This window comes from Nymphaea colorata, chromosome 11, assembly GCF_008831285.2.
Source record: "Nymphaea colorata isolate Beijing-Zhang1983 chromosome 11, ASM883128v2, whole genome shotgun sequence".
Lineage (NCBI taxonomy): Eukaryota > Viridiplantae > Streptophyta > Magnoliopsida > Nymphaeales > Nymphaeaceae > Nymphaea > Nymphaea colorata.
Genome location: NC_045148.1, coordinates 9,878,013 through 9,948,310, shown reverse-complemented (window position 1 = coordinate 9,948,310; position 70,298 = coordinate 9,878,013). Strand labels below are relative to the sequence as shown.

The window sequence follows — 70,298 nt, the reverse complement described above, 5'->3', positions numbered from 1 at the left end:
TGATTTTGTCTGATTTGTTCTTATTACCAAACAACCTTTTAGGACTTGTTTGACAACAATAACAACTTATTACTATCTCTTAAATTTATCCTAAAGATTGCGACATATTCTTATCTTATTACCAAACAACCTTTTAGGACTTGTTTGACAACAATAACAAGTTATTACTATCTCTTAAATTTATCCTAAAGATTGCGACATATTCTTATCTTATTACCAAACAACCTTTTAGGACTTGTTTGACAACCATAACAAGTTACTACTATCTCTTAAATTTATCCTAAAGATTGCGGCATATTCTTAAGCACTATGTCATTATGATTCATAAATTTATCCCAATCTTTAGAGTAAATTCATGAGACAACAACAATTTGTTGCTATTGTCAAACATGTCCTAATGTTCCATGAATTTGATCAAATACAAAGTATTCTATTTTTCAGATGACCTCTAATTGCAACTCACTCTATGAGCATGGAATACAAGGACTAATGTTCCATGAATTTGATCCAGCATATTTTTGGGACACCCATATGGTATCACTAAGAAGCCGTTTGACAACAGTAACAAATTTGTTACTATGTCATGAATATGTCTTAAAAAAATGAGTAGATTCATGGAACCTTGTAACAAGTGTTATATGAATCTAACTCATTTTTTGATGTACATTCATGAAACTATAACAATGTGTTACTATTCTTAAACAACCCCTTAAGATTTTTTCTTCTTCCTCGTTCTTGTGCTTTTTTTCTTAACCACACCCCATACTAGTATTTTTTTTTATAATTGAAAAGTTTCATTTTAATATCTCTAGAGGTTTTGAAATAATTTGAAGTATTTTCTTTATGAAACACTACTTGTACATCGAGCAGCCCTTTTGCCCCAGCTATGTAAGTAAAAAGACTTAGGAAAAACAACGGGAGAGGAAACTTGTTTAATTCTCGCTTTCATTTTTTGTGTAAAAATTGAAACAATAAAGCCAAACAGCCGGCCGGAAAACAGAAAACTTTGGCAAAAAAGAAAAAGAGAAAAAAAAAAATCAAAATTCAAACTTTCACCCATTTCTCCAGTTTTTTGGTTCAAAAATTTTACTAAAACTCGAAGCAATGGGTGTGCTTTGCTAGAGGTAGGCCCAGGGTGGAGCTTCCCAGGCTCGTTCATCAGGAGCCCTGAGATGGATGGCTGACATTTCTTGGTATTTATTGCCTATGAGATTCTACCGGACAAATTCATTGGAGCGTTTGGCTCGCCATTAAAAAAAATTCCTCGCTCTATCCCTGAATACAGGCCAATTTCAGGTGTCCCATGTAAAAAACAAGTTCTATTCGTACCATCGACATCAAGAAGAAGAGGCAGAATAAGCACGCAAAGACTTTGAAAATTAAGCTATTTATTAAAACCTGGTTTTGTAAAAGTTGTTAATTTTAATGAATTTTTGAAAGAATCATTTGTATGTTTGGGTAGAGACAAAATAGTCCAAAATAGCTTTTTTGAAGGGGAAAACAACCGTCTCTAAAACAACCCAAGCACAAAAGGTGTCGAGTTTATAACAGGGCGGCCAATATGAAAATTATAATAACACTCCGTTTTAAGATCTGACTCACTCTTAATAGACCAAGCTCTACACTCCTAACAATGAACCCAATTGCCCGCACTCCTTGGCAGTGACAACTTTGTCCTGGATTCATTTTCTTATTTAAAAGAAGAATGTGTTGGTGGATAAAGGGCAGTTGGCGAACTCCACATGACACCTTTCCAACTTTCTCTTCATCCGTCAAGACGTTGTCTGCCTTGTCTTTACCCGATCCCCGTCCCTGTTCTGCATCTTTTTGGGGTTTTCTTGTTTGTTCTGGTATAAGTACCACTCCCTTTTCCGTCCTCCAACGTCCCGACCCGGCCTGCTCTTTTGTATTTATTCGTCCAGAACCTTCTGGCCGTGTGCCATTACTCAAACCCTACCATTTCGTCCCACTTGAGCTCGCCTCAGCGTTGCATGCAGCTTTAAGAAGCCTAGAGTCGGAAACTTGGTCGGTGCCGATTTAATTTATGCAATCTCCTTAGGCCACGTTTGATGGTTGAAACTGAATCTATCTCAAACGTTAAAACATATTTATAAAGCAGTCTCAATCTTCGTAATAAATGCATGAAACAGTCATAAAAGTATTTCATTTGTCCAACAACCTTCAACCGGGTGTTTGGCATTAAGAACAAGTGTTTTATTAATACACCCTAAAAATAAAGTAGATTTGTGAAACTTTTGTTTGGCTCAATCTTTAGGATAAATTCATGGTTCTTAATACCAAACAACTCTTAAGAGTATGAAACTTTGAAATGTTAAGAGAGTTGACATTTTATGAATGAATGTATCATGAATGGACCAGATGCATCAAACATTAGAACTAATTCAAACAACATTTGCAAAGCTTCTCTACTCATAAACGACTGTAAAAGTAAAGCAGTTAATTCAGACGCTCTTTATTTTTATGACTTTGGGACTAGAAACTAACATAGAAGGGGCTTTGTAGTTACCGGAATGAGCTCGGATGGTAGTCCTTCTGAAACGGCGACTTGCTGGTTGCTGCCTCCCCTCTCGCATTTGACTGGACCGGACCGAAGCAACAATAAATGCGCCGGGACAGAACAAAAATTCCACGATAAGAACAGAAAAACAAAACCTGCACGCTTCTGCCATTTTCTTTTCTCTTTCTTTCCTCATTCTTTGGTTCTCTCACTTACATCTCTCTTCTCTCTCTCTCTCGTATGTGCGGGCGGTCAGCAGCAAGGCCACATTCTCCAGATTCTGCACACTCCCTTCTCCCTACCTGGCGGCTGTCCTCCTCTCCTCCTACTCCTTCTCCGCTGGCTGTTCCTCCGACTCTTCCCTCATTTACTCCTCTCCCCACCTACCCTGCTCGCTAAATAGCCCCCGCCCGTCTCCCATTCCACCACCACCCCCTCCCTCCTCGTCCTCCTTTTTATCCCCCACTGACCACATTCTTCCTCCCATTCACTTCCTTTTGATCCTGTCTCCCCACCACCGCCGCCGCCGCTGCTACCCTCCTCCTCCCACCCCCATTAGATGGAGCCGCTGCTGGGGCTGACCCCGACTGACGTCCTCCTCCTGGCCGCCTTCCTGCTTTTCGTCGTCCACCATGTGGCTTACACCAGGAAGAAATCGTCCATTCCGGGGCCGGCCTTCACGCTGCCGTTCCTGGGCAGCGCCCTGTCTCTGGTGCTGAACCCTACCAGGTATTGGGAGGAGCAGGCCCGGATGGCCCGCTCCTCCCCGCTCGGCCTCTCCGCCAACTTCATCCTCGGCCGCTTCATGGTCTTCATCCACGACGTCGACCTCTCCCACCGCGTCTTCTCCAACGTCAGCCACGGCGTGATCCACCTGATCGGCCACCCCTTCGGCAAGAAGCTGTTCGGCGAGCACAACCTCATCTACCTGACGGACCAGGAACACAAGGACATCCGCCGGAGCATCGCCCCCAACTTCACCCCTCGCGCCCTCTCCTCCTACATAGCAGCCCAGCAAGCGGTGATCCGCGCTCACCTCCGCTCCTGGCTCGCCCTGGGATCCTCCTCCCCCATTCCCCTCCGCACCCGCTGCCGCGACATGAACCTCGAGACCTCCCAGACCGTGTTCGTCGGCCCGTACCTCGACCGGGAAGCCCGCGACAGGTTCGACTCCGACTACGGCCTCTTCAACTCCGGCCTCATGGCCCTCCCCATCGACCTCCCGGGCTTCGCCTTCCGCCGCGCCCACCGCGCCGTCTCCCGCCTTGTGGACACCCTCGCCGCCTGCGCCACCCGCTGCCGCTCCAACATGTCCGCCGGCCACCAGCCTCGCTGCCTCATGGACTTCTGGATCCAGGACATCGTCTCCGGTTCCGACGCGAAACTGTCCGACCGCGAGATCGGCGGCCACGTCTTCGACTTCCTCTTCGCCGCCCAGGACGCGTCCACCTCGTCCCTTCTTTGGGCCATTTCCATGCTCGAGTCCCACCCGGACGTCCTCGCCCGCGTCCGCGCCGAACAGCAGCGCGTCCGCCCCGACCCGGACGCCCCCATTTCCGCGGACCAGATCGCCGACATGACCTACACCCGGATGGTCGCGAAGGAGGTGGTCCGCTTCCGGCCGCCGGCGACGCTTGTCCCGCACATCGCCGCCTGCGACTTCCCCATCTCCGACGGCTACACCGTGCCCAAGGGCGCCATCCTGTTCCCCTCCCTCTTGGAGGCCGCGTTTCAGGGGTTCTCGGATCCAGATCGCTTCGATCCGGACAGGTTCTCGGAGGAGCGGCGGGAGGACGAGCTGCACAAGCGCAGCTGGCTCATGTTCGGGTCGGGTCCGCACCAGTGCGTGGGCCAGCGGTACGCCCTGAACCACCTGGTTCTCTTCATCGCCCTCTTCGTCACGGTCTGCGATTTCAAGCGGGCCCGATCCGACGGCTGCGATGACATCGCCTACAAGCCCACCATCGCTCCCAAGGACGACTGCCTCGTCTATCTCTCCCCACGCACCAAGACTCTCCTCTGAAGCTTCCTCCCCCTTGACCGTTGTTGCACCTCAGCGTCAAGCCATCTACCAAATGTCAGCCACCTTGCGGGAAAAATTCCGCTTCCCAAAAGGCTAAAGCAAAATTTGTTTGTGAAACCCAAGAAAGCGGTGCGGTACAGTTTGTCAGGGCTTGTTTTGAAAAGTCACCTCCGTGTTAGGGCCTTCTTTTTTTTTTTCTTCTTCTCGTTTCTTGTCCAACGTTGTGTTTGAAGTTCATTCTTTCTCTCTCTTCTAATTTCTCTCTTTTTTTTTTCTTTTTATCTTTTTTTTTTTTGTTCGAGTAATGTTGTCGTTGGGAGCTGCTTGATGTATAGATTGGTAGTATTCTTTTGTTATGTAGTTTATTTCAAAATTTGGTTGGAAAATAGTTAAAAAAAGAAAAAGAAAAAAATAATCACAGTCTTACTGTCTGGTTTGGATGATCGGGTCGGATCTGGGACAACCCGTGAATGCAGGTCCAGTCAATAAATTGGAATTCCGGACTTACTACAACCGCAAAATTCTCGTACCCGGTCCAACCAATCTGGGGCTCCAGTTTCTAACCAGTACTTTGCTAGCAGATCCTCGTGTCCTGGAGTGTGACTCTGAGCCAGGGTTTGGATAGGCGAAGCGATGTGGGGAACCGCGATCTGGTTCGGACCCTCGCGTTCGAATTCATATCCGAATCATCCCCAGCCAGCAAAGGCAAAGCCCTTCTTCTGAAACTGATTTGGAGTTCTTCAAAGTGCAGGATTTTTTAAGATCCAAGGAGCTCGGATTGAAACATTCCCAAGATTTGAAACTATAATTCGATCAAAAATTCATGATTTCACCCTTAGTTAGTGCCTTGAATTCTTAAGGAGTTTTCCTAGACTCATCTTCCTATCTACCAGACAACTTCCGGTGGAAAAAAAAAAAAAAGTCTCTGCAAAGAAATAACTGAGGTCGTGAAGGAGAAGATCTAGTAATTGAATGAGCCTTCATTACTTTACTTCTGTTTCGAGAAAATAAAAAAATGCGCAGTATTATCATCTGTTGAGCAAAGAACCAAAATATGCTGCCCAATTAATATAATCTCTCTCTCTCTCTCTCTCTATTCAGTACACTCTGTCCTCCGTGACAGTCAATCACGAGAAAAACAAACGACTCCCAATTTTTCTAATCAAAATATGTCGCCGATAAGGGCCTTTATATTGATGGAATTTCATGTGCCCAACTACCAGTGACTGGCAATTATCTCTAGACACAATCTAATGACTACTAAGAAAACAATGCATGATTTCCAATAGAAAGTGCCTCTTGTGCTGACAGAACAGCTACATACTACACTGGCCTGACTGGCTTCGGATGCCGGAAACTGACCGGATTTTCTAACCCTAGATCTGACTAGTGGGAGGAAGGTCTGGCTTTCACAAGAAACCATATTTGGGTTCTAGTCGAACTGGGATTCGGATTCAAATGTACTCCAATCACTAGTCAGATTCATTTTCTCTACCGAACCCTTGAAGGACAACCAAACAAAACTTTCCTTTGAATTCCTATTTGTTGCCTTAGAAAGATTGTTCATAAGACTAATGACAAAGATGTTTGTATAACACATGTTTTAAGAACACCATGTTTTTGTTTAACTGGAAAATGCTTCGAGGTTATGAATATTCTTTGTGGTGTTTGGTGTTTTTGGAGTAGGTGTTCTGAAATCATATGTTCCAAGAACATACCGTTCTTCACGCTGGAAGAAAGCGAGGGCACGTGTTGTATTGATTGCAAGTCCACCTGGTAGGCTCTTGGAATATGTGCGTTCTCTGGTACATATGTGGATTAATACCGAAGGACAGATCCATTTATTGTGAACCAAAAGCAGCCTCTCTCGAGGCTACATCTGTTCTTCCCATGAACAAGAAGGAAATTCTCTCTATCACATGAGGCAACCTTCGTGTTTGGTAATAAGGTTATTGCAGGCATCCGGGAGAAGATCCAGCTGGGCTTGATTGGATCTACTTTTTGTGACAAAGAAAGTTCATGAAGAATTGATTATGCTGACTAAAATTGTTTTAAGGACAACACGTCAATATCCAACTAGATGCATCCGACTTGAATTTGCCAAAATCGGACTGAATTGACAAATTCCACTTCAAACCTTAATAGTATTCAACAAAATAACAAAATAATAATTAAAAATTCAACTCTATGTTTTAAGTTAAAAATTTTAAGAAATGGATTGATGCAAGTTGATCCTTTTTATATTTCTTTTGTAAAGACAGATCACCATATGGTACCAATACTACCACCATTATTGATGAGATTTTCAAAACAATAAACATAAGCCACCTCATACCCCTCTATATAACATGTGGTTCAAGCTGAGGAACATAATTGGCTCACTCGCCGAGTTGGTTAGATCGCTAAAAAACCTGGCCATGAGTCAAGTCTCACTCGGCCATGATTTGTCATGGCTCGCCGAATTCATGTTATTTTAAAACTCGACCAAGTCGACGAGTCAACTTGCTGACCTGGCGACCCACTCATCTGCCGATCCGAGTTCGAGTCACGGATTTTGCCAACTGTGCAGGGGAATGAAAGGCTCATCTTTTAGAATAAAAGACTCTAGCACATTGGCATTGCAAAGGGCCACAGCATGATCTCAAATGGCTTCCTATCTTTGCTGAGTGGACCCTTTGGGTGGATGTTCATGAAGTGGAATTAGCTGGAAAATTTTGCAATATGGATCTGATTGATGTTCAAATATGGGCAAGCTAAGCACCCATGGGCCCCACAACATGTGCATTCACCTTCTTCAATGCAAAGGGAAGCATTCATTTTTGCCTGTCAACTCTACACCGCCTGGTTTCTCTACATGGACAACTTGGTCTCCCATTTTTTTAACCTTTGCTTGTTTGTTCTACTGAGCTCACACTTTGCTTGTTAAACTGTATTCCCCTGGGCGTAACTTGAGGGGTACTTTTGTAATTTTGGAAGTCTTTTTTTTAAAAAAAAAAAAACAAAAAATAAAACAATAACCCATACCACTATTGCTCTTATAGGGGAAGAGTCTTCCATTTATCCAATGGGTGCATTTAGTTCTAGCTTATAAAATGTTGCCATCATGTGTACAATTTGCTCTGTTAGCTGACATACCATTGGTTTATTACTATAGGTGAAAGCAGGTAGGTGGCAAGGAAAAAATGTAAAAAATGTCGAGTTAAAAACTGGCATGGCATTTGAAATGCCGGGAAATGGTGGAATAAGGGAGATCGAGTTGCATGCACAAGAGTGCATCCATAACAAATATACACTCAAGGAAAAAAAGAAGAGAGTTGGGGAGTTTTTAGAATCTGTTTTATAAAAAATTTATATTTTAGATTTTATATTTTCATAACTCCTTTTTTGTCCTTCTAAAAGCATTCGTTTTTTACTTTTTTAAGTTATTTGATCATTCTGTGTACAACTTTTTTGTGCATAAGAGTGTGCATATAACCCCTTTTCGGAATAAAGAATCTGTCATTCAGCCTCACAGTTTGTCCAACAAACACAAGACAGGAGATGCGTAACCCGACACACATAGAGGGCATTTCTTAAAAGTAATGTTGAGTTCTTTGGAAGCGATGTTCCATGAATGTGAACAAATTCTTGCTATCAAACACCTCCTTGGAACGCTGAAGAACAGATGCTCTTTGTTTTCCTGTTCTGCAAATAGGAGGAACTGGCAGTCAAATTCATCGCGTCGCGTCCCATAGAGGGCGTGTTTGATTTCCTGTTCACGGGATGCTTGCGAAGGGACGTCCCTTTCCTGGCATTCCACGAACGGAACACTCCACACAATAACAAGGAGTGTCCGTTCCGCGGCCTCAGAATGACGAAGACTTCCGTGCAGTTGAGATCTGCCTGGAAAACAGTCAAACAAACGTCCTCTGTGAGATTATGTCTCCGCTTTGTGATTCTGTCTGAGCTTTTCGTATGATACTGTTCCTGTAAAGCCAGCGGTGGGAGTCAGAGCCTTCCTCACAAGAAATAAAAGGGGATTCATTGATATTGGATTTGCACATGAATGTTTATTCTTAGTTATAACTGGTAGCCAATCATTCAGGATCTATGTCACCAAGAGGCCTGGTGCGGGTGCGAGTACGAGTACGTACATCTCAAAAAAATTAAGTAAATATTTATTACTATTATTAATTTATTATTATTATTATATATTAATAATATCAAATTTATTAAAAAAACCAAAAAAATAAACTCAAATTAATTTCCACCCTCGTAACATTAACATAGCTTGGGAACTGAAAACTGAAATAATATCGGCTGCCAACGTCCCACATGCATGAAAAGCAGAGTATTAATTTTCTTTGGATTCGGGACACTGGGGAGGATTAAGAGCGTGGGACCAAGTCTAGCATGTTTCATCAGATTCAGGTATGAATCAGATGGATTACCATAAAAAATGATTATTTTTCACTGGTGCATGTTAAGAACATCTTTCACGGAAAATTCGAGTCGCCCATCTTTCAAACGATCGTTAACCAACACTTGACACTTCAGTTCAATGTCCAAAAAGGACGTTAATAGAGTTCTATTTACTCGCTCTTTCTGTAACAGATTCTAATGACTCCGTTAAAGTCGATATGCTAAAACTGCAAAAATTTCGGTTTGATGGGTTCCACCATTTCTTGGCTGGAACTCAGAGACACGTTGAGGAGATGAGGTCCCACCCTCCGTCGAATGAATCTTTTACTTGTCAGTAAAAATGGTTGAATGGCGATCATACGTTTGTCTTAAGTAGATTCAAACAACGGCTTTTAACAACTTTGGATGCAAGCACAAGTTCGGACTTGAAAACAAACCACAACCACAGATGAGTTCCCTAGCCAGCAAATCAGAACATCCACAAAAGAAGCAATCCAGTGTGATCAGAGGATCATGGTAAGACGGATTTCCATGACATCATTGAGTACCTCTATGATCACTTGGACAGCCATTTCTCCTGTATTAATGGCAACGGAAAAGCAATTCGAATCTGTCATCCTCCTCATGGCCTCCGAAAAGGATTTGGAAACGTCAACTTTGGTTTTCATCTTGATGGCTTTCATTTAAAGGTTTTTAATATTTGACATAGCGGCTTTTTGGCGCCTTTAACTTGAAAATTATTAGTCGTCTACGTGCAGTGTAAGATGCTGCTGAGAAAGGAGGAAGCAGGCAGATTAGTTTTGATGTGCTGATAAATGCAGGGCAGGACCAACCAGTAAGACTTTAGAGCGACAACAGCACTCAGTTTCATTTGACGTGGAGGAATATTTGCTTTCTGTTACCGGTGGAGAAATCTTAAGACGAGGAACAAATCTTTCGATCCTCAAGTTGTGGTCGTCGGTTGAGTGGATCTACCATGATTAAAATCATGGTTCTGAATTGTTATCCTGATAGATAAATGATGTTACCTGCAACAGCTTAATCCCTATTCTTGGTTCGAATCTTCGAGTCATAGATGTTGTCTGGTTTCAGAACAGATGTTTTCTTTGTGAAGCCCTTTCCGAACGTGGTTTTGACGATGAGGTAGTAAATATATGCATCGATGACGTTTGGTTTCACTAGGCGCGAACAGACAAACTACCTTTGGTAATAAAATGCAGCATTGAGTGGTTCGCATGTTCTTGCTGCTTTGGGTGAGCGGGAGCCAACGGTTAAGTGAGAGGTCCAAACCCTTCTCCTTCCTTCTGTTTTTGGTGTTTAACGCTGTTTCGAGACTTGATGGTCCTATAATATACCTTTTAACTCGAGTATCATTGTTGGCAGTTTAAAAGAATAACACCTACAAAAATCAAACCAAAGACACATCATGCCACTCAAGCCGACTAGCTATACTACTTCCCTTCACAACTGCAAATTCTTGGTGGTTCTTCTTCATAGAAGCTATGGAAGCCCTTTCTATAAGGTAAAATAATGGCTGTGGTTTGTAACTCCAGCTTGATCATTAAAAGAAAAAGAAAGGGTAATGGAAGAAACAGACAAAAGTCACTGCCCAACTTCAATCAACCCATTTAATGATACGACGTCATCTCCTTTAATTCTGCATCAAGTGCTGTATAATAGACAACTTCAGTCAACCCATTTAATGATACGACTTCATCTCCTTTAATTCTGCATCAAGTGCTGTATAGGAGACCTCTTCTGAGTCTTTAATTGAGAAAGGCACTTTCAGTTGCATGGTTAAACAAGGCCCGTTCAGAAGTTGCAACTGACTCACTGCTTCTTTTGAGAAGCAACCAAAGGTGAATGCCTATAAACTAAATGGAGAGACAACTACTAACACCTTTTCACTTTGTTGGGGAATAAAGAACGGCAACTTTTTCCACTTTGTTTTTCTTTCTTATGAGAAAAAAACCAAAGAATACTGGAAATTCAGCTTCCCCTACAAAACTTCTTCGTCCTTCTATGGCATCTTTAGATTTGGATCCATAGGCAGGTGCGACGTACCCAACCTGCCTTAATCCATGAATGGTTTTCTGATAAATGAATTTTGGTAAGCCTTTTTCACTTGGGCACTATGCGAAGACGTTGGTAAATCGTAGACGTATATGGATACCGGCTGATGTTTTGAACAAATGGATCATAACTGCTGATCAAGAATATGGATACATTTTATTTCTTTTATTTGGTTCATATAAGTAATTTGTAGATTAGCAAAATGTATGTTGACTATTGAGATCAATGTGTTCGACGAAACGTAAGAGATTGAATCATCTTGGTCTGAACAACCTAAAATTTTAAGGACTAACCGGCCGATTCTTTTGGTTGTAACTAGTGGATCATTCACCAGCGACAAGTCAACCCCAAGTTTTTGAAGTAAATGAACAGGACAGCAGGCCATTCAATTCCACTTGTCCTTCAATAAAAATTTACCAGGTTGACCACCTCGGTTCCAAAGGTCAAAATGACAACCATGTGCGGTTCTTCAAGTTCCCACCCTTTTAGATTTGGGCTTTAATTTTATAGTGACAAGGGGAGAAGCTGAAGTCCTTGCACAACCTCTTATTTTTACAAAGCATAAAGCCTAGTTTGAGTTCTTTGGGATTTACTCTCGTTGTACTTCAACTTGCACATTCAACTTGCACATTTGTAGCCTCTCTTTTTTTTAGCAACATACACAGAATTGTCAACTTGAAATTCCATAAGCTGGCACCTATCGCGACTGTTGTGACAACTTCTTTGGGGACTAATAAAGGCTTTAATTTACTGCCAAATGATTTGGAATGGTAACGAGAGGTGTCCCATCAAGAGGTTGGTTTTTATATATTTAAAACAATAAAAGAAGAACGGCATACGGCATCCCTGAATGATGAATCAAATTGTTTTGGCACCAAATCTCTCGAGTCAGGCCAATTTATAATCACAGTACTTCACTGAACGTAAGTTTTTGTAGAGAGAACTTCAGTCACTCGGGTGCAAAGGCACCAGAGAGTGCAGCTAGCTTTCACCCCGGCGCAGTGCATTTATGAACCCTTTTCATCAGCTCTCAAGTCAAGCACATAAGCAAGTTGCAGGGCGCTCCAGCTCAAATGCTATAAAATTCGTGACAAAGACAAGACGCTTCCCCTATTCTTAATGCCTTGCTGCTGCCCATTATTCGAGAGTTCGTCCTTCTTCGGCTTCACTACAGCGGGCCGCAAGTTTTAAAATTTTGGTTTTTCTCAACTTGGTATCCAAGTTTTAAACATTAGTCTCTATCAGATTAAAAAAGGTATTGAATCCGTTCTCAATGTTAGGCAAGAGACATGTTAATTCATTTATTCACACAGTGGTCCGAAAATTGAGGATGAACTCAGCCATGATATTTCATACAGTTAAGATTCTGAAGTTCATAAGTTGTTCAAGCCAGAGTGGAAAAATTAATTTTTGCGGGCCATACTGCAGTATCCCAATTAAGGAGGGTGCATGTTGCACAAAGGCTACACTAAATGAGCTCAGCAGATCCTGTCACTCAATGCATGACCCTTCTATGGTGAAACACCACCAAAATGCCCTAGTCAATGTATATATTCATATTACGGCCCTAGTCAATTTAAGTGGTTTCAAATTTTTTTCCTTCTTAAAGTTATGCATTTGTCCATGGAGTTAGGGATGTCAATATATTTGATATGAATGGAATATTGAATCAAACCATTCCAAAAAATCGGATGTGGATATGACTTGTTTTTTATTTATATTTGAATCTCAGTGTATGAATGTCCGAAAAAATAGATATAGTTAAAGAATATATCTGATTCAAATCTGGCCATTCTAATAAAATCATGACCAAGGAGTTGAATTGATGCCATGTTTTGGATTGACGAGGCAAATTTTCAAGGCTGCAAAACAACTTTGACGATTGGGGGATCACTGCATTATTAATGAAGTTAAAAGCCGTTCTGAGTGGATAATTTTATGATGACAAAATCTATCACGATTGACTAGGGCGTTCAGCAGCTCCGCCCCTTGCGTTTCTCACTTCGACGTTCCTTTGATCGTCAAAGTTTTGATGCGCGTTGCTGTTAATTATAAAGTTGACTAGACCTTCATTTCCTTTATTTCTTAATGTCTGACCATGGGTTTGATTCAGAAGATTAGGTTGTCTCTGGGTCTGCTCTGTCTGAATTGATGGATATCGATATAAATTGACTTTTACTAATGACTATTCTAGGGTCAAATGTGAAGGCCTTTACAAATCCAAAGAATTTTATAAGTTTATTGAGGCTCAAATTGGCGTAAACAGTCCTTCGAGTTGAAACATGCTGAATACAGAAATGTATCGTTCGAGATCTTCTAGAAGGAAAATGGTCTAGATTATTTGGCATACCCCAGCAAAATGTGGTTATATCCAAGTGAAAATTTTTGCCATCTTTTGGAGATGACATGTTCTTTGCTTTCTAAAATGGAGGTTCCTCTTAAATCATGAAACTAGAGACTTGGCATTGATCGTTTAAGAAATTTTATAGGGAATGGTGATGTGAAGAAAGTTCTTGATGTAAAAAAGTTGCCTACTATTCTTAGATATCTTCTGAAAGAAATGGTTACAAATGCTACAGAGTGAAAAAAAAGGCTGCTACGTTTCCAGTGTCACATTTTACGAGGACATTCCCTTCTGCAGTAATATTCAGACTGCTCTACAGGACATCTATTTACTCAATGTTGATCATTATGATGCCTTAACGCAATATCTATTGTTGGTATCTAATTTTAATAAAAAATGATATATCGAACCAAAAGAGGACAAGAGTTTGATGTGCTGCTGAACAATCCAGAGCCAATATTCACGGACGTGCTACCACACAAAATCTGGACAAACAAACCAAATAATGAAACTAAACAACATACGTCCCGACATGTATGAGAGAGAAGGCAAGGTTCAGGCCTCAAGGTTCCCTAGATGCACCACACACCCTCCCTTTCACAAGCACTACTACACGGTCGACTAAACTAGGCTGATTGTTTTCTTAACCACCAAATGCTTGGAGAACTCAGACAACAGTAAACATCTCAACACGAATTTTTTGCACCATTTATACATATCAAAGGACTCGAGAAGGAAAAATTTTCCCCCCATCTCATTTAAACCTCCCGACCAATTTGAAGAAAGAAGAAAGATTTCCGTTTGGCATCTTCAATTCAATTTTGTGGGCCACATCATAGGAGGCACCTTTCTTTTTCACATTTAGCTTTAGTCAACCTTTTTGAAATTTATTTTAGGACATTATTCTTCGATTTCAAAAGAATTTTAAAATTAAGAAAATATCTCTCCTCAAAGACCCATGGCGGACTTATTAGTTTTGCAACTTGTGCCGGTGCCACCATGTCTACCCACAACCGTAGCCCATAGCCTAATCTAAAAGCCAAAAAATCTAGGCTGTCAACAGTTTTGCCCCGGCGGGCGAAGGCAGGAGGGAGGGGGCACATTTTTCATATCTCCCCAGACATCATACGACCTCATTAAATATATCAATATCATGTAAGGTGATTTGTTTGTCAATATTCTTGAAATTATTAGTGAAACAAATTACCTACATAATTACTTTTTTTGTTACATACCATAAACCCATATCCACTTACCAGTGCAGCTTTCAGACGAACTTCAAATTTTCTATTTTAATCTATTTTCAAGATCGCAATGTGGGTTTTTCAAGTAATTTAACAGTGCTCGTAAAGAACGTCCATACTTTGTGTTCTACATTCCGTCGTGTTGCAGAAATCGCTTCCCTCATAAGATTCGAATACACCAGCCATCGATTTCCTTTTCATTTTTTGGTTGATAACGAAAAACAATCTGGTTCTATTAATTTTTTTAAATGAAAGCGTCTATTTCAAAAGCCACTGTCCTCGTCCCTACAGAAGTCATCCAGTACAATTGAAGCCGTAAAACCCACTTTCCTGCCCGCCGGAACAGCCCACATGTTCCGCTGAAAACAGCAGCATCCTTCTTGTGTTTCCGGTGTTCATGGAACGGTACATACATACATACATACATATATATATATATATATATATATATATATATATATATACACGCCGTCGAACGGCCTGGCTTACTTTTGAACATTGTCCTATTAACAAGAGATTGGGTTCTGTAACTCGGGTGATAGTTTAGCCAAAAAAAAATTAAGATAATCTAAAATAAAAAATGCCATGAGTTGAGGAGATTCAAAAGTCAAACAACTTTACCCTGTTACGTAGTAAGCATCTCTTTCTCTGTGTCGGTAGAAAAGCATTTATGCAGAAATAAGACCTACATACCCAGCAACTAGGGCAAAGATGCCCGACACAACGTAGGCAGTTGCAACAATAGAAGGCTCCTTGAAACCAGATAATTCAAAATGGTGATGAACAGGTGCCATACGAAACAACTTCCTTCCTGCTCCATAGAAGCGTTTGGTAAGCCTGTAGAAACCAAGCTGGACCATATGTGCTAAAGTGAGTAAATATATAAAAAGAGACTCAACATTCGCCCAAAGTAGAAGAGGCATCAATAATTTACATCATCAAATTGGTGTACATAGCTATGGTTCATGAAAAGAACATGGGAACAATGCAATCATAGTCGTCAATTCTGTATCTATAAGGAGACCATTGTCAAAACCTGATAACGAGACAGAAGTATCATCGATTGACATTTTTTTTTTTAAGGCACAAAAGAAACCAAACAAACAGGCAAAAGCAGAAAAGTAATCAGATGCTTTTTACCAAAAAACAGCAACCCGAATTACAAAACAATGGCTACATATGTAAAGCCATTTTTCCTCAGAATTATTAGTAGAGTGGAAAAAGAACATTTTCTAGTTGTGAAACCCTAGCTTTTCAAATCACATAATATAGAGTAAGTCAAGAAGCTACGTCTTATGCACGAAGACCTGTTAAACCAAAAATGCCTAAACATTGTATAGCTTGACTACAGAGCCAGCCAAGAAAAGCCCTCCACGAGATCACCTTAAATCTAAAACAAAAGTTGGCTAATAAATAAATAAAATCATCCTCCTCATCTAACATGTGAATGTTGACACTATGTTACACATGTTCCCAACATATTTCACCATGCATCCTTCTTGAAACTTACTCTATTTTCCTAAGATGATGCAGGTATATCTTACCGTCACAATCAACCATTCTCAAAAACTTCTCCAAATGCAAGTTTAAGTCTGTTAATAAACTTTGTGAAATTCTTGTAACTGAAGCACTCTATGTCAGGTGCAAGTGAGCAGTTGTACACAACAGAAACCACAGCGGATCTGAGTTCACTGTAGTAACTGACCAAAATACAACAACAAGCAGATGTTGACACTAGCAAAGACATTTGGAACCACGTTTGAATCTCATGGTTGCCGTCATGCTCCGGTGAGTTACTCTTTAGGCTGCAAACAGTGGCAAGCACGACACCTGAGTTAAAGGATGCACCATAGGTACATAAAGATCCCAAGAAAAACCTCGGAGGCACAAGGGTATAGCCTTGAGGGTAAGGCAGTTTCTCCTAAGTAAACATTAAAGAGAAAAAAGCTTGAAACCACCAAAGAGTGGACACTCTTTATAACCAAGACACATAGTGGTTAGAGATTGCATTGAAACAGTGAATCGTAAGAAACTCCGACCAACAACACAAGTTTTTTCCTAACTCATTTATCCTTCATACTTTCTTTATGGATACCTCTGGCCTTATTAATGTTTATAGAGAGAATGACAATGAATGTGTACTTCTCACAAATAAAGAGGAATATGAGACCTTGAAGCCTTTAAGGATGGTGCAACAAGCTAACACCAAATATTCTATCTAAACCACACTTGGTACATGAAAATTAAAATCTCTCTAACATGTAGTCTTAGAAAAGAAGAATTTACTAGTGAAGATCAGGCTTTCATAATTTTTACCAAAGCTGGGAAGTTTGATCATAGAACTTATAACTTGAAATTTGAGCACAGGAAAATGTGACACAGAATGTAACATATGGCAATTCAATGAACCAGACATTTTGTTAACAAAACTCAAAAGGTCAAAAGAGACTAAAACTCAAGGCTTATGAAGTCGTTTACCTGTATGAGGACAGAGAGTACTTCAGCAATGAACACGACAGATGAGATAATAAGTGGAAAGAACATTCCTGTACAGGAAGCCATTGCAGCCAATGCGCCACCAAGTGCTAAAGACCCAGTGTCACCCATAAATATTGATGCTTCATATCTGTTGTGCATGAGAAAACCTATACATGCCCCTGACATTGATGCTCCAAATACGGATAGATCTGTGACAACAATGGAAAAGCTTCTGTTGGCGGTTTTTCACCAAAATCCAATATGTAAAGTTGTAAACCAAGAAAGGTCAACTTGCTATCAATTGGACCACAACAAAAAGACATGAGAAAAACATCATTAAGTCACAAGATACCTAGCAAAGTTCATTTCAAAACAAAAATTGCAAAGTTTTAACAAAAATCACTCCATGGGAGAAAATTATATATGCAACAAAGAAGGTTTTTAGTACCCCAAAAAATAGGCAGTCAGAGAATGCATGGACTGCCCCATTTAGATCACAATAATACTGATTGTATCGTCCAAGAGTTGATTAATTTGAGAAAAGTTGCGAGTGCATCACTTAGATGTGAAAAAAATGGAGTCTCAAACAACAAGAATGAATGCTTTTTACAAAATCAAAACAAACTGGTTTGAAAATGGATACAACATCTAAAGAAACTGGTTTGAAAATGGATTTTCTTTTATATAACTTCCTAGTTCACTAGTGATGACTTGAAAGAAACAGGAACAAGAATACAAATGGCACATTCAAGTCTGTTTAGACAATAATGACAAAGGAAAGACCACACGAATCTTCAACATGCAGTTAGCTTAGCATGCATATCCGATTTTAACATAATATGTATTAGAAATTGCACAGGACATAACGTAAAACATCAAGGACACAGTTATGTGTAAGACATGACTTCACTACAGTGTTTTTAGTTTTATGTATTTATTTACAATCTTTTATGTATTTATTTACAATCTTTTTTTGCATGACATTTTATTCGACATCTGTTCTTTAAAAAAAAAGTTGTTGGCCACACTTTGCTGAGGGAATCACTGTTAATTCATATTTAAATAATATTCATGCTTTAGACCCTGGGAATTTGCCTTGTGTGATCATTTCCATCTTAGCCACTTAATGTACAACTCTTCCATCAACCATATTCCATATGCCATGCTGAATCATATGTGACAAGCAGAAATCATGCAGAAAAAACATGGTTCAGGACTTCAAGACAGTGTTTGCCAAAATTGGAATTGACTTGAACAGCCAGGCTGCCAATTTCAGACATTCAGCTGAATCAACTGAGTCTGTGATCCAACTGAATAGATTGTGAATTGGGAAACAATAATATTTATGTATAGTTTTCTCAAATAATAAATGGGAAAAATCTTTAAAAACATTAAAATTAAGAAACAAGTTTAATGTATTTGAAGAATATTTCAAAATGAATCAAATTGATTTACCATTGATTTGATTTGAATCGACCAATTCAGTCTGATTTTCACAACACTGGTTCCAAAAGTCCAAGTTTGTACAGAAGTATGTTGGATTTAACATGCACATATTGGTGATGACATATGCACACATATGCTTAATTACATATATGTGTCGCACATCTATGTATCTATAGTCATCCCACGGTATTTTGTGAAATTAATGCATTGTGATCCATCTGTGCCAATTCAGTGTCGCTTATTGTGTAGACATAACCAACCTATACTCATCAAACACAAAGCAACACATACATCACTTTAACCAGATTTCAGCATTCCATGGCAAACTAACCAGATTAATAATAATGCACATGGCAACACAGAAGAACCTCATGAGGGCAACCATTTTGGGAAGTAAATGAACATGAAATAACAAGAACTCTAAAAATTGGTCATGAGTCTTATTTGAGCAAACAATGGATGAAATGTAGAATATCTGTAGAAGTTCTTGTCTGCAGTAAACCACCCGAAGCAGAAACATATGCATAATAAGTTAATAACCTGATAAGGTTGTCACTAGAAGCAGCGTTATATGGCAATCACATCAACAACCATAATAGTATGAGGGAAAGAAATAAAGTAGATACGTGTAACAAATGAATATGTTCCTCTGAGATCAGATTAATAAGCAAAAAAGGATACTGAAAGGGCAGAACTTGCACTGACCAGGACATATTGGAAGGACAGCAATAGACATCCCTACGAAAGTCAGTGCCGCTACTCCTCCAGCAAGGCCATCAAGACCGTCTGTAAGGTTCACTCCATTTGCCATAGAAACAAAACAGAATGTAGCAAGAAGCAGGTAAAGCCTCCCAATACACAAAAGGCCCAATGGTGCCGGCAAAGGAAGCAAAAATTTCCTGCAACATGCAGTTGCAAGTACATGTAATGAGGACATCAAAGAAAATTTAATAGCACAAAGAGTAGTGCAGCCAAGATTACATTAACACACAAATCAGAACCTATAAGACAAGGTTATCATTATTCATCATTTTGATAACATTCAAAAATAAGTAATAACCATTTAAACACCCGACTCGTATTTACTCCATGAGGAGTGTATGTGTGTTTGTGTATAGATACACACACACATACTCACAAATACCACCTGATAGCCGTCCAAACTTTTGGCCAGATATAGTGGTCTTTTCACAAATCTTTTAGTATAGTACAGATAGACTATCCAAATAGAGAGGATTAAAAGAAAAAACCTCTAGGTCTTTCAGGTCATAAAACCTGAGTCACAGATAGGATGCTTGTAATTCCTTTTTGAATCAGTACACCTTTAGATGTTCCAACCACATCCAAGTGGTCATATGGAAAAAAGCCAAAGTGGCTGGATGTCCACTGGAAGCCCAATCTAATTTCCATATGTGTGTATTAGTGTGTTTCTCAGACTCCAAAACAAATAATTTCCTACAAAACATGGACTGATGCTTCACCATTTAATTGATTAACATTCATCTGGCTGCATTCTGATTAGTAGATCATCTGCAAACCTAGAATTTACTTTGGAAAATTTTCAATTTCTAAATTAAGCTAGGTAATTCTTGCGTTGAGAGAATACAGACATAATGTGGCTTCAGTTCGCAATCAGCACGATTTCTCATGATTTGACTAGCCATCTCAGGAAAATATCTGGAAGAGAAATCTAACTCCTGTACAACAGGGCCATTCTCACTTAAGTATGAGCCCTTTTCTTGTTCACCTGTCTAGTATTTTGAATTTCTTAGATCAGAATGTATGCAGAATGTGGGAAGCAAAGCAGATAACCCCTTTCACATGCCATAACTACAAAATAAGAAAAAAAAATAGCATAAGATGACTAGGTTTATTAAAACCAAACCAGCAGAATATGAAAAATTTTCCACACAGCAGAGCACCATAGCAGAAAGGGTAACAGGATAAAGTGTAGGTTTTGTCCACTCACAGTTATATCCCATAGTTAGAAAATATCGCAGTTATTATTGCCATTTTAAAACTAGCCAATCAATATTGGCATAAAATATTGAGATATCTTCAAAACATGCCTGATATTTTCCCTCTTTATAAACAAAGAGTACCCTTCTTTTAATAAATTAAAAAGTTATGTTGAGGTCATCAATACCTTTGAGAAATAGTAGGAAACAATAAATTTATAATTTTTTCTATTATGTCAATATTTGAATCTTTTGAATTTACAAGATCTTCCCGATAACAAGAAAGCTTCAGAGTATGTGGTCCTATCAAGAATGAGGAACCAAAAATAATGAAGCTCAACATCAAATTAAAAGACCAAATGTCAAATCCCTTCTTGAACCAAAATAAAAAGGAATCAAAAGGAACTGCCACGTAAGTTGATCTAAATGAGGAAAGCTTGCTGCTGCTTGGGTCAATTGCATGCTCAGGATCACCAATATTTCCATGGCTAAGCCTGTTGAGAGGCCATCATTAAGGAAAAGTTAATACCCACTTGAATGCCGGGTAACACTCTAATCCATCAACCAAAAAACAAATAAGAAACAGACACACAAATTAAATGCTGTGAATACAACTTCATTTGCAGTTTTTAGATGACCAACCACTTTGATCACACATCCGTTATAAAAATATTTCTATACTCAGATAGCCACTTACAAATGTAGCTCAAGCATTTGTCGGGTTTATATCAACAGATTGGTAATGAGAAGCTATACATGCTGTATGGTGATGCTACATTTGTTGAATTCAGCCAGAAGGAAAACGATGTACCAGCAGCTACCTGCCAAATGCCAGCAATGAGATTAGTCAAGGAATTTTTTGGGAGGAACCAGTTTCCTTGACAAGACAAAACAGAAAACATGGAAGCATAACAATTAATTGATGGAAACCAAGAAGTATATCCTACCTCTAATATTATCTTAATCGGTGCAGGCAACCCATAATTATGTTTCTTCATAAGAATGAGGGAATCATCAAGCAACCCTATTGCTGCAAAAGCAATGGTTGCTGCAGCTGCCCCAAAAACTTCAATGGAAGAAAAATCAGATGCTGCTCCAGCAACTATAATTCCAACTGGAATGAAAAATAAGCCACCCATTGTCGCAGTTCCCTTCTTGTATAGGTGAATGTCAGGCCCTTCTACCCTCAATACTTGATGAATCTTTAAAACATGGAACAGTGGCACACAAAAGAATCCAGCAAATGATGCTAAACAAGCTGCGACTAAGAAAGGGCCTGTCAAGAAAAATGGTGCCAATGGTAGCCTCACAATCCGCCATGCACATACATCAAAGAGAAATAGGATCCCAACCAAAAATATAATCAGTCCCAAATTATTCAGTATTCCAAGATAGGTTCTGCAGAGAAACAAAGAACTTAGTTAATTCTCCAAATTTCCATCGATACTAACAAATAATAAGAATAAGAACAAGAACAACAATAATAATGACACTAATAGCTTTCATAGGCAGATTGTTCAGTACAATAAAAAACTTATTTCCTATTGGTAAAGAACAAAAAGGAACATCATGACTAAAATCAAATTTGACTTGTCCTCTTACCTCTTGTGTTTAGTTCTTATTCTAAGATTTGCAAGCCTACTTGTTTCCAAATATGAACCAGAGACGTCAGAGGCATTGTTCCTGTGGTAGTCTACATCCCCAGAAGTATTAATTATGATCTCTGTATCACTATCTTCTCCTTCACTTGATGACATCAAGCACAAACTTCCTCCAAGGGTTCCATCATCATGATCATCAAACACATCATCAAACAACGAGAATGAGGATCCATCCTGGAGAAGACATAAGCAAAGAAAGAAAATAACTATTAAAAGACAACTTAGAAGGCAATTGCCCTGGAGAAGACATAAGCAAAGAAAGAAAATAACTATTAAAAGACAAGTTAGAAGGCAATTGCCATTACAAGACACGTTGTGTGTGTATGTGGCAAGATTTTTGAAATTGTTCCATACCTGTATTCGCACCCATGGGCCATAAGACAAAGTTGTGGAAATTTAAGATATATCTTTAACAATAAAAATTTACCATCTCACAAACTCAGCTTTATACCATTCACAGAAACAAATTCAATGTATGGGGCAAAAGACATTCCTTTCTCCATTCTATTGTTTTGGCAACAAAAATGCTAAAGTATGTCTCAACTTCACAAAAAACGTATTTTTTTTGAAAAAAATGTGAAAAAAAAGCGATAAATAAAACTGCCGTTTAAAACTTTTAAAAAACATACTTTTTTGAAACGTTAAAAACTTTAACGTGTTTTTTTCACATTTTTTCCTTTTTTTCATTTTTAATGTTTTTTTAATGCCAAACATTTTTTTTTCATTTTCTATTTTTTATTTGTTACAAATTTACTTATTGCTTGTTGTTTGTAATTATTAGTTTCTCATTTATTTTATTTTTCCTTCATTTTTTTTATTTTAAAACTTTACCATTTTTTTCCCATCTTTTTCAAGCTCGCCTTATTATACCCGAGAAAAACCTCACCGTTTAAAACTCCAAAACGCTATTTGTGACCATGGTCTCAAGATACCATGAATTTTAGAGATTTTTCCTTGTTTTCCATATGACACAAACGTATGAACTACTTGAAAAAAAAAACAAAGCCCAAGAGGCTTATTGCCTGAATTTTGCCATCAATAGTAAAAAAAAAAACAGAACTCAAGAGAACCGTTTATTGCCTCTCTCTCTCTCTCTCTCTCTCTCTCTCTCTCTCTCTCTCTCTATATATATATATATATATATATATATATATATATATATATATATAGATATATATATATATATACACACACTAAAAGAAACTGAAATACACACACGCACGCACGCACACACACACACACACACATATATATATATATACAAAATTGGTAGACTAAATTATCAGGGACGTAGCGTTGAGCGCAACAGGTCGCTTATATTTGTTAGTAGTTCAGCGGAATAATTGATAAAATTAAGGTAGAACCTCATTTAATAAACAACCTATAGGCGAGCTTTTGCAAATCCAACCACCAATGTAACAAACATTTTTCCAACAAATTAGTACAACATGCCAAAGATAACAGCAGAGTACACGTCATTCACTCATTTCAATTATACAGAAAATGACCATGCCTACTACGCCGAATTGGTTCTTCAAAAAACTACCTCGTCCGTGGCAGCAACTCGTGACACTGAACGAAGATTCAGAACGCCTCCATATCCACGTCTCCGAGATCTATACGAACAACACGTCACTCTATATATCTGCACGCCCATAAGAAGCAAACGGTCTTTAACAAAATGGGGGACACAATCGCAGTAAGCGGTGAAAGCATCTAAAAAGTACCAAAAACAAAGTTATAAGAAGTCAGCAAGATCAAATAGTTAGAAAGTTCACCCCATCTGGATGGGAATCACAAACCTGAGAGTCGACGGAGTGGGAAGAAAGCGCGATCGACGCGCCAAGGGAGCGCGATTGCCTCCTCGACAACGCTGCCGCGAACGATCGCGGCCACGCTCCGCACGCCGAACAACTCGTAGATTGCATCATTACTAAGTGCAAACGGCGAACTGTGAGTGATGAAGGAGGACTGGGGAGAGAGGAGCGAAGAAATATGAAAAAGAAGTTCGTACAACCCTGCGAGGGTTGGGTTCTTATACCCGAAAGCCGTCGGGCCTACAGACCGTTCGCCACGAGCGGGAAAGCGTGCTTGTGGAGGACCCGCTATTTGTCCCCAGGTGTATCGCTCCAAACCGTCTCGGACTTTCCGTAGCAATGGTCGAAAAGGACGACTCGAAGGCGCCAGAAACCACGAATAGGGTTAACCGAATCGAATCCGAGTTGAATCATTCAGGGTCCGCATTTGGACGGAGAGCGACAGTAACTCCAACCAAGAATCTTTCCGCGCGTCAGGTTTTATGACGGATCAGAACCTTAGTAAAAGATTACCACATTGAGACGGAAATCAGACAGCCCCTCGTTTGTCTGGCACCGAAATGGATTTAACCAGACGCAGCGATTAAGTACAACAATACAACTCCAGTCAGGCTCTGCATGCACCTCTTATTTTGGTCGTCCGAATGGAAATTTACATAGTGGAAATGGAGCCATCATAAAGGTATGGCCCAAAAACAAGCGTCCCTAGTGTTAGAGTCTTAACCTTCTATAAAGAACAAAATTTGTCTACGTAACTTACAATATATTAAGCACAACCCCCAGCCAGGTGGATGGGACCTCTTGTTTGCAAATATTTTTAACGCTGATCTCATTGCAATAACACAAATGAACCAAACCACACCAACTCTTATTACCATATATCATGAGATGTTCCCTTCCTAAATCCACGCTTGCAGTTTATCTTTTAGGATACAGGTCAATTAAGTGATCTGGCCCTTTGAGTTTGGTCATATATATATATAACAACTTTAGTTTCGAGGAAGACTCGAGCATCGTTTAATATGCACATACCTTTCTCAAATATTTATCGGAAAAACAAATGAAGATTGTTTTCATTTCTCTACCATATAAGAAAAATCCTTGTGGGACGCATAAATACCAAACTTTTTCTCTGACCTCACCAAAGTGGAGAATTACCATCGACAGATACAGGCGATGATAAGATACATTTTCAAGGAAAATGAGAACCAAGCCCACCCGCATTCCTTCTTTTCCATTTTACACCGAAAGGGTCTCAAGAACTCAAGCGACAAGAAATAAAACACAGAAACAAGCCAAGAATGGACACTCGCAAGCCCAGTTTCCAGTTGAAAGAGAACTGTTAACTGGGAGGGGTATTGCTGGATGGAGGTCGACCGCGACCCATGGTGAATCCTCGTGTGCCATCAGGCATTTTCGGCACATAGGGGTGGTGCTTGGCCGTGGCTTCACAAGTAGAGCTGCTTGCACTAGAACCTGTCCCTAAAGGCAAAAACCATAAAATAGACAAATGAGTGACCAGGCATATACTGTTCAAGGAATTCAACTACAGATGCAAAACACACCGTTCTTGATAGTGAAAAAGTAGAGCTAACTTGGCCTAAGGATGATCGAACATCTTCCAGCATGGTTAAATAAAACTAGGCATGGACAAAATATGGACTGAAGAAAGAACATATAACCATTCTAGCAACTAAAGAACAAGCAGCAGCAACTGTTACACAGATTTCCAACATAGCAAACGGCAACCAAAAGAAAACTTTACATGTGAAGTTTCCAAGTGGGCAGGTTTTATCTAAACCATGATTAGCAACTGAAATTAACAAGGAACAAAATCACAACAGATAGTCATAAATTGAGTGATGAAGTTACATTGCAGAGTCCAAATAGAAGTTCAGAGGCATGGGACAACATAGAGGAACAAAACCAAGAGAGGAACAATGACATCAGCACCAATATGGCACTAACCGTATCAAAAAGACCTCCCTAACATTTCAACAGCCTCATGTAATGACGCCAATAAACTAGATGTCCAGCTCAGAAGCCGTAAGAACCCTCCCTATGCATGAAGGCTTACATTTGCACATATGCTAATGCACAAAAAATTGTCCAACAAGAACTTAGAAAGAAATTTTGAAGCCCATACCATGACTTTGTCCAGCATCAAAGTGATGATGTCCATGCCCCCTTCCTCGACCACGCCATCGACCACCCCATCCACCTCTTTCCCCTGAAATATGCTCTTCGACCTAGCATCAAGCATAGAGCAGAAATGATCTAAGACCTCTTAAGGTAAAGGATCAAATATTTCTCATATTAGATGATCATACACACACACAAATACAGAATCAAGCATAATCCTTAACATATATTCTTGTTGAAGACACTTTTGAGGGCAGACCAAATGGGTACAAGTACAGCTAAAAATGTATGATTTTCTAGCTAGAATATATATATATATATAAGGTCAGACCAAAAGGATACAACTTAAAATGTATGATTTTCCAGCTGTATATATACATATATATACACATACATACACACAAATTTATATTTTTATATTTATATGAGGTCAGACCAAAAAGATACAACCCAAAATGTATGATAATATATATGTGCGTGTGTGTGTGTGTGTGTGTCAGTGCGTGTAGCAAGTTATTTTTGTTGGATGCCTGACGGCTAAAATTTAAAAATTTGTTGTTAAAAAGACCATAAATTGTTACTAAATCCAGTGTTATACGTATCATACGATATGGGCCCATATCGTACGATACGCATCATCGCGTTTCAAAAATGCGATACGATACACCACCTGTATCGTAAACAGGTGGTGTATCGTGTCTGTATCGCACGATACAAGCACCATATCGTATGATACAATTACGATACAGTTATGATACGTTACGATGTAGTTACGATACAATTACAACACATTGATTTGTTATGATTTTTTCAGAATTTTTTCTATTTTTTCTGATTAATTTTTTTTAAATATGATACAATTACGATACGTTACAATACTTTACGATACAGTGTATCTTAAAGCCAAACCAATACGGCTTACATTACGCTTTTTACAACATTGACTAAATCCACATAAACCCTTGTTAATGCCAACATAGTGACTTTTTCTTTTAATGACAAAATTTTAAAATTTAGTCATCAGGCATCCAGCAAGATTGAATCAACCATATGCATAAACACACACAGACACACACATGTAGGGAGGGTGAATCCCCACAATGGATGGGGATTCATTCCACTGATAGCCACCCGATGAAGATCGTTGAAGACCATCGGTTTGGCTTTAACTCATGCACACAGGCCAATTGCATTGCATGTGTGTGTCGTGGGATCTCTACGGCCACACCCTGGCTGTAGAAATCCATAGTATATACATATATATATATATATATATATATATATATATATATAAGAGAGGGAGGGAGTAAAGACATCGAATCCAACATCCACTTGTTTCAGCCGTGTGGGGCTCTGGGCAGTTCAGCCACGTTCTGCCCAAATGTCACCAATCCAACTGCATGGATGTAGTCAATCGTCCAAAACTATATACCTAAAGAAATAAAAAACATGAAACTCTGATGTGTAAACTCATCCGCATAAACCTTTCTCATCAAATGACTAACCGTTGGTTGACACAATCGACACTATTAAATAGTTGATACCATATACAGCTCCACCTTAGGCCTTTAAACACAAGCAAAAGTTTAATGTGCACTGTTTGATCGAAAGCATTGGATTTGCGTTGGATTTGTTTCTCCTTATGTATTTACTCACCACCATGCTTTACATTGAGTTCCTGATACCCAAATGAAAAAAAAAATGAGTATTTTATTGCTAAATTGTTGTAGGAGATGTTAATTTTTCAACCCATGTATTGGGTAATCAGTATAAATACAACTGACAGTTTAAATCGGTTAAGAGCACTTCTACTCATGTCCGCTCAGTGAACTAACAAACAACTTAAAGAAAGGCATTCTAAGGAACACATTTCCCTTGTTTGTTTCTCTTTATGTTTTGGACAAGTATCAACTCCTGGACAAGTTGATCACTACACTAAAATGAAGCACAAGGAAATAGCTCTCACAGATGCGACAGAAACCAAAAAAAATTGCAATATCAGTGAAACAGATCCAGACCTCAGGTGTTTCTGGATGACCCTTCACAGGTTCCAGGTGTTGTTCATCTCCAGTGTAATGGTGGTCATTCCCATAGGATGACCCTTTGTATCCACGACCTGGAAAAAAAGGAAATCACGTGTATATATATATATATATATATATATATATATATATATATATATATATATATATATATATATATATTAAACAATCTAAGCAAGACTGACAAAGAAACAGCTGGGATTAAAGCTAGACAAGAACCAAAACCAAATAATTATATGACGCAACTGAAGAAGGCCCTACTAACAAATGAGAGAGAACAAAGGTACGCCGATCACTGCAACTAACATGCTAGGATATACTTGCACTGAAAAAAGCCAACAAAAAAAGTACAATAAACATGCCAATACACTGCATAACTTTGTTGCTTTACAGGATCAGTGAAAAAGCATACAATTTAAGCTGTTCCCACACATAATTCAGAAACCAAACTAACATGTGACTTGCACTTTCATTAGTCAAAAGCTCCATTTGGAGCTTCAAGATTCTCTGTACTCTAGGATAGCACGTCCTTTGGATGCAAAGGCACAAGTTTGTTTTGAATTCTGACCTAGCTTCTATTTCATGATAAACCATAAACTGGATTCCTGGGAAACATGTTTCTGAAAATTTTATTTCTAGAAACTGAAAATTAAAATAAACAAGAGAAACAGTGACTGAACAGATAATGTACAGTATTTTCAGGAAATTTGAGCAAATACATGAACTGCCAGGAGTTGACTAATTAGATTAACCAATTAGATGACTTATAAGACCACTTTCCATGAGAAAATACAATAACCAGATATGATTTTGCCCCTTCCAGTATACTTATATATCTATATGTATAAATAACTTGCTTTATCCACATAATGTGCGTGACCTCATCATAGTTGTCTCATCTTCATCCCTCCTCCCAAAGCCCATGGACGAAGGGATTTTAGCACTCCATCCTCTTACTATCCCAAGAAGCAATCAGTTACTTGTTCTTTCTCATTACTTCTTCGAAATGTACATTTGGTAACAGTTTGGTTTCCATATCCCCGATTCCCCAGTTCATATGTATCGCAGCAAAACTTAGTAATTTACCTGCTCTCAACATTCCCTACATAGGAGAAATGCATTTGTTTAATTTCAGGAAATGCAGAAGCTGGGTGGAGATATAGTAAGCCTATTTTCTGTAAAAATTTCCTAAGGAAATGGCGGCCAGAGATCAATAACGACACAATCAGCATAAGTTTCTTGCACAAAGCTTTCAAAAAATATGATCAACCATGAAAGAAGGCTGAAAAGTTGAGAACTAGCAAACTGATGGTCCCTCCTAATGACCTTAGCTTTCTTAACTCATTAAATCCAATCTAGACATCCAACTTTCATGATACCTTTTAAAAAATTTCTGCATACTAAATAAACAGAAACCCCGTTACACACACAAACATGCAGGAAAAAACACACACACACACACGTACACAGAGAGAAACAAAAAGACAGAGAGAGAGAGTAACCGCTGTGGTAGTGTAGTGTCTGATTTCTTCCTCGGCCTCGTCTTGGACCTTTATGTTCATCCTTCTCATTCACCAAGTGCTCCCCTCCCTATTTTTTCAACAGTATCCAACAATCGTGAACACGTGCACCCAGTCATTTCTAGGAAGATAAACTGTGCACTTCATGAAAGACCAAATTGAAAAGGATTTTCGCAGGCTCAATTCCAGAACATGGACATGACAGTGCCATGTACAATCACCCAAGCATGTGCCCCATGCGTCATGCATGTGTGCAGCTGCATGCGTACATAATGCACAAATAAGGGAGAAAAAGTACATGGATAGTCTGTGCCAACTGTGCTGTCAGTACTATCTGCATGAGAATGCAAAAATGCATGTTTCCAGAGAGGCTGTCTATTGTTCTTTCCAATATGGAAACTTGGAGAAATGTGAAAGGCAAAGAGGAAACTACCACTTCCAGCTTTTCATCATGTGCATCAAGGGAGTTCTGAGCTTCTACACTGGATGCTGAAAGCTCATGCTTCTTGACATAAGTGCCTCTCGAGCCACTAACTAAAGGGAAAAGCTGCAATTTAGTAATATCAAAGACCAAGGGTAGAGGACAGAAAATGGGATGATAACAGTTACAAATGCTTGAAAAAAATCCTGAAACATTAAAGGTAAGCAACTACCATGATGGGTATATTGTTGTCCCCTACCCCTTCCTCGTGTGCCCTGATGACCTCTACCTCCATTCCTGTGATTGGGTGGATGTTCCTGAACCTAGTTCCAGGCAAACTGTTAACAAACTTGTGTTTTAATCTGTTAGCAAACTCTTGTTTCTTCTCCAGGTTCATGCACTTTCTGGTCAACAAAATAACAATAGGTGGCAAAGGCTATGATTCCAGCTAAGCAAAAACAATTGACCATCACAAAACACATAAAGTACCTCGTTTCCTCAGAAAGGATGGAGCATATCTTATTTTCTTAAGAAGGACAAAGCTTGGAAATTAGATGAGCAGTGTTTCATTGTGTGTGGCATCACAAAACCTTCAACACATTCCATTATACCTATTGTTTATCAATAAAAACAATCACAGGCCACTGATGTACCTGAATATTTTAAAAAAGAAAAGGCATTTTAAAGTAACTGATGCCTACTTAAATTTCCACATGACAAAAATCATTAAATTATGACTTTTGAAATACCAAGTTAGGATGTCAGATTGTCAACAACTGGTCCAAGAATGTTTGGCAATCAGCTTTACAACTATATTAAGGAACCAGATGACAACATTTCCACTTGTTCCCATGCTGAACCTCAAAAAAAAGTCCTTTGAACATGAGAAACAACAATTTTGTTGAGACAGAATAAGGAACTTGCCTCCGCTTCGGGCTTCTCATCATGGTGGTCATCAGTTGTCAAGTCATGGACCTCTCCAACATTATCTAATGTCATACTGTACTCATTATCTACAGAAGTTGCCTGGCACCCGGCTGAAGCAAGCCCATGTTTCCCCTGAAAAAGAGAGCAAACGATGCAAAATCATCCAAAAGAAGATGAAGCAAAATATGCAGAAATGTGAAACACATTACTGTTCGCTGGACGAGCAGCTGCACATGCATCCCAGTTCTCCAATTTCCACCATCATTTAAAGTTAGCACCTGAACATCACCGGTAGAAACCCTCATCAACCAACTCATTTTCATGACCAGGGTAACTATAGATTTCCTTTAACAATAGATTGATCCTAAAACTAAATAGGTACTTACAGCTTTCTCTGCAGCCTCAACTGTTTCATATTCAACAAATGCATGCCACTGCAGGTTCAGTCATGGTACTCACGTTAATAGGAGTAGTAAGAAAATTTTTTATATGACTAGGACACAGGGCTCCATGCCACCATCTGAAGTACAATACCAAAGTTTCTAGTTGACCATAACATGCCAACTGCCAAGACAACACATATGTGAAGCTCCAAAGCATCCAAAATGTAGTCAATTTGACTAGAACAAAAGCAATGCCAAAAAAACTCAGAAAAGATTATGTTATCCTCCACTAAAGCACAACGATGTTGCGGAAAAATTTTATTGCTACTAAACACCCAGTCCAACCCTTTCGCCATGCCATAGCCAATACTACCACCATCCATAAACTCTCTTGTTGATTGATCATAAGCAAGTTGGACTGACTTACATATATCATAAAGAGAAAAACGAAGAAAAAAAGAAAATAAATATATGACCCCCCAACAGTGCCTTTAGAAGTGCGATTGACTGAAAAACCAAGTTTACAGCACCATCATAAAAACAAAAGAAGATCAAATTACCTTGCCACGAACTGCAAACACCTGCTTCGTATTCTTTGCAGGTGCTCGTGAGGTAGAGTTAGGCTGACGGATAGATACATTCTTCACACTGTAATTGAAGGAAACACAAACTAATTACACTTGCCATATAGCTGATGCTACTTAAAAGCACATACAACAAGAAGCATACTTTCCAACACTGCTAAAGATCCTCTGGACGTTTTCTACTGAATGGTCCTCTGGCAAGTTGTCCACCAGGACAGTGCACAACTAAAAATTTCCACCAATGAAACAGGAAAATTTTGTCGTAAGATGGAATAAAAAAAAATGACAGAACAGACATGAAACAAGTTCAGAAAGCCATGAAATATTCACCAATGCATTCTCAGTGTCATTGCCAGGATATGGTTGCATCCTCTTCACTTTCTTACCATCTGAACTCACAGTCTATCAAAGAAAGCAACAAACAAAATCATCAAATGACATACCCAAAAAAAAATCTTATCTTTTGACAAAAAAATGATATACTTACAAGCTGGGATGATATACTAAGCGCACTTGCAATGAATGTGAGATCTTGGGTAAGCTTCTTCATTTTCCTAAAAGAAGCAATAACTGCAATTGGAACTATAAAAAAGAGAGGAGTTTAACAAGAAGAACAAAAGTAAATGAAACCACTGTCATAGAACTCAATTTCAACTAAGTCAATGTCGATAAAACTTCACATCAATTTCAGTTTGGCAGAACTCATATATCACAATATATTACCCATCAAGGTTATTGATACGATAAAGAGACAATAAGTACATCAGATATTCCGAAAGAGTAACAGAGCTCAATGTCTTACCAAACCCTTCCTTGTCCTTCTTCATAAGCCTTTTCAAGAACTTGTCATTAAACAGATTTTCATTGCTGAAGTAGTACTCCACCTGCAAAAAGTAAAAGAAACTTAAAAAAGTTAAAAATGAAACTAATTCAAATTTCTAGTGAACAATGATTCAGAGAAACAATATGAGGAACATGACTAAGTTTTAAGTATTTATCAAGCACGGCTTTGTACAGCTAGACCAAAATGAAACCTGCAACATCCAACATGTTAAGTCAATCAGGCCAGCCTATACAGCTGTTAGTTCAGTCTGTACTTCTTGTGTGCCAAAGAAAGATATGCTAGAGGACTATGACAATTAAGTTTGTATTGTGATAAAGCAGTTCAAGTTAATGGCATTCTCAACGAAAGTGGATGATGTAATGGAATAGAGCAAGGTAAATCCTTCTTTTCTAAGGAAGCATGAACAGCACTAGAGAAATAAATGAGCAATGTCCATCACTGAAAGTTCATATAGTTCCAGATTTTGTCCAACACTACAATCAATCTTTATCTTGCAGCAGAATATAGATTACTCACTGAAGTAACTAAACATACATTGCAGCATCGGGGAATTCAATTAATGCAACAATGTTGAAAAGAAGTTACCAAAGAATTTGCTTTGTCATCTTCCACGAATTGAGGCATCTATGAAAAAAGGCAGATTTTTTGGTGAAAGATGCTGGAATGCAGAATGCTTTTGATGGTGGCTAAGGAACCGCATTTAGTGCAAAGATATCAAAAGTTCTTAGATATGTGCCTCTTAGCAAAATGTGGGAATGGCACTGAATTCAAAACAGAATAATTTTTTAAAAGAACAACTGAAGCAGAATGCAAATTTAGCGGGTGTTAAGGATGAAATTTGAACTCATGGCGCAAAGATATCCAAGGATCCTAGATCATGGGTATCTGCTTTTCAGCAGTATGGTCTGGCAATATGAAATAGAAGATTCTCTAACCTATGGAAGAAATTTGAACTCATTCCAGCACATTCTCTAAAGATAAAAAGAACAAGGGCTTCTATATATATATATATATATATATATATATATATATATATATATATATATATATATATATATATATATATATATATATATATATATATATATATATATATATATATATAGAGAGAGAGAGAGAGAGAGAGAAAGAGAGAGGAGGGTAACGGATGCAAATATTGTGCAAAAACTTGGAGGAAAAAATGTATATTGACACATAATTTACTCAATGAGTAGATGGAGCCAACAAAAAGATTGCATCAAAACCAATGAATCGGGTCCTTGAAGGTAGGGATAGTGGTACCCTAGTGCAGGTGGAAATCAAATAAGTGTTATTCAATTTCTGCCCATGCAAATACGAACGGCTCAAAAACACTGTTTATAAATGGTTCTAAACTTGATGTACTTGATTCTTCGTTTGGAAGTAGGGCCTGGAAGAACAAACTTCCAGACCGGTTCTATGAAGTATGCCATTTGCTTTTCTTAAAGAAGAAACCTCCATTTACTTGAATTTCCAAGACTTCATCTTTCGGCAACATTTCAAGAGACAATATATTTAGACGAACCACCTGAGCAACATCATCTTATCAGCATTACGATTCAAAATCTAAAAAAAGTGAAACAACCCCATCGAAAAGCTCAACCAGTATGCTCCTGACCAGCAGAAAGTAGAAACACCTCAAAACACGTCCAACATGAATACGAATGAGATACTTGGTGCCTTCCATTTGCACAACTCTATGAACAAATGAAAGAAAAGCAAGCACCTAAATTAAGTTAGTTCAGGTAAATGTTGCATTTCAGGACTAACTGCATCCAGAGTGACATCAAGCAGCTAAACTTGTCCAACTTTCATAACTTTCGCATTGAGATCTAAGAGAAAGACCATTATCCATATTGCACATTCCATCCTTTAAACGAAGTCTTCACGTGCAAAGGTAAATGAAGCTACCAAACCGCATATAAGCTACTCGAATTTCACAATGGAATTCGGGCAAAACAAAAAGGGGGAAATCAACGAAAATTACGGGAAAAAATATCACATATCCTTTCTTGATGCTGATCAAACATTCAAACCAAAGGGAAGACAGAGAAGGTGAAGCATTTGAGTTCCTGATACCGCACAACTGGAAAGGAATAAAAGGACGAATATTCGAATGAAACCAGAATTTGGTTTGAGAGAGGGGGGTTGGTTCAAAGGTTTATGACAAGATCCACTGACCTGCTTGACGATTTTGGCTTTAAGCTCATCGGAGAGGACCGGGTCGGAGGACGAGGGAGGGGCGGGCTCTGGCGGGTGATCGCCGGCATCTCCAAGGTACTCATCATCGATCTGATGCTCGAGATCCCCGGGCAGCTCCAGAGAATGATCACCCGCATCTCCATGGCAATCATCACCTATCTCATCCTCGTGATCGTCAGGCAGCTCTGGCGAACGATCAACGGCGGCAACCCCGTGAAGATCATCGTCGATTTGATGCCCTAGATCAACGGGCGGCTGCGGCGAGCTCTCCCCCTCGTGCGGGGGAGACGCCGGGCTTCCTTCCATCTTTTCAAATGGAGAGCGGGCAACTTGGCGCCCGCCTTCGCCCCCGCCCTCTCGCCCTCGCCTGCTCTCGGCCGAGCGGGGAACGCGGCCTATTTATAGTTGCCGCCCTGCGGAGACCATCGCACGTGCTCCCTCGCCTTCGCTCGCCCAGTCACGTGCGACATTTGACGCCATGGCCAAACGTCGCCTTTCGAAAATAACGCCTTGTTTAACGTATTGTTGTCGCAGTCTTTAAAGTGGAAATTGTGCCAAAATAACGTTAATAACAAAAAAGACAAAGGCCAAATGATCCCGTTAACAAAATGGCCGTGTGATAGGCTCCATCCCTAGCTGGCAGTCACGTTTTGATTGTCATTCTTATTCGCCAAAATATACTTTTTCAAACATAATTCCAGCAAATGATAATAATACTAAATTGTGGAATTTTTTTTTTACTTACTCATGAAAACGCATCTTTAAATTATCTTGCCTTATCTAATTGCTTTCTAACCTTTTTCCTTTCAAACGAGATAGAAGAATGTTATAAACTATGTAAGGAATAGCATTTAATCAAAAATTCGCATATTCAAAGCCACAACAACAGGTTTAGCAGATAAATGGGAGCTTAAATCTGAGATCTACAATTTGACAGAACCACGGTTGGATCTCGAATTTCGATCTAATCGAAGGCTACTTAACGGAAGTCTCTGTCAAATTTGGCCAGCAGATGTGAGGCCAATGGCCTGAAGCTTGCATAATCACCGACAAATAATCCGTGAGTTTAGTTGCACATTTTATTCAATTTAAGGGCCTTTGATTATCCATAATCTCGGTGAAGACTCGTGGAGCTAAGATCATGCATATATCCATCTTAAATTTAAATTTAGCATATTGTCAGATGAGCATTAGCGTCCGTCTATATTATGGCAACAGTTTATGGTCTTTTTATACACAGATCAGTGTTTTAGTGACAGTTTTTTAATGTTTAGCCATCCGATACACATGACTGCATATAATTACTCCCATGAGTTCTATGTAGGTCCAAACAAAATGTAAGCATTTGAAGTTGGGCTGTAGTATTTTCTGTGACAGAATTTGAGGATGATGATTCTAAGTTCTAACACCTCGGAATCCAAGTACCGGAGAAAATATAAGTCCAGTATTATATTCTGTTTGACTGCGATGAAACAACTACCTAATCCAACTTCAATCTAATGCTGAAGCCTAGTTCAGTCCAATTGTAGAAATGTGCATGTTTCTCTCTCTCTATCTCTCTCTCTTTCGTGTTTGCGTGTGTGTGTGTGTGTGTGGTGAAACCTACTCACTCTAGTTCAGTCCAATTGTAGAAATGTGCACGTCTGATTCTCGACCTCTCTCTCTCTTGTGTGTGTGTGTGTAAAGAAGCCTAGTTCAGTCCAATTGTAGAAATGTGCTTATCTCTCTCTCTTTGGGTACCTTCCGGTTAATGGTGTTGCTGGCCGTATTTTGCTGGCTTAGTCTCTGCATGGGTGGTTGTGCATGTTGGTAAGTTCTCTATTTCGGTCATCTTAGATGGTCTCTAGCCAGTCTTAATTACTGCGGTTTGTAGCCCTTACATTGGGGCCTTACATGACTAGTTGTGGGTTGAACTTCATTATGCTCGTGAGCTTGCTTGTTTACCGTGGCTTTTGGCAGGAGACTTTAATTGCCTTCATAGCCCTGCAGACTCCTCTTCCCCTATCACTTCTGGTCTGTCTTTCGCTCGTTCGTTGATGAGTTCGACATTTTCGACGTTCCTTTGAATAATGGGAAGTTTACTTTATCCAACAATAGAAATCCTCTCATTCTCTAGAGGTTGGACCGTGTCTTCCTCTCGCCTGAGTTGTTCTTTGTTTTTCCCTCGTCATCCTTGGTCCTAGGACTGAAGCATTGGTCTGATCATGCTCCACTGCTACTTTCTCTTCTTCGGTGTAGAGCTGGAACAGGGTGCACTCGGTTCCGTTTTGAGTTTTGGTGTATGAGTCCTTTGTTGATGTCGTCCCTAGGTGGTGGGCTCGCACCGTCAATGGTAGATGGGCTGCTTTTAGGCTCTCTTGTAAGCTGCATTGCATCAGGAGGGAGGTTATTGTTTGGAAACGTATTTTTTGGAGCGAAAAATTTTCTGAGGTGATCGTTTGTGATGAGGAGATCCTGTCCTTCCAGTCTTATGACAATTTTTCAGCAGATCAGTCTGCCTGTCTTCTTTGTCTAATGGTCTCCAGTGTCTTGATAAGGAGTGGCAGATTAGAAAATTCTTCAACTAGCAACAGCGTTCTAGGTTGGGTTGGCTTTCGCATAGAGACCAAAATTCTCGTTCTTCCACTTGGCCGCTTCTTAGAGACGTTGTCAGACGTTGTTCTAGTCCATGGTTATTGGGCACAGAGAAGTTCTTGGTGATGACATCCTCACAGCTTTGGTTGCTTATTTTCATGATTTCTACTCTAAACCTATTCGCTTTCGTGCCCCACCGCCAGACATTTACATCTCATCCCTCTCGGTCTCTTGCACGATCACTCTTGAGCGGCCCTTCCTCTACTAAAAAATCAAGAATACTGTTTAGGCCCTTGGTTCGGGTAAGATGTCTGACATTGATGGTTTTCCTATTGAATTTTTTCACACCTTTTGGGAGGCTTGTATCATTGATGTGTTCGAGTTTTGTAATGAATTTGCCTCCAACTATGTCTTTCTTAAAGAGTTTAACCAAGCCACCTGCGTCTTGGTGCCTAAGCATCCTAACACTATGGACGTCAGCCACTTTCGCCCGATCTCCATCTTAGGCACTCCCCACAAGATTATCGCTAAGTTGTTTTCTATGCGGCTTGTGTCTGTTATGTCTTCTATCATCAACCTCTTTCAAGTTGCGTTCATCAAGGGTCGGTGTTTGCATGACGTTGTTGTCCTAGCCAACGAGGTTGTTCATTCCCTCTACTGTTTGCGTTTTCTCTTCTTCATCCTTAAGTTAGACATTTCCAAGGCCTTTGGTTCGGTTAGTTGAGAGTTCCTATCTGACTTTCTCACCCACCTTGTTTTTGGTCCATCATTTTGTTGGTAGATCCTCTCGCTTGTCACTGGGGCCTAGCTTGCGATCTCCTTCAATGGAATGTGTGGTGAATTCTTTTGTCTCGGTCGCAGCCTCCATTAGAGTTGTTTGCTATCACTATTGCTTTTCAACTTAGTTGCTGAGTGCTTTTTTGCCTTATTTCGTCACGCTGTGCTCGTTGACTTCATCACTCCACATTTACTCCCCCACTTGCAGGCCTTCTCTACCCTCCAATATGCTGAAGACTTTCTCCTCTTTGGCACTGCTTCTCGCCAATAGATTATGAAAACGTGGCTTATCTTTCGAGTTTTTGAGCTCATCTCAGGTCTTTCTATTAATTCCTCTAAGCGTAACCTTTTTCTCATTCACGCGGATCTGGCTACGGTGCTTCTTGCGAAAGCTTGTTTTGGGTGTAAGGATACTGACCTACCCATGAATTACTTGGGTCTTCAGATTACGTTGTCGCCTCCTGCGCCCTCCTTTTGGGATGAAGTTGAGCAGAAATTGTTGGATCGCCTCCATTATTGGCAGGAAAAGATGCTTTTCCCATGACGTATTACCCTTGCTAAACATTGTCTTATGTCTCTCCCTCTTCATGCCTTGGCGATCTTTCGATCTCATGTGGTTGTATTGAGAATGTTTGATAAAATCATTCGTAACTTTATTTGGGATGGTGACAGCCTTCGGATTGCCTTGCGCATTGGGATATGGTTGCCCTTCTGCGTCTTTTTGGGGGTGCTGGGGTTACCAATCTTAATCGGGAGTGTGAGTCCTCTTTATGTTCTTGGTAGTGGCGCCTAGCAACTGAGCTTTCTCTCATCTTCCTTTTTATTTGTTCCAAATATAACCTGTTTTCCCCTAGTGATTGTAATATTTTTATCTCTCACACATCTCCTTCACACTTTTGGTGTGACCTGCTTTCTGTCCTTCCCCTTTTCCTCTACCTTGCTCACCTTCCTCCGCTTGCCCCCCCATCTTGGCTTCTTTCGCCCTTCCGTGATTTCATTTTTTCTTTTTGTTACCTGACCTCCTTTGGTTCTTCCGTTGTGTCGCTCCCACCCTAGTCCCTTTGGTCCCCTGGTCACTCTCCTCATGCCATTGCTTTTGTCTGGTTTTTTTTGGTGGGTCACATCAATACGTTTGATCACCTTCAACATCTTGGTATTAGTTTAACTAACCAATGTCCATTCTCTCTCGTCGCGGTTGAGTCTCGGGTTCATCTTTTTACCTCATGTCCTTTCTTTTATAGTGTTCTTGCCTCTGCATGGTCTTTTTTTGTTAGTAACCATTTGAACCCACCATATATTCACCTTTTTTTCCTTTTTTGTCTTTCTTCCCGCCTGTCTTTTTCATGTGGTCGTATCTAGAGGTTGTTAGGGGTGGGCATCGGTCCGGGCCGGGCCAGCTCGATTCGGCTCGTCGGGCTGCTTAGTTCGGCCCGCCCTCCCGACCCCCTTTCCCCCCGCCCTCCCGTTGGGTCCCCTCCGACGGCCCACGCGATGAAGGACTGCACGCGCAGCAACGACGACGGAGGAGGAGGGGGAGGGAGATGGAAGAGGGGGGAGAGGGAGAGGGAGAGGGGGAGCGGGAACAGAGAGGGAGAGGGGGAGCGGGAGAGAGGGAGAGGGAGAGCGGGAGCGGAGAGGAAGAGGGAGAGGGAGAGGGAGAGGGGGAGCGGGAGCAGGAGCAGAGAGGGAGAGGGGGAACAGAGAGCAGAGAGGGAGAGCGGGATCGGAGAGGGAGAGGGAGAGCGGGAGCGGAGAGGGAGAGGGGGAGCGGGGAGGAGGAGGGAGAGGGAGAGGGAGAGGGGGAGCGGAGAGGCAGAGCGGGAGCGGAGAGGAGGAGGGAGAGGGAGAGGGGGAGCGGAGAGGGAGACGGAGGAGGAGGGGTGGGAGTCGGGAGTCTGGAGTCGGGCCGGGCCGGCCTATCGGGCACGGGCCAGGTTTTTTCCGGCCCGAACCCCGGTCCGATCGGTCCCAGCCCGACGCCCAGGCTTAGAGGTTGTGGCTCATTTATTCTTGATGAAGCATTTGAGAAGAGCGCAACAGAAGGATCTTCAGGGGCACCTTCTTATTGTCGAAGACTGTGATACGCTTTGTGCATGGGGATGTCCACTTTGCTATTCGGTTACGGTGCCGTTTTTCGTTTACTATTGTAGGTGACTCTACTGCCCCGTCTGTCCACTCTCTCTCCACCCCTCTTATTATGTTTCATTGTGTTGCTACTCTATATATATCTCTCTCTCTCTCTCTCTCTCTCTCTCTATATATATATATATATATATATATATATATATATATATATATATATATATATATATATATATATATATATATATGTGTGTGTGTGTGTGGGCGTGTGCATGGTGAACGGACCCTTATTATCTTATCAGGAAGCCCAGACCCTTCTTATCCCATACGCAAATCTCTCAGTCATGGTATACATTCCCATGATCCACATGCCCATGAAGACAACCGCCATGGCAATTGCTCCTCACCTGCAAGGCTGCGACCTCCATCAAGAGGATGTTTGATTTATCCTTTCTCACCCGCTTTCTTTTGCCCACTTCAGTCCCCCACATCAAGTTCGACATTGCCCAAGTTATGGACTCTTACTCATTTGAAGTGGTTAATTAGGACTATGCATATGTTGGCCTCAAGAATACAGGAAGATAAGAGGGTTAAGCTCACTTCGCATACTTCGGATACCTCGGGCAAGGTCTGGTCGAGAGGACACATGCATGGTAAAAAAGCCAAGCTTCTTCCATGTTTTCATAACCGTGGTTGTCGTTATATGGAAGATCCCACCATGCTGGCAGCATAAGTAATGTCTAGGCTTGCCATTGTCAATCAATCATCCAACAAGCCTCTGATGCTGTTCAACTTCAGATTCATAAACAATGGCCTTATCAATTTTGCTGATTGCTGGAAGAATATCTAAAGCCTTTTTTTTTTAGAGAGAGAGAGATTAATGTCTTTTTTAGATAAGGTTTCAATTTAAGAAATACTGAAGGGCCGAAATAAAAAAAAAATGGCTATCATTCTTTTCATTAATTATAATACAGACCTTTTGCAACAGTTTTTAGCGATACAAAATAAAAAAAATAACATCCGCCACAGAGGTAGCTAGCTTATTTCAATTCCTTCCATGGGGTGAAGAGTTGATTGGCTAGTAGCAGCAATAAATCAACCGGCAAAGCTTCCTGGTATAAATGTGAGAAGAGTGGTCTGCAACTCTGTTTGGCAATGAAGCATCCACTTGCTCGAGGAAGTTTGCAGCTAGTAGGTTTTACAAGAAGTTAACATAATGGGTAACAACTATTTTGCACAGCGACTGAACTAATCCGTAACTTGCTTTGTGGTTCATGATCATTAGGAATCTTTCATGTTGGCATGTGGTTTCGCTTCTCAGCAAGGAACAACCTGGTTTGTGGAGGCTAACTTAAGAATTTTGTGATTCAAGGAATTTACTGGAGGCGAAAGCTATCTAGCTAGAATAATGCAGTGGCATACTGAATAAGGTAGACCCTCATGTGTTGGTTGGTCGCATTGTGACCAAGGCAGCGTGTTTATGCACAAAATAAATATTGGACTGTAATCCATTCATCGATCTGATGAGAATCATTTGTAAATTAGATTTACTAATATCGTAATTTCAAATAAAAAATAAGAAGAAATTTCTAAAAGAGAACTAATCCTGAAAAATTAAGATGTGATAGGTAATTCTTAAGCAAAACACTTAAAACTTCAAAAGGTAATATAAACTGATCAAATGCTAAGTGGCAGCCATGTAACTTATGAGCGGCTGAATGAGAATGAATCAGCCTGTTCGGCACTAATTTAACCATGCCAACTTAAACAGAGAAGAATTTTTTAACCTCTTAAATGCCACCTGAATCAACTCAAATTACTGCACATTCGATTCAGATTGGCCAATTCAGGCCGCCTTTCTGATTTTAACAACATCGCATGGACCATTAGCACAGCAGATTGCCTGCTGGAGCAGGACCTATTGCTATTTCTCACATGAGAAATCTGTCGATTTAATTAAGTTTATCAAACATAATCTGATCCATCTGCACTTGTTCGTTTCATCTTGTTTATTTTCTGAGAACGGCAAATGCAGGGTGGCTCTAATCTCAACCAGTGGTATCGTCTTCCTGGTTGAGATTTAGAAATAATTCAAAAAGATGGATGGCAGTTTACTGGATGTAGCTGTGAGGCAGCTACCTAACTTGGGCTTGGTCATCGAACAGCAAGACCCAAGATCGGAAACAACAACTGGCTGCAATGATATCCAAAATGGCGTTGTTTTTAAGCGCGGTTAGCCAATTTGTAATTGGAGTGCTTTCAATCTCAAGCGACCAGCATTCTTTATGAAAGGAAAGTCTGTACATGCAGAACAACTGAAGCCTGAACAAAGTTCAAAAAGATGGAAAATGTAAAAGTAGTGGTTGTAAAGAGGACGGTAAAAGTTGGAAGACAGATCATCTGACTCTTCACTGTTTAGAATTGCATTGCACCAGCCATGAAAGGTATACCATAAAAAAATAAAATAAAAATAAAATAAAAAACCTTGATCAAAAGCTAAGTGGCAGCCATGGATGGAACTTATGATCAGCCGAAAGAGAACGAATCAGCCCATTCAGCACCAATTCAGCCAATTCAACTTAAACAGAGCAGAATTTTTAACCTCTTAAATGCCACCTGAATCAACTCAAATTAATGCATTCGGTTCAGATTGGCCCATTCAGGCCGCCTTTCTGATTTTTACAACATCGCGTGGACCATTAGCACAGCAGATTGCCTGCTGCAGCAGGACCTACTGTTATTTCTCACATGAGAAATCTGTCGATTTAATTAAGTTTTATCAAACATAATCTAATCCATACGGAATTGTTCGTTTCATCTTGTTTATTTTCTGAGAACGACAAATGCAGGGTAGATTTAGCCTCAACTAGCTGTCTCGTCTTCTTGGTTGAGCTATAGAAATATTTCAAAAGATGGATGACATTTTTATGCTGGATGCAGCTGTGAGCCAGCTACCTAACTTAGGTTTGGTCATCAAGCAGCAACAACCCAAAGAGAGGAAACAACAACTGGCTCGCAATGATCTCCAAAATGGTTACCCAATCTGTAATTAGCGTGCTTTCAATATCAATCGAGCAGCATTTTCTGTGAAAAAAAAAAAGCCTGAACATATGCAGAACAGCTGATTCAATAAGTTCAAAAAGACTGAAAATATAAAAGCAGTGGTTGAAAAGAGAACGGTAGAAGTCGGAAGAGATCATCTGACTCTTCAGTGTCCAGAGTTACATAGCATGAGACTACTAGCAACTACTTAACTTCGCCATGTAGCTGGGAAAGAAATATCACTTGGTAGGGAAAACCTTAACATCATCCAGGACAGGCCCACAAAGGGAAACAAAGTCGGTAGCCTTTGTGTGGTAGAATGAGCTGAAGAAGGTGATTCTTGTCCTTATCCCAGAGGAAGTGAACTTGAAGCTTGCTGTTTTAAATCCACCCTTTCCTTCGGATACAAATGGAACCTTGAGTGTTTGATTGCCCGCAAATGCTTCAACCATCATGGAGCCATGGCAAGAGTTTTTTGCATCACCAACTGTGAAACTCATGTTGTAGACCTTGTTGGGAATTGTTCTTATAACCTGAGCAATGGCACTCTCTCTTCCAGCGACAAGCTCTACTGCCGCCAGCCCTGATGGCACAGAAAAATGGCGAGAATCAATGTATCTTACTGCTTTTAGGGATTCCACGATCCAACCAGGAAGAGGAGACATCTGGTCTTGTTGTTTCGGGGGTAGAAGGACGCCAGAGGTGGTGTTCTTGAACACAATAGGGCCATTTTCAAAGCCACCATTTTTTACCAGATTGTCTGAGAATAGAGATAAAAAGCAAAGGGTTACAAATCCAAATGTGAATCAAATGACAACAAAAAAAAAATCAAGAAACAAGGTTGTAACTTCCACATGTATGGAATTTTCACTTGAACTATTGCAGATCTATTGCCATTACCAATGGGGTGACTGTGGTACCAGATATTGTCATGATCTTGCCATGCCAACTTATTAGATGGCATAAGGACCAGAAAATACAGACCTAAATATGCAAGGACCTTAGCATAAGCAACCCATCATTCACATTCACGTCTTGGCTTATTATTTCATTACCTCTCGTTGGAAGTACGGGGGATAACTCCTTAATGGCAACAGCATCTAGAAGAGGTCCGCAAGCAGGATCTTCTTGTATCCCAGGGTTGTGAAAGGTCAGCAGAGCAGTTGTGGAGTTTGGCCTGAATCCCCATGCATAGGTATCGCCACCATTGCTGCTGTACAGTGTCTGGAGTGGAAGTTCACCAGTTAGAGGTGGAACAGAGACCCTCAGCACCTCATCTTGTGCACATGTTCTTGAGGAACTGAAGGTCAGAGCGTAAAGAGCCCCTGGCTTCACATGGATCAGCTGGGAGATTGAGGCCTCATTCCCAAGCCTGACAGCGCGTGTGCCATGTGGCACTGCGAAAACCATGCCACCAGGCTGTGGACCGGCTGTGATATACTCAACCAGGCCATGGATGGCCCATTTGGGCAGTGAATGCCTGCCTGTAAGGACTGTTTTGTTGAGATTCGAAGCACTGGGTGCTTCCTCAAAGTTGCCATTAGGAAGAAGTCCTGCAATAAAAGGAAACGTCCACATCAAATGTAAACATGCAACATTTTTCAGAGGACTCCATTCGGCAAAAATGATGGAGGATACATTTATTAGAAACAAGATAGCTGGTAATGGGAAGTTTCAGATGTTCGCAAATGTGGTCATTTCCTACTTTAATGGAAGATCAGAAGGGAAAGATTTCTTCACATGAAGAATAGCAAAATCACCAGACATGCGTTGTTAATTACCAACAAGAAAAGGCCGAGCAACTGCATTATCCTTCCACAACAAAACCCACTAAGACAAGAGCGCTTCCATTAACAGCAGAATACAGAGAAGGGGAAAACATGGCAAAAAGAAAAAACCGCCTGCAACCTAAGAGCGAAGTTGAAATGAAATGAAACGCCTTTGTGGAGGGAAGTAACTAGACAACGAGAAGAAAACAATATAAGCCTTAATCAGTAGGGTTCCTAACTATCCATATTCTAATGGCGGTCCATAGAAGCAGCTCTACCGCAAAGAGATCCCACCCCTACCAACCTATAACCACCATCCTTCCCTGATACTTCACTTCAATAGACTATCATAAAACAACACAAAAAATGACATAAAACTCATCCACGCATAATGGAAAAGCCTCCGAAACCTCGACATATCTAAACATGAAACGTTACATCAAGGCCAGATAAAGGAAAACAAGAACAGCAGTGAACTAAGAAAGAACAGAAAAAGAGGAAGAAGGAGAAAGGGGACCATCAGGCATTTTACCCTCAAGATCTTCCAATGCAACGCCAAGCAGAATGAGATTGATGAAGAAGAAGACAGTAGCAGGAAAAGTAGCCATTACAGGAACTCCGGAGAGGTGATGCCGTCCGGACTCTGGTTTGTGGATAAAGCAGAGAAAGGTGGGATGTATTTATAGCAGAAAAAGGAGGGCAAGGAAGCAGCAGAAATCGCGTCTGAGATTGTCGAGGTATACGGTGCAAGTGGCTCCCAGTTAATGGACTGTGGCCCTGTCGGTTTGCTGCAGTCTTGCTTTAAATGGAGAGAGATACTCCCTCTCCCTGCCCTTCTTCTGTCAGAGTTCAAAGTCCAGCCCATGGCCTATCTTGTGAGCATTCGACTTAGAATTGACTAAGTTGCCATTAGAGAACAACCAAGCAACAACAGCTAACCTAAGCTCAGTCTGAAATGAGCTTCTTCCAGTAAAAGGCTGAAGCTCTTCTTTTTTTCCATTTTCATGGTTGAGTTGCTTTCCAAGGTTTGAGAATGGCTTTCTTCGTTGTGTTGCAGCTTACGTATTAGCGTTTTCTTTTGCAGTAGAGAATTTCTCTTGTTTATTCAAACAAGTTGAACAGAAAATTACTTTCATCAAGTCCAATTGAGCTCTCGATTTTCAAGTCTAAATTCTGAGTTCAAAATGGCGCAAAGCTTAACAAGATCGAGAATCCAGGCGTGATCCTAGCTTCGTGTCGAAAAACGTGAGTTGTTTTTTACCCTGGAATCTCGATTCCTGAAGTCTCTTGAAGAAAGCAAAAAGATGTTTCTATATGTGACTTTAAGGTGCCTCCGTTTACATTTACTTTTTCAAAACAATGTTGCTTCCCTGAACCCAGTGGCCGAATTCCATTCCTTTCTTTGAAGGGCAATACTGTGCCGTTCCCGTCGAGTCGGAGGCCGTACACTGTTTGATCAAACATGACAAAAAGGACCCTCGCTAGCCGCTGCACTCATTCTTCCCATTAATTGGAAGATAAATGAGCTAATAAATATCGAGAAACAGGCATAAAAATGGCATGACTAATCTAGTGGTACACCGTCCATCTTTTAAGAGATTTATGATCTACGGTGCACTGCGACCGCATCAATCAAGGCAGCCAGAGTCTCTCCTTCATAGTGGTCCTTCATTTTTTCTAAATCCAGAGCGTTCTAGCTGCCTTTTTATGTTTTAAATCAATTTTAATTGTTTTAAATTGTTCTTTAAATTGGTTAAATTCATAAGATTTCTCGCAATTCTAGATACGAAATTAAACTTTTTACAATCATGAAAGGACCGGACCTTATGCATTGATTTGTGGTGAGGTGGGTCCAATTTTAAAATGTCTCACATGAACTGAACTGCTGAGGCCGAATTCTGCACCGTTCTCCATTCATTGGTGGTTCCATACCACATTCCTTTCTTATAAATGTTTATTCCTGTGATGTGGGTGGACCCACATCGAGCCTATCTGAACGACGTGGAGTTAATAATTTCCCCGTGACCCGGAGGCATTAGTAAAGACCTTGCAGTCGAAGACCGAGGATGCGAGTCGGCCCATTGAGTGACTCGTAACGGTCCGACATGCTTCATGGGCATGAGCGGATCGGAGCAAATATTATATGAGGCATGGGTCGGACCAATCTGTTCAATGTTTACACGATTTAACTTAAATAGGTCAGGTCATATGCAACTATGTTTGGATGACCTATTATAAAAAATTGGTTTTGTAAAAACTGGTTTTTTAGAAAATTGGTTTTCAATCAGTTTTGAAAAGCTAATTTGTGTACACATTTATTTTATATGAATAACTGGTTCTTCACTCCCTTTTGAGTTTTGAAGAATAGTTGTTGCCCAAAAGAGAGTTTTGACAAAACTTATTTTAGATAGGCTTGGGCACCCACTCGGCCCGATAAGGAGTAGGCTCTTGTCGTCCTGACACTCGAAACACGAGCTCGAGCTTGTCTTGACATTTAAAACCTGAGCTTGGGCTCGATCTGATTAAAATTTAAAAATATATCTTTTAATATAAAATAATATATAAAGATTATAGGTCCAGTTGGGCTGGCCCGATAAGTTATCGGGCAGCCCAATGCTTTTTTTCGACCCAAGTCAGGCCAAGCACTCGGTACCTACCTATCTGGTACCTGACCCGGTCCCCATGATTAATTTTATATGTCATCCAAATACATATGAAATATTGTTTTGGAAAGAAAACTATTTTTTTACCTCTAAAATTTAGTTTTGGGTTGTCATCTAAACGCTCTTTATTGGAGCAATTGGACTGCATCCTTCTCTAACCCAGCTTTGTAAAAGCTAGGTTTTATAGGTTTTATGAAAGCTAAGTTTTTTTAATGAGTTTTACAAACTCTTTTTCTTTTGGTTTGAGTGAGATTGGTTTTTGAAAAAGCTAAAGAGGATCAGGTTTTGCCAATTTTCGGGCCCCCAAGCACTAAAAAAACCTGGTTTTTGAGAGAAAAATCGGTTTTGCTTCCAAAACCTAAGGGTCATCCAAGCACCCCCCATAAATTTATAACTAATGTACATCCAAAATCATAATACGTCTAATAATTCAAATTGTAGTTTGTACATTCACTTGGGATTCGTGATATAAACTAAAGTTAGTAGAGTAGCTGGGATAGACTCAAAGTTTTTATGGGCATAAAGGCTGAACTTCCCAAACATTGCCAGTCTGTTCTACAAATACTTGCTGCCCAAAATGAAACATGACATGCAAAGCTGGGCTTAGATTGTCTTCTAATGTTCCATATTTTGATATGATTAAAGTGAAATGAGCATGGCTTTAGAAACTTAGTTTACTGCTTAATTTGCTGATCATATAAATTTGAATACCCATCATAATCGGCCTGTGTCTGCTAATTTAAATTGGGTTGGACTCATTAAAAGGATATTTGAAAATGGCAAATGACATACCACTTAAGTTTTGAATCCGGACAAAATTAGGCTTTTAAAGTGTTTGGGTGCCATCAAAATCGAGTTTGAGGAAAACTTAGATTTAACCAGACCTTATTTTGTGAAGTGGAGTGAAAAACTTGACCCCTCAGGGGGTTTATGGAAAATTATGTTTTGAGTCTTGCCCCCAACAAATAAACCAAGTTTTGAAAGGTCAGCGTTTGCGTTTGTAGCTCACTTGAAAAGTCAGACAAACCATATCTTTTTGGTAGTTGCTCCATGTTTAGCATGCTTTTGATTGTCTTTATCGCATAAAGGAGGATGTGCAGGTCGTGACATGTGTCAATGGAGGGCCTGGCCTGTTAATGACTACGTAATTTCTTTCAGGAGACCTCTCATGAAAAAGAAAACAATTTGTTTAATGGCTTCCAAAGAGGATCCCATGGGACATATAGGGCAACAAAATGAAGCCATCCCTCTTGTGGGTTTTACCACTGTAGACTGGGAACGATTAATGTTGGATCCTAGATTTTCTTGTTCATCAATGATCAAAGTGAAAAAGTTCAACATGGCAAATTAATTGAACTAGTTAAATGAGCATATGTAAACTTGTTCTCTTCTAACCTAGAAAGGTTATGTTCTCGGTTGTTATGATGGTTAGGTAGGCCGTCCTAAAAAAAAACTTTTACATTCAATAATCTCAATGGCTCTTTGTCTTGTTGTGTGTGTGTGCGTCTGTCTATGACTCTCTCTCTCTCTCTCTCTATGTCTGTGTGATTGCATGGTCATCCTTTTCGAAAAGCAAAAAAGAGGAAAAAATAAATAAGAACAAAGAAAGGGAAAAATAAGTCATATTTTGAAAAGGTTCTAAAATAAAAATGTTGCGTTTTTTTTCCTGCATTTCCCCTTTCTTCAGAAAAAAATATTTTATATTTTTAAAATTCTATTGCTTCTTTTAAGTTTTTAATAATTATTTTGGATTGTACTTTTTTTTTAAAAAAAAAGTGGTAAACCGTCAAGTTTTCAATGTTTCATAGATTTTCCTATTAATTTGTGCTGTATTTCTTATTCTTTTGAATTTTCAAAATTCTTCCAGAAAAGCAAACTTCCCATTTTTGTGTGTATGCGTGTTTGTCTGCAAAATGGCGCTCTTCAAATGTGTTGCATGTGTGCAAATCAGCAAGTTGAACACTTGTATTGATACAGCGACCAATTTTGAACAATTAATTTGCATTCTAATGCAGATCCAATGTCAAGATAGGTACAACTATTTAATATCAACTACGTAATGCTGTTTCAAACAATGGACTTAGATTTAGAAGCTTAGATGGTTTTGCTATTGAAGTTCATCAAGTTCTTAAAAAACCTGGTTAGCCATCTAAACAATAACCAGCTTCCATAAAGTGACAACCATTTTAGGAGGCATCATCCGGACAAGGAAAACCTAGCTTTTATTTACTCCACAACCCAGTAACAGAACTAAACCGTGTTTTTTATAGCACAACTAGTAAACCTGGTTTACAACCAACCAGGTTATAAATACTTATAACGTTTCTCAACCCCAATAAATTGGTCAGGGAGCTGAAAAAGCTGCCCCTCTAGCTTCTAGGTTTCTCATCAGTTTTTTTCAAACAGGTTTTGGTTAAAAGAATGGCCTTTCAGACCAAGTTAGGTTGTCTTCAGGACGAGCCATCAATTGAGCTTGAAACATGAAGCCCCGTTGAAACTGAAAACCAACTCTTACAACCCCTACTTAGTGTTGGCAATGAGTCTGAAACTCTGAAGTATTTTAAAGGATGAAATTTATATATTTGCCCCCACAGAAGTAAACTTCATTTTCATCGCTCAACCAAACATGGCCTAAGGCTTTTGCGACAAGGTTTTGACAAAACCTGAAGGTTTCCAAGAGGAGTTAATGGTGATGTTTAAAATAATGCATTTAGCCTTTAATTTTTACAAATCTCCACCTGATGTGTTACTGAGTACAAAGAGCCACTTAACTTTTTAAGTTATGCTTAATGACCTTTGTTAAGAAAATTATAACTCTCAAATAAGGGCCATAGATGGTAGTTGAAGAAAATTGAAAGGCACAATTAATCTTTTCACCCCAGAAAAGAGCTATGCTTTTTCTATCTCTATCCTTTTCCTCTCCATCCCAACATCTCTGTCTTTTTCCTCCTCCCCCACCTCCCCTCCCTTCCCTTCCTCTCCTCTCCCCTCCGCCCCACCCCCCACCCCCCACATGCTTCATTAAGTTTGTGTTGAATAGGTGAAGAAAGCCCTCCTCCCTCTTATGTTGCTGGTTTCACATGTTTAAGAGCTTTTTCTTTACATGTTTATGACCATGAATGTGGTGCTTGGGAGATTGCCTGAACATTTGTTTCTTAACAGAATTATTTTGTCATGTTTTCCTAGCTTTTCTCTTTCAACAATTTTTAGGGTCTCATGATATGGTTTCTCCCATTTTACTGTACATTGTAATCTTATACTTGGCACCAAATCTTAATTATCTATATGGCAGAAAACAAAACCATTCTTTGAGAACTAAAGTTATAGTGTTAATAACTGTGTGGTCAAATGTAATTTTCAAATTTTGAGCAGCTATTCTAGATACATCTACATGTAGTGGGTTTCTGTAAAGATATCTTCTTCAAGAGTGTATTTGGTACCTCTATGATAGCATCTTTCCTTTTTCCTCTTTGCTTTCTTTCATCTCCTATATATGTGGCACTCTAATGCGATAGTTTACTCTTTTGGCAGCTTCTTCTTTGGTGAGAGCGACTTAGAAAGAAGATATTGGTTGCCTCTTGACACTTCATCAAAAGTATTTCTGTTCTCAGGTCTCAATTGCTGCCTAAGGCTTCATGGATCACATCAAGACTCAGATTGTGTCATCAGAACCTGTCTCCCTCTCATTGGTGTCCTCCATCTTTGAGCGGTTCCTCTCCTCTGACAATGGCATCAATAGGGAGGTCTATGCCTGCCTCAAACGCTCAGCTGCCACTATTGATAATCTCATCCAAGCTAAAACCCTCAAATTTAAGCAAGGCATGGGACAAAAACGAGGCACTCCCCATGAAACCTTAGATAAAGAGCAGCCTTTGGAGGGGCATGATCGGTGTGAACGGAAGGAGCAACTGGGCATTGACGGAAACATTGTGGATGTTAAAATGAGTAGAGCATATTGGGCATGCTTGGCAGGAAAGAGCAGAGTGCATGTGGGGATGTGGGTATGAATGATCTTGAGAAGGGCCACCAGAGTAAACAGAAGAAACAGACAAAGAAGCTTGAAAGCTTGGATGAAGCAAGGTGGCTGAATGCATTGGAGAGGGATTCCAGTGAGGAACACAAGAAAGGAGTAGTGGAGAATTCGGAAAGAGAACATGGCAAGAAGAACAAAAAGCACCATAGACTTCACCATAGCCTGGATCAGGATGTGCCAAGAAATGAGGTCAAGCTAGAGCTGAGGCAACATCCGAGGAAAGGGCTGAGGAGAAGGCACAAACAACAGCAGCACGTTCAAGAAAGTGTCCAAACAGAAGACACAAGATGGGAGATGGTAGAGGAAGATATAAGAAAGAAGAAAAGACGGAAAATGGAGGCCAGAAGGGTGTGATGCGTAGGGAGATGAGAAGGAAATTTAATCGTGAGCTTTTAACAATTGATGGTCCTTCATGGTGCCCATGTCATCGAAGGATTCCAATTATTTGTTACTGTTCTTCTCTTTTGTTGGTTTACGAAAGGAAATAGACAGAGTAGCTCAAATATAATTTTTATAGTGGTGAATATCAGTCAAAATTCACATTCTTTTCTATTCTTTGTTGACAATTGCTTGTTCATATTTCCTCGTTATGCTATAAACCTGCATTTCTGCTGTCGTATCTGGGGGTAATTCTGCGCAGTTATGAATTTCAAGTCAAAGTGGTTCATGCCACGTTTGATCCATTTGGTTAGAATCATTGGTTCATAGATGACATGTCATTTGTGGCAGCCCAGAAAATGGGGACCTATGTCTCTTCTGTTGATGCTGGCAGCTGGTTCATGGTTTTGGTGAGGAAGGGCAGATGTACACTAGTGGGTTATAAAGCTGACCTCTGGAAAATGAACACGAAGGGGAAAAAATGATCTGAAACTGGTTTCTATGTTAATCGCGCTGATGAGAAAAATGTTTATATCACCTAATTTTCTGGATTCATCTGACCGTTGCAGCCCAAGTCCACCTGCCTTTTTTGTAGATTACTGCTGCCGTTTCCTGGCCAAGTGTTTTTTCTCCAACTCGTGATGGTTATCTTTGTCACTGCAAGTTGAACAGTGGTACAAGAAACGATGAATGTCAGATTCAGCTTCCCAATCCTCTGTTTGGTTTCTCTCTTGGAAAAAAAAAACACAAATAATTCGAGTACCAGTAAGCTGCAACAGGAAAAAATGGAGTAAAAAGATGAACTAATATACAGGTGCTGTAGGATCCAATACAACCGATGAATTTCATCTATTGACCTCTTAAATCTCATGGAATGCCTGCCTAATATAACTAGTATAAAATTCACGGGTACGGATAAATTACCTACCTAGGTAGATTTCCTTTCTGCCGTGATCTCCTCTCCTAATATGATCTTACCATGAATTTGCTTCCTGATCATGTTCGCTGGTCATATCAACTGGTACACAAATGTGAAGGTGATATTTTCTTTCAACTTTCTAATGATTTCGGGCACTTTGTAATTCTTCATATTTCCTTCCTTTTGGTGAAAACACAAATTGCAAACTTGGCAATGTTCTTCACTCTTCAGTGCGAAAATGCCAGAGCATGTTTTCCCAACTTTATCTTACTCTGGGAGCTGCATATGGACGGTAGAAAGGAGCAGCTGGCTCGACAGAATAAACTGAAAGTAGAAAATATATCACTGTATCACAATTCCATCAACTTGCACCATTCTCTTGTTAAAATTCTTGAGCGTTTAGAGATATTTAAGTTGAATATGACAAGCGAAGCGGATAAGACTGGACAGGGAAGATGGCAGGACATCCATACAATATCTTAGATAACAATTTGATTGACACTTGTTCGTCTAACAGGAAAGGGGATCCCTTCACTGACTCTGCGTCATATAATAATAATAATAGCAATATAACAACAGCAATAAGAAGAAGATTCATTTCAGATTATTGTGGCAAGAGATCTCCCGACATAAAATTTTTTACCTTCTTCCATTCAGCCAGGTGGACGCATCTCTTGTTCGATAGTTGGCAACTTTCAATCTTGTAAGGGAGTACAGACAAGGTGCTTTAATTACTTATATAAATCAACCGCCGACATGGAATCTACATGGTTCATTTCAATAAGAATGTCTCGCTTTGGTGCCTTTTCTACACCAAAGTAAAATTTTCTGGCAGCAATCTCTTTGATTTTCTAATGTTGATTTTTAGTCACTTATGAATCTTAATAAGCGAATTAGAATTAACTATGCAAACCACATGGGCATGGCCAGATTCAGTGGGTTGGATTCGGTTTTTGTTCAATTTGGCTTGCTCATGTTTTATGTAATTGGACTCGGATGCAGATCCAGACCCTACTTTTCTAAAACTTAAAGCTAGCATAAGTTTTGATATTTATATGTAACAGCTTCATATCTTCATCGGATCTTAGTCAGAAATTAGACTGGTACCAGATTCAGTTATTAAACTGCGCATCAAATTTTCTTATTATTACTCATATCCAAATTTCTTTTACGAAATCCAACTAGACAGATTAAAAATTGGATCAATACTATTACACCCTCCTGCACATGTACAGATATTTTTCAATTTGCTTGACTTATAATCGAAAACTAGCAGTAATTCATCATGAACAAGCCGACGGGTTGCGATTGAGGTACTGTCCAAGTTCTTTCATTGTGATTGGGAAATTGATAGAGGGGTATAAGCGTCATTACGACTTCAGAAAAGGCCTGGCCCTGTCGCCGACAGAAAACGACGGGTTGCGATTCCGCAAACAAGGCTGAGTTCCTGCAAAGAGAAATTTCTTGATCTTTTTAGTTCCAATTTTTTTCTTATCTTGATAACATATTAGCAAAAAAAGTGCAGACTGTAGAGAGAGAGAGAGAGAGAGAGAGTTATTCCTTTCACGAGCTTTCTTTCTCAGAGCAGAAAAACCGGGGGGAGAGAGAGTTACTGGGCGCGGCATCGGTGTCCTCCCAAGCTGGGGGAAACGGTCCTTCCCAAGGAGACGGAAACTCTACGTAGCATTACTGTCGGCGACATGGCTCGGTTTCTCGTCGTCTTTACGCTCGTCGTCCGGTGTCTTCTGATCTCGGCAGACGACGGTGAGTTTCGTTTCACATTTCTTCTTCGCACTCTGTACTTTTGTTTCACAATGCGACTATCGATTTCTCTTTTTCTTTTGTCCGTCTGAGATCTTCTTGTCCTTCACTCGGGCTCCGAGTGATCATCGTGGTTTTGCAACTTCCGTTGTCCTTATAACGAGCTGCTGCGCGTTGAGCTTTTTATGAATCACATTGCTCTTTTCTAACCAATGCCTGGTGTAGAGCATCAAGTATTGAGGTTAACGAGTAGCGTATTTTGTGGAGAAGTTGCTCCTTTTTTCTTGTTTCTTCCTTTTCGTGAAACAACTGCACAGCGTCGTGCGCTCACTACGACCAGTTGATTTTTGAGGAGTCTTGCCGATTGAGTTGGAACGAGTGGATGGATTTGCCTTTCCATTTTTGGTGCTAGGAAAAGTAAATCCTCCAGAAGGAAAACTTTTTCTTTTTCATTCTTCCTGATACTTTTTAAAAATTCTCTCGCCTGCTAAATCCAATCAGGAACAGGTTCCCTGGTTTTCTCGATGAGTCGCTCGGACTGGCTTTCCTCCTCTGGGGAACCGATCCCTCGGTTCTTCGTTTTCCTTGGAATTTTTGATATAATGACAAAACTATCCTTCACTTTTCCTCTGATTTTTGTTCGGCTTCCAAGAGAACATCTTACTTTTTGTACTTTTCCCCTTTCCTCTTTTTAAGGCGGAACCCCTTAAGAAGCAGGCCACTTATTGGAGTTCAAGTAAATGATGTTTTTGTTGAACTTGTTATATCAATGGCTGCTTCTGAGTCGAGTTAGAAGAAGCTGTGTGTTCCTTTAAATGAAGGCTCCGCTACATGAACACATTACTCAGAGTTCAGCTTCCCCCGATGAATTCATACATAAGCTCAATTAAAAATGGGTTATCCGTGTACCATGCCTGGCCTGTTTACGTTACTCAGATAAAGCTAGTTCTGTAATCTTATGCGCTTCCTTTTTGTTTTATCGACCATTGCCTCGGGTAAAGAGGCCGTAAGGCAGACAAGTTCGTGCCCCACTCCACGCGCTTTTCTTTTATGCCGCGCTTTCTTGGCATTCCTTTCGTTTAGTTCCCTTGCTAATTGAGCCATCGTGGCTCCGCTGCTCTATAAGTTGTTTTTCTAATGGAAGCTTGTCTGCCGAGAAATATTTTTAATTGTTCCGGTTTTGCTGCTCTAATAATCTTATTTGAGCATGTCAATTAGAACATACTCGGTTTGATCTTCACAAAAATTAAGCACCTGCTTATCAGAGAGAGAGAGAAAGGGAGGCGAACCGGCATTTTTGTAAAGTCAGTCATGAACTTGAGAAGAAAATTAGAAGAAACCAACTTATGAACCTGAGTCCAGGCCCCGTTACCCGAGTTTGGTAATGGACAAAGGACACTAATAACGGTGGATCCGAGCCTGTGCCTCAAATGTCAATAAAATACGAACCCAGTTGAACATCAAAGTCGGATCCGTGTTTGGGTTAAAAATCTTCCATATGAAATGTTGCTGCACGGAGAAACAAAGAGCGGCCGGAATGATTTTACCAGGGAAAATGGATGAAAAAGTTTCAGACAGCTGCTCTGCGTTCGTTTGCAGAGCAAAACAATGGACCCATGGAGCAAAACGAGCTCACTCGAATTGGACCTGGCTTCGTTAGTGTCTCTAATCTAATCTTTTGTTTACCGCAGGCCTGCTCTCCAACGGAAATTTTGAGACTCCCCCTGCTAATGGCTTTGCCAGCAATGGAGTGGAGGGAACTGATGTGCTGATACCAGGTTGGCAGACTAACGGAACGGTGGAGCTAATACAGTCAGGACAGAGGCAAGGAGGCATGATCCTGATTGTGCCCGAAGGATCTCATGCTGTTAGGCTTGGCAATGATGCCGAGATCCGGCAGCCATTAACTCTTGAAAAGGGCTCCTCTTACGCTGTTACGTTCAGTGCGGCTAGGACTTGTGCTCAGTTCGAGTCTCTTAACATATCCATCCCCTCAGTGTCTTCACAGAACATCGACCTTCAGACCCTGTATAGCGTGCACGGATGGGATTCATACTCCTGGGGATTCATCGCCGATTCCGCGAGTGGTTATGTCTCATTTCGAAACCCCGGGATGGAGGATGACCCCACCTGTGGGCCAATTCTTGACAATATTGCCATTAAGCAGATCGCCACTCCGGACAAACAGAAAGGTATTGGCTCTTTACTGTTTCTATCACGACCTGTGCTGATTTGTGATCCAATTAACGTAGCCATTAGCATTGAGCACCTGGGCAGCCCTCCCTTAAAAAGCGTGCGCAGTTCATCTGCTGGCAGAGGACGCGCACTTGGATATTGAACTTCATCGATTTGAAGTCTTTAAGCTAAGCATCTGAGAGTGTATGACGCTCTTATGAAATTTGATGCTTGGACATTGCTCTGGGTGTAGGGATGCTACAAAATGCTAAATTCATGAATGTTAGTCTTTTGGATATGTTGCGAGAGATGTTGGGTTCTGAACTTCCAGTTCAGAAACGCCTAAGAGCAAACACAAATAACGGTGCTGATATAAATAGAAACAATAGTGGATAAGTATGAATTCAAATCTTGATCGCGTTTCACGTGAAACATTTATTTTCCGTGTGCATGGAATTGATGAATTCATTGGTCTGGTAACGTTGCGGGAGCTCAAGCCTTAGCGTTAGCACTGAGTCGCCTTGCCTTGAATTTTGGCAGGTAGCAGTTCTCAGCAACCTTTACTCTTTTCGCTTTTTCATGTAGGCAATGCTGTTATCAACGGTGACTTTGAAGAAGGTCCATGGATGTTCCGCAACGTCTCACTGGGAGTGTTGCTTCCCAACAACCTTGATGCTGAAACGTCTGCCCTACCAGGATGGACAGTGGAATCAAACAGAGCTGTCCGATACATAGACTCCTACCACTACTCCGTGCCGGAAGGAAAACGTGCCGTCGAATTACTCTCTGGAAAGGAAGGCATAATCTCTCAGATGGTTGAGACATCGCCAGAGAAGAGGTACACACTCACATTCTTAGTTGGTACAGCTGGGGATTCATGTCAGCAGCCATTAGCAGTCACAGCATTTGCTGGAGACCAAGCAACAAACGTACACTATGCACCTACCGGGAACCTGACCTACCAGTCGGCCAATATATCATTCATTGCTAGAGCTGAGAGAACAAGGATTGCATTCTATAGTGTGTATTACAACATACGCACCGATGATCATAGCTCACTCTGTGGTCCTGTGCTGGATGATGTCCGAATGTGGGAAGCAACTGGAGCTGCTGCTGCTCAGCAAGGTGTCAGATTCTTGCTGGTCGGCTTGATGGTGTACACAATTTTGAGCTTGTGTTTCGAGGTGTAGACTGTGATTCCTTGAAGTCATTGCTTCCTCACTAGGAAGCGGATGCAGACTTGCAGGAGGCTTGAAGTACTGCCAGCTACGGTTCAGTTCAAAGCAGCTCTTGTTGGTTGGCTAGAATGGTGAAGTTCTAGTGTGTTAGCTTCTTCCTGTTTCAGAAATTAGGCATGGTTAAATGAAGAGCCGGGGTGCATATATGGCCACCTCTTACATGTGCATCTGGCAATGAGTTCTATGTCAAATTATAGATGTTTCCCTCCATATCTCGTGTTAAATCCCGTTGATAACCTCCCCAAATGATCTGCACTGTCACAAAACCATTGTTAAACGTATTGTACTTTAAATGTTCACGGAAATTATGGGTGCATTGCGGTTGAAGAAACACACAGCCACACAGGAACACTGCATGATTTGGCAACAGTTTCCAGAAAAGCACACGCATGCATGAACGATAAATAAATGAACCCTCCCCTGCTTCACTAGTTTCATTGCTACCAGTTTCCTTTCTCCCACAATTATTGTAAGAGCCATTCTTTCAACCAATACACATAGGACAATCACAAACACGGAAGTCCCAAATTAACAAAACATGATGGAAACAAGTAACAAATATTGTCGAGTGTCTAAGCAATCAAAGAGTTTGATCTGATTGTAAAATTTAGCCAGAAAACATAGAAAAGACATCTATTGCCACTGAACATAGAATTCTCATAACAGCAAAATTGCTTTTACAAATCAATTGCTTGGCGACAATAAGGCACCTGACTGACAAGGTGGAGGGCTGGAGGCTGGGCTTAAGGGGAGTTCGCCCTAAATCAGAGTACATAATGTCTTAAGGGAAGTTAACCCTAAATCATAAATGAAGTATCGACTTAAGGTGGAGGCTGGGCTTTCAAGAGAGTAGCGTGAGTGAGTTAATCTTCTGTTAGCAAGGGGCTAACAATGTGCCACTTTTCGCTTCATCCAAGATGTAAGTGCTTAATCACACTTGGACAGGTTCATCCAGATCCTGTGTCCAATTCCTCAACTTGAGATGGTAGGCTACTTTAAAAGCAATGTATGATAGCACTTTTGAGGGGTCATCGGGAAGCACCGCCTCTGAAACAAGCGTTGCATCCCACTCTGTAGGGTAGACTACCTTTTGAAATAAACAAGACCAGTATTGTCTATATACCATTTTAATGACTTTAATCATGCATAAGGACCTTAGTCAGGTTACCTGTTCAAGTTCAGGCCATACACGATGCTTGGTGGTGCCTGCACCTGCTGCATTTTCCTACTAACCTTTTATCTGTAAAGTGCTTAAACCAATGACTGTAACCCAGTCAGATATTCTGTTGTCAGTCCTAAGACGGCAAATCTTGACAATCCTGCAATTCATCCTGATGAACTGGTAGGGCCAAAATGGAGAAATATAATAAAAATGTGAGGAAATAAACTCACACCAGCATCTTCCAAATGAAACAAGCCGCAACTCTCAAGTTCCTATCCGATTCCTGTTGAAGTTGCAAAGTTCCTCGCACAGATCACTCTCAAATGTCTGTAAGTTCTCATTCTGAAATATGAATACTTTCTTCAGATGGAAGCCAAACGAGTTCGCCTCAGGCACCTTTCAGAAGACAAACTGCAAGTATCCATGGAAACATTCAACAAAACATGAGCAAGAACTAGACACAGATAAAATGATGGAACAATGTAGTGTACCAATCACACAGCATTCCAAAGACAGACGATTCTAAATCTCTAATAGCTGGGAAATGAATATAGTTCAGTCACAAAAAACCAAGCCTTCTATGAAGAAACAATTTGATGAATTCATTGATTATTAATTGTTGGGGTCATTGCTACGGCGTCCTTATGATAAATACGGTAAGCAAACCAACCAATTACATTATTTTGGAACTTTCAAATGGCAGCTGACTACTTGCTTATAAAATCTCCACATGTTTATTTGAGAGCAACAAACTGGAAAGGATATACTGGGAGACCAAAAAATTCTTCCAATGTATCATTTCCAGGATCAGCAAATGACTGAACATCAAAAGAGAGATCTCATATTGTTATAAGAAAAATCTTCATCTAATCTCAAAAGGGCTTGCTAAGAGAAGCAGTAGTGGTGCTTCTAATTTTTTGAGCAACAAAATGTTAGATCAAACATTGAAACTGAAAGTGAAAAGGGAGCATTTTGAACATGTACAACATGTCATAGAAATCAGTGGTAGAACATGTAGTTGTAAAACAAGTTTAGGTCAAGCAACAGCTAGCAGCAAAACAGAATACAGAAGAACAAACTACCAGCCCTTCCATACTATCCTTATTAACAAAATGGCAACATTTATTTCTTGTTTGTATGGACAAAAACTTTTCCTGAAAATTTTGTCACGTTGGTTGTCAGACCAAAAATGGGAGTCAAACTTGGTTCAGGTTTGATCATTGCTGAATCCATCCTAGTCAGAAGCGATGACAAAGATAATTTGATTCTGGGACTGTTCAGACCAAAAGATGGGTTATAAACTGCTATTAGTCAAAGATCAATGAAATGGGCTGAGTGAAATTCAAGGCCCAACTAACGTGTTATTACCTAGTTACAGTACAATATGGCACCCAACAAAGTGCTCATGTCAAGTTTGGTAACGTCGAGTCGCTGCAAGAAGATACACAACGTATATGCACTGAGTTGCAAGAATGGACAGCCTAAGCTTCTACACAAATTTATAAGTAGATACATAATCTCAATCCTGAAGCTTATGGATCTTAAATATAACTATCCACAAAGATTCAGTATTTTTTCCTACACTAGATAAGTTACCTCCAATATGCAGCAGCATGACACGTGCATACGAACTCTTTTCATATAAATAAGGTCAATACTTGAATGTGTAAATCCTCTTTCGCAGTCGCACCACCACAGAAAGGTTAACATATTAGGATGCCCACCAACCTAAATACCAAGAGGCACGTATATTTCAATAGTTCTACCCGTAAAGAGATGAAACGCTACTGTTACTCTCACTGAAGGTGGGAAGTTGCCTGACGCTTTCATTGCTCTGATTGCTGGATTTCAATGTACTACGATCACCTAAGATCCCTTTTGACTTGAGATCCCAAACAAGCATAGACATGTCATCTTGAGGTAAGCTCAAACCTTCTCGTTTTATTGATCTGCTCAACTCGCAGAAAAATTTTGGGTCCTGTAATTTTATGTATTCGTGCAACAACCTTTCATGATCAGGGATCCAGTTTGGTGGGAATGGCGTGTAATCACAAGAAGGTATCATGGACATCCGAGAAAACTGAACTCCATCTATTGCATCCAGCAGTCCCATTCTCAAAAGATCGGAATATTCAGGAGCAGCGCCGGTAGTTTCTTTGATTGATCGACTAAGATCGCGAGAAGCAAGCTTGTAGACCTTCGCGCGAGATCGAAGTCTGTATCTTGCAGCATACAATTTAGCAAGAGAACTCCTAATTATGTACGCACAGAAGCCTACGACCTTCTTCCTGTTATCAGCATATCTATACCATTCTGCCATTGTCTCAAGAAACTTGTTCATCTGAGAATTCGTGTGTGCCTGACTAGCATAGAGCATAGGAGTGCATGGCAGTGGCTCCGGATCTCTGTCACCCTTCACCAATTCAAGGCGCCGGAATTGGCGAATACACTGCTGCAAACTCGCTGTGACAGAAAGCAATGTCCCAACTCCTTTCTCGCTGACTATCTTCCCGCCAGTTCCCGTATACCGCAAAGTCGGATAGATCACTCTTCTGCAAATTATATGGTCCAGATATTGGATCCCTCTAGTAATGTGTTCAATCAGTATACTGGAATTATCAATCTTCAAGCCATACTTGTTCTCGCAAAATTCAACCAGTTTTCTCTTCATCTCAGTAACATCTTCTCGGGGACCTCGAATTCCGATCAAGATATGGCTGCCATACCTGATGTAATCCATCTTCCTAGTCTTCTCCTGGCCACTCGTGGGCACAAACTCCGGCCAGGAAGGATTGTGACTACCATCGGCTGTGGAATTCTTCCATATTGAATCACTCCTCGATGGCCTAAAAAACCGAATTATTTGATCTTCCATCCACACATCCAATTCATGGAGGCATACATTTGCAAGTAGAGGGCTCAAGACCCCCGCGTGACCCCACGAAGGAACCTTGGCAGCTTCCTCTGGCGCGAATGCAAAGAACGTCCTCAACCAATAAGGATCAGGTTTCCTCTCATTCTCATCCAATTTCTTCTTTTTCCTTCCGCCTCTCTTCTTCCTCTTCTTTTTCTGCTCCTCCTCCTCTTCTGTTCCCGCCAAAGCCGGCTTTCGAATTCCGGCCTTTATGATAGCCAAAACCTTCCTATCCTTCACGGTATTCTCTAAGAAACCTACCAAGGAATCGACATCCAACCGCTCAAGAATGCACCCCAAATCCGCCTTCAGGAACCACAGATACCCAGCAAAATTGCTCCGGATGGTCCTGATCACGGTGTGGGCGTTCCGGCCAGGCCGAAAGGCGAAAGAACGCCGGGAAAACCTCGATTCAAAGACAGGTTCCAGCACCATGAGCAAAACCTCCTGCAGAATCCTATCCTGGAAGGTGGGCGTGCACTGTTCAAGCATCAACCTAAGTTTCCTCTTGGAGATCAATCTGCTTATGGGCTTCTCCCTAGGCGAACGAATGTACTGATGGGTTCTCATTCCCCAGGAGTATTGGGAGTGCAGGACGGCGTCCCTCAGGGACAAGAGGTCGCGGAGGACCGCGTAGTGAATGGAGTTTCTTGGGGGGAACAAGCCCATCTCGTCAGCGTAGCACCTCTGGTAGGCAAGCACCCAGAGGTCGAATTTCCTGAGGAATCCGGTGAGGTTGGCGTAGGTCTTTCTCGGGTTTGAAAAGGAGGAGACCCAAAGTTGGGAGCAAATGTGGACGCCGTCTTCCTTCATGAGCGAATAGGGGTCTTCGTTGGTTTGTGATGGCGGAGGGCCGTGATGGTGGTGGTGATAGTCGGAGAGGGTGGTGATCGTCCTCCAAGAATGGAGGGAAAGGCGTCGTCCATGATGCCTGACCCCTCTGAGCATCATCGCCCTTGCTGCTTCCTCCCCTGCTGCAGCAGCGGCTAAGAAGGCGGCAGAGCAAGAGAGGGCTCAGTTCGGACCTACAGTGATTCGGTGAAGCCTGCAGCTTGGGCCAACATTGCTCGTGCAACATTGCATCCGGGTTCCATACTCCAACCTCATCCTCCTCTCCCCCTTTCTCGGAAATGGTTCGAACTTTGCACTCCAGAACGTTACTGCTGCCTCGTGAATTCTTCAAAGGTTTTATAATTCATGAAGAATAGTGAATACACAGTTTAATATAAAAATTGCTATTCTATATGACTTTAATTTAATTTGATATCCTATGAAGAATGATTTTTTAGGATAATTTTTTGTTTAATAATATTTTATCTGCACATACAAATAACATGATTTATGTAGATTTTGATGTTTTTAGTAACAATAGTTTCCTAGAGAAAACACCCATGAGATGGGGTTTTAAGCTATAATGCTCTTTACAATAGAATGCAAAATGAAATTTTTTATAAAAATATATTCAAGTTCTAACTTCTCATGGAGTAATAAGAACTCAGTTGCTTATTGATTTTTTAATTAAGTACCAAAATTACATTGGTAATTAATTAACTACTTAGAAGGAAAGATTACAAAAGGCTGCTCAACGTTCGGGCGAACTCACCTTATCAAATAAGGTCGCCAGGTTTCCACGTAATTCACTGATTATGAAAGTATATGATAAATAACAGAATGAAACTTGAACATGATATATGTTCTTTTTGTTGGCATAATGTTGCATTCAAGTTTTCAGAAGCATTTGTATATATGGACAGAGTGCTCTTTTGATAATTGATTAAGCGTGTGACATAACATCAATATGAAGAAAGAAGATAAGAACAATAAAGATGAGGTTTCAGCTACTCGAAGATCGACCATGAACAGATAAAAACATTGCGCCAACTCAGGGGCAAGTAAGGGGTGAGCCAGGCCAATCTTGACTCGGTCAGGTTTTTTAGTGATTCGAGCTGACTCAGGCGATTCTGGAGCCAACTCGGTGAATCAACCAACTATGTCTTCCCCAATGCAAACATGCAGGGGATACGTTCCACAAACCTTTTATTGATCAAGAGCAAATATACAGAAACAGCTCAGAGATAAGGAATTAACAAAAGCTAGATACAAAAATCAAAAGCTAAATACAAAAAATCAAAAAGCATCATTTTTAGAAAACACAATCCAACCAGAACAAGCAGAATCTCAATGTAGATTAAAAGGCAGTTGTGTTGGAAAGTGCAAAACATAGCCCAGTTCCTTTGAAGGGCTTCGTTGAGTAAATTTTAACCATGGCTGCATCCTTTTGGTCGCCTGAAGAGTACGAAGCTGCGGGTTGACAACACTAAAAGGCTGCCATATAAGCTTGACCCAAGAGTAATTGTTAGAGACAACATGAACGCTCTGACCATGACATTGAAGCCTTTGAAGACAGGACCCTAAAACTTCAATTTCAGAATAGCTCTAATCAACTGTATAGTGAAAGAACTCGTTCTCAATGACAAATTTATAGAGAATCTGCTCCTTAGAAGCAGTCAACAAGAAATCCGAATGCCTATGCAATTGATGCACAGAATACAACTGAATGGTCCAATCTGAATTGGAGTTTTTCAAGACGAAGCCGGGCATGAAGCCTTCCTTAATCCAGAGACCAACTTCCCTGGACTGCTCTTTTTTCCATTGAAGAGAGTAAAAGGCATCATAGCAACCTCTCCACACTCTAGCCACCATCGGGTAGGGATTAAGGGATTCATTTTCGAATATGACCGCATTGAGCCAAGACCAGATTATCACAATAAAAAAGGCAGTCCTCCAGCACAATCTAAGACACCCTCTCTTAAACGATGAAGCCAGCCACCACTCAATGCCTTGGGGAAAACTCTTCAGGCTACCTGGTTTCTTGCCAAACTTCAAGAAAATAAATTGCCAAATATCCTTAACAGCTACACATTCAGAGAATAGGTGATCAATAGATTCTTCATGACACTTATATAGCACACATTGATTAGCAAACCGAAAGCCTCAAAGTTTAAGGTTGGGTACTGAGCTTTCCATCACTTGCAATATAGGAATACTGCTGAGCTCTGGCAGGGATACTAGAATGCCAAATGGCTCTTTCCAAAGCATCACCTCCACATGGTTCTTAATATCTCCCCAAATAATTCGCCATGTAACTTGTTCCCAGCTCCGTTCCTTCCAAGTTTTCTTGTGAGGAACAGAGGCAAGCTGGATTTGATTCACCACCTGTTGAAGATCCTCCGTGAAGACCAAATCAGTATTTTTTATCACAGCGATTGTAAGACAACAGAAGGACTCCAAGGTAGAAAAATTATCAATATTGATGCTGTGATAAAGAATCCTACACCCCAATTGTATAGCCAAAACGGGATGAAATTTCCTTCTTCAATTTGCCATTTCATGCATTTGTCAACTCCCTTCCATCCCCAAGAAATGCTTTTCCAAAACCAAGAATCCTAGGCTTGCTCCTCTTCATTCAAAGACTATGCTGCTCAAGGTACTTGCCTTGAACAAGAATAGACCATCTGCTATTACTACACCGAACTTGAATAGCTAAAAAACCAAGCCATGCTTGATTGAGCTCAGCTAAGGATTTAATGCCCACGCCTCCTTCACCTTTAGGGAGACAAAGATTGGGCCATGCAATGAGGTGGCAAGAATGCCTGCTCGTCGCACCCTAAAGGAAGTTAGCAGCCAGAGATTCTAAGGTTTTTACAACTTTTGACGGTAGACTGAAAAAGAAATGACCAAAAGAGTATCAAGACTTGGTATTTTGGTAAAGAGAAAGAGGAATAAGAAAGGAAATTATGATGTATAGAGGTTCGGTCATTAACACCTACGTCCTCTCTCTCATGTATACATTCAATCATGTATATTATGAGGTTCCACTATAATATTTATATGAATTACATTACAACGGTAAGCCATCGTTTGGCTTTACAAGAGTAGCATTTCTTTCTTTATTTGGTTTATTTTTACCATTGTCATGCTTTTCTTCAAATGAACCGTTGGTGGAAGGATCTTGGTTGCCTTCACTCGTTGATTGTTTTCCATATTTGTTGCCATGTGTATTTTCTTGCATGAGAGCTTCTTGCCTTGAATTGCCATGTGGCTTACCATGTGTCTCAACATCCCCTCGCAAACTAAACGGTCGAGGAAGGACGCTGAGTTTGAGTTGTAACTCTTGAAACTGAGTGGTAGGTAGCGGCTTGGTAAGAATGTCAGCAATCTGATGTGAAGATGGGACATGTTTAACAAGAAGTTGGCCTTTGGAAATTTGATTACGAACAAAATGAACATCCAACTCAACGTGTTTACTCCAAGAGTGAAAAACTGGATGAGCTGCCATGTAGGTGGCACTGACATTGTCACACCATAGGATTGGAGTAGAGGGAAGTGAGATGAATAATTCTTGCAATAAATATTGGATCCAGACAAGTTCTGCAGCTGTATTGGAGACTGATCGATACTCGGCTTCCGAGCTAAACCTAGCAACGGTATGTTGCTTTTTGGAGCTCCATGACAGAATATTTGGTCCTAAAAATATTGTATATCCTCCGGTAGATTCCAATCATCAGGGCATCCTGCCCAATCCGCATCAGAGTAGGTTGATAAAGTGAGATAAGAAGAAGATCGAATTTTGAGACCAAAGTGGATAGTGCCTTTGACATATCTTAAGATTCGTTTAACTGCACTCTAATGGTCCAGGATTGGTTTATGCATATATTGACATACTTTATTTACGACATGCGAGATCTCCGGTCTGGTCAAAGTCAAGTATTGTAATGTTCCTATGATACTCCTATATTCAATGGGATTGTGATATGTAGAAGCAGTCCCTTGAGCTAGAGGCTTGGACGTTGACATGGGAGTTGGAGCAATCTTGGTGCATGCCATGTTTGTCCGGTGAAGCAGTTCAATGCAATATTTTTGCTGACTTAAAAGAAGCCCGTCATTGGTATAGAAAATAATGTAGCATTCTAAGATCTTTGAGAGAAAAATTTTGTCCAAGACTTGTTATTAAAGCAGCAATAAACTTGTTAGAGTTACCTGTAATTAAAATGTCATTAACGTAGACAAGAATAAAAATGATAATATGCTGACACTTGTAAATAAATAGTGATGTGTCAGTTTTGGAAGTATGAAAACCATGTGAAAGCAAAACATGACTTAATTTTTGATACTAAGCTCTAGAAGCTTGCTTGAGTCCATAAATAGCTTTTTGAAGTTTACAAATGAGATTGTCACCTTTTTCAAAACCAAGAGGTTGTTCCATCAAAACTTTTTCATTGAGTTGTCCATGAAGAAATGCATTGTGTACATCTAATTGGCATACTTTCCACTTGAAAGAGATGGCAAGAACGGTTCTGATAGTGGTTGGTTTGACAACTGGACTAAAGGTCTCGAAGTAGTCAATGTCTTCTTCTTGAGTATACCCTTTAGCTACTAATCGTGCTTTGTGGCGCTCTATAGACCTGTCTGCTTTATGCTTTATTTTGAAAACCCATTTGCATCCAATAATATTAGTTTGATTGGGTGGGACAAGAACCCAGGTGTGGTTCGAGATGAGGGCTTTGTATTCTGAGAGCATGACATTGTTGAGCGGTTTTTTGGCTAACTAGTGTCATAGGTAGAGGGTGGCAAGTAGAGGTAAACACTTTATGTACTCGTATCCCATTCATAGATCGAGTCACCATAGTGTGTGTCCTTACAGATGGAATAGGGTCAGTGGGAGATGGTATTTGTTGATCTATGGGTAGACCCGTTTTCAGTTCATTTGGAGAGTTTTGGGTTAGGTCATGGTCTGAATCTATTCTCTCACTAGTTGGTATAGAAGGAGGTTGTGGAGATTGAAAAACTTTCTCTTGCATAGGTTTGTCTTGTAAAATAATAGGCGTTGGCACTACTATAGGGATGGGTTTCGATGGCATCGAAGAGGTAGAAGAGCTTTGTGTAGGCTCATTACAAAAGGGAAATTGATTTTCATTGAAAACAACATATATCAAAGTTCTACCACTTTTCTTATTGTAACACGAATATCCTTTGTGTTTATTGCTATACCCAATGAAAACATGTTCTTCGGATTTGACATCAAATTTATTTTTGTGATAATCTTTCAAATATGAAAAACAAGAGCAACCAAAGACTTTAAGAAATTTGTAGTTTGGTGGACTGCTATATAGTTTTTCAAAAGGACTTTTACAACCTGAAATATAAGAAGGAAGTCGATTTATTAAATGCACTGCAGTAGCAAAAGCACTAGACCGAAATCTTTGAGGCATGTTTGAAATGACTTAGTAAGCAAAGAGCAATTTCTACAATATGTCTATGCTTGCGTTCAACTGCTCCATTTTGTTCATGCGTGTGTGGACAAGATACTCTATGTAAAATTCTAGCAATATCAAGAATGCCTTTTAGAGCCATATACTCACCACCACCATCGGACTGAAAATATTTTATTTTTATATCAAATAAATTTTTTATTTGCTTTTGAAGTCTTTAAATGCAGCAGCAACATCAGACTTATGTACTAAAAAATAAATCCATATGAACTTAGTATAAGCATCAATGAAATGAACATATAATCTATATCTATCAAAGCTTAAGATAGGCGCAGGGCCCCAAACATCAGAATAAATCAGTTCTAGGGGTCTAGAAATTAAATGAGTTGAATCCGAAAAAGGAAGAGTATGCGATTTGCCTCGTTGGCAACCAAAACAAATAGAGTTTGTAAATTGTTCATAATAAGGTAAACCAAAACGTTGCACGACTTGGCGAACTGATAGACTGCACGTCCCAACCGGTTGTGCCACTGGTCCAAGGATGTCTTTTCTCCTAGAAAGACATATTTATTCTTGCATAGTTGTTTATTTGAAGTGCTTTCATCAAACAAGAATCGATAGAGTCCATTATGACTTGCCCCTCGAGAAAGCTCCTTCCATAATACTAAGTCCTTCACAATGCAAACATTATGGTAAAATTCCATGAACACATTATTATCATTAGTAAATTTGTGCACAAAAATGAGATTTTTTGTGATATGAGGAACACTTAATATGTCTTTCAAAAGAAAAATAGATCTATTGGTAGAAAAATATGAATAACCGGCATCGAAAATTGACAAACCTGAACCATTGCCCACCCGTACGCTTTCTTTCCCTTTGTATGGAGAATGAGTCCCAATGGAGCTTAGATCATTGCACACATGATGAGAGGCACCTGAATCTGTGTACCACGCAGTATCGTCTATAGCAGTAGAGTCCATATGTAGAGCATGAGGTGGCGAATTTGCTTTAGTTGCTGTTGAGGAAGTCAGGTTTTATAAGTTTAAAACAAATCTTTGCAATATGACCTGGTTTCTCACAATATTGACAGATCACTCGCCCCTTATTGAACTGACGTCCTCCTCCAGCATTGTTGTATTTATTCCTTGGTTGTGCATTATTCTTGGACTTGAAAAAATCATATTTGCTAGCAGAATTGATTGACGTGAAACCATTCTCTACATTTTCATTTTCATTTTTTCCAAGTTGAGTCTCATGAGAAAGTAATAGGTTGTGAAGTTCAACCAATGTAAGAGGATCACTACGAGTGGCAATGGATGTTTTGAAAGCAGAGTATTCCTTGGGCAGAGCACAAAGAATATGTAACATCAAATCATCTTTAGCTATTGGTTTGGATCCCATCTTGAGTTGATGGCTGATCATATTGGCTTTCTGGAACAGTTCATCAATAGAATTAGTGCCTTTCTTTAGAGTGACAAGTTGTTCTTTAA

At 40.2% G+C, this 70,298-nt stretch overlaps 7 protein-coding genes across 16 annotated transcripts in view; 3 read left to right on the top strand and 4 right to left on the bottom strand.

The window, feature by feature from the left end:
* Positions 1-4,967, top strand: part of LOC116265070 (cytochrome P450 710A1-like) — an 11,451-nt gene extending 6,484 nt beyond the window's left edge. Inside the window, exon 3 of the mRNA XM_031645609.2 lies at positions 2,524-4,967. Within this exon, the coding sequence (XP_031501469.1) occupies positions 3,078-4,541 (1,464 nt within the window). The 5' untranslated portion in view covers positions 2,524-3,077 and the 3' untranslated portion in view covers positions 4,542-4,967. The remainder of the gene's footprint in view (positions 1-2,523) is intronic.
* Positions 4,968-15,109: 10,142 nt separating this feature from the next.
* On the bottom strand, positions 15,110-24,204 carry LOC116263942 (phospho-N-acetylmuramoyl-pentapeptide-transferase homolog). Its single transcript, XM_031643778.2, has 8 exons — positions 23,949-24,204; positions 23,693-23,791; positions 22,088-22,320; positions 21,433-21,883; positions 21,242-21,306; positions 19,233-19,426; positions 17,082-17,290; positions 15,110-15,454 (listed from the first exon to the last, which is right to left on the bottom strand). Exons 1-8 carry the CDS (start codon positions 24,075-24,077, stop codon positions 15,272-15,274), a joined length of 1,563 nt encoding a protein of 520 aa, XP_031499638.1. The 5' UTR covers positions 24,078-24,204; the 3' UTR covers positions 15,110-15,271.
* Positions 24,205-25,007: 803 nt separating this feature from the next.
* Positions 25,008-35,435, bottom strand: LOC116264475 (la-related protein 6A-like). Of its 5 annotated transcripts, none has more exons than XM_031644741.2 (15): positions 35,026-35,435; positions 32,785-32,866; positions 32,470-32,564; positions 32,313-32,384; positions 32,128-32,207; positions 31,959-32,046; positions 31,402-31,449; positions 31,225-31,293; positions 31,013-31,147; positions 30,321-30,411; positions 30,101-30,201; positions 29,650-29,737; positions 28,124-28,221; positions 26,110-26,212; positions 25,008-25,445 (listed from the first exon to the last, which is right to left on the bottom strand). In XM_031644741.2, the coding sequence occupies exons 1-15, from the start codon at positions 35,350-35,352 to the stop codon at positions 25,306-25,308; spliced, it is 1,617 nt and encodes a 538-aa protein (XP_031500601.1). In that variant the 5' UTR covers positions 35,353-35,435; the 3' UTR covers positions 25,008-25,305. The 5 variants fall into 5 exon arrangements, with proteins under 5 accessions (XP_031500601.1, XP_031500603.1, XP_049936503.1 ...); XM_031644743.2 differs by having other exon boundaries at positions 25,008-25,439; XM_050080546.1 differs by having other exon boundaries at positions 30,348-30,411.
* An 8,153-nt stretch (positions 35,436-43,588) lies between these two features.
* Positions 43,589-46,058, bottom strand: LOC116263908 (uncharacterized). The gene is made up of 3 exons (XM_031643728.2): positions 45,823-46,058; positions 44,577-45,074; positions 43,589-44,281 (listed from the first exon to the last, which is right to left on the bottom strand). Exons 1-3 carry the CDS (start codon positions 45,896-45,898, stop codon positions 43,761-43,763), a joined length of 1,095 nt encoding a protein of 364 aa, XP_031499588.1. The 5' UTR covers positions 45,899-46,058; the 3' UTR covers positions 43,589-43,760.
* A 5,530-nt stretch (positions 46,059-51,588) lies between these two features.
* LOC116263546 (uncharacterized) lies at positions 51,589-52,340 on the top strand. Its single transcript, XM_031643285.1, has 2 exons — positions 51,589-51,842; positions 51,926-52,340. Exons 1-2 carry the CDS (start codon positions 51,589-51,591, stop codon positions 52,338-52,340), a joined length of 669 nt encoding a protein of 222 aa, XP_031499145.1.
* Positions 52,341-54,778: 2,438 nt separating this feature from the next.
* On the top strand, positions 54,779-58,667 carry LOC116264185 (uncharacterized). The gene is made up of 3 exons (XM_031644265.2): positions 54,779-55,047; positions 56,736-57,236; positions 57,805-58,667. Exons 1-3 carry the CDS (start codon positions 54,984-54,986, stop codon positions 58,407-58,409), a joined length of 1,170 nt encoding a protein of 389 aa, XP_031500125.1. The 5' UTR covers positions 54,779-54,983; the 3' UTR covers positions 58,410-58,667.
* LOC116264184 (nuclear intron maturase 1, mitochondrial) lies at positions 58,572-63,667 on the bottom strand. Of its 6 annotated transcripts, none has more exons than XM_031644262.2 (4): positions 61,216-63,667; positions 59,850-60,030; positions 59,626-59,796; positions 58,572-58,707 (listed from the first exon to the last, which is right to left on the bottom strand). In XM_031644262.2, exon 1 carries the CDS (start codon positions 63,482-63,484, stop codon positions 61,382-61,384), a length of 2,103 nt encoding a protein of 700 aa, XP_031500122.1. In that variant the 5' UTR covers positions 63,485-63,667; the 3' UTR covers positions 58,572-58,707; positions 59,626-59,796; positions 59,850-60,030; positions 61,216-61,381. The 6 variants fall into 6 exon arrangements, with proteins under 6 accessions (XP_031500122.1, XP_031500121.1, XP_031500123.1 ...); XM_031644261.2 differs by having other exon boundaries at positions 59,626-59,776; XM_031644263.2 differs by having other exon boundaries at positions 59,626-59,720.
* Between the last annotated feature and the right edge of the window lie 6,631 nt (positions 63,668-70,298).

What these genes read in the sequence shown, in the direction of transcription:
- LOC116264185 (XM_031644265.2), top strand. Translation starts at nt 54,984, where the DNA reads ATGGCTCGGTTTCTCGTCGTCTTTACGCTCGTCGTCCGGTGTCTTCTG. An exon ending in TCTGATCTCGGCAGACGACG is followed by an intron (nt 55,048 to 56,735) that starts GTGAGTTTCGTT and finishes TGTTTACCGCAG; the next exon opens with GCCTGCTCTCCAACGGAAAT. An exon ending in CACTCCGGACAAACAGAAAG is followed by an intron (nt 57,237 to 57,804) that starts GTATTGGCTCTT and finishes TTTTTCATGTAG; the next exon opens with GCAATGCTGTTATCAACGGT.
- LOC116264475 (XM_031644741.2), bottom strand. Translation starts at nt 35,352, where the DNA reads ATGGAAGGAAGCCCGGCGTCTCCCCCGCACGAGGGGGAGAGCTCGCCG. An exon ending in TTGAGGCTGCAGAGAAAGCT is followed by an intron (nt 31,294 to 31,401) that starts GTAAGTACCTAT and finishes GGTGATGTTCAG; the next exon opens with GTGCTAACTTTAAATGATGG. An exon ending in ACAACAATATACCCATCATG is followed by an intron (nt 30,202 to 30,320) that starts GTAGTTGCTTAC and finishes TTTTCCCTTTAG; the next exon opens with TTAGTGGCTCGAGAGGCACT.
- LOC116264184 (XM_031644259.2), bottom strand. Translation starts at nt 63,484, where the DNA reads ATGATGCTCAGAGGGGTCAGGCATCATGGACGACGCCTTTCCCTCCAT.
- LOC116263908 (XM_031643728.2), bottom strand. Translation starts at nt 45,898, where the DNA reads ATGGCTACTTTTCCTGCTACTGTCTTCTTCTTCATCAATCTCATTCTG. An exon ending in TGCATTGGAAGATCTTGAGG is followed by an intron (nt 45,075 to 45,822) that starts GTAAAATGCCTG and finishes CTTTTATTGCAG; the next exon opens with GACTTCTTCCTAATGGCAAC. An exon ending in CCCCGTACTTCCAACGAGAG is followed by an intron (nt 44,282 to 44,576) that starts GTAATGAAATAA and finishes CTCTATTCTCAG; the next exon opens with ACAATCTGGTAAAAAATGGT.
- LOC116263942 (XM_031643778.2), bottom strand. Translation starts at nt 24,077, where the DNA reads ATGATGCAATCTACGAGTTGTTCGGCGTGCGGAGCGTGGCCGCGATCG. An exon ending in CGATTAAGATAATATTAGAG is followed by an intron (nt 21,307 to 21,432) that starts GTAGGATATACT and finishes GGCATTTGGCAG; the next exon opens with GTAGCTGCTGGTACATCGTT. An exon ending in TGTCCTTCCAATATGTCCTG is followed by an intron (nt 17,291 to 19,232) that starts GTCAGTGCAAGT and finishes TTGTTGTCACAG; the next exon opens with ATCTATCCGTATTTGGAGCA.
- LOC116263546 (XM_031643285.1), top strand. Translation starts at nt 51,589, where the DNA reads ATGGATCACATCAAGACTCAGATTGTGTCATCAGAACCTGTCTCCCTC. An exon ending in CCTTTGGAGGGGCATGATCG is followed by an intron (nt 51,843 to 51,925) that starts GTGTGAACGGAA and finishes CATGCTTGGCAG; the next exon opens with GAAAGAGCAGAGTGCATGTG.